General features: G+C 30.8%; 1 protein-coding gene across 3 annotated transcripts; it reads right to left on the reverse strand.

Annotated features, from left to right (window-relative positions):
- Positions 1-8,888: 8,888 nt before the first annotated feature.
- Positions 8,889-44,257, reverse strand: LOC145318841 (uncharacterized). Of its 3 annotated transcripts, none has more exons than XM_080160497.1 (24): positions 44,155-44,257; positions 42,639-42,781; positions 42,281-42,327; positions 41,293-41,334; positions 40,606-40,654; positions 38,764-38,886; positions 36,405-36,447; positions 34,651-34,686; positions 34,076-34,141; positions 33,143-33,200; positions 32,509-32,563; positions 30,354-30,420; positions 29,888-29,953; positions 27,369-27,432; positions 26,869-26,973; positions 26,242-26,307; positions 19,811-19,878; positions 18,959-18,999; positions 16,954-17,069; positions 15,287-15,349; positions 14,402-14,493; positions 13,617-13,684; positions 12,745-12,788; positions 8,889-9,552 (listed from the first exon to the last, which is right to left on the reverse strand). In XM_080160497.1, exons 2-24 carry the CDS (start codon positions 42,760-42,762, stop codon positions 9,502-9,504), a joined length of 1,554 nt encoding a protein of 517 aa, XP_080016623.1. In that variant the 5' UTR covers positions 42,763-42,781; positions 44,155-44,257; the 3' UTR covers positions 8,889-9,501. The 3 variants fall into 3 exon arrangements, with proteins under 3 accessions (XP_080016623.1, XP_080016624.1, XP_080016622.1); XM_080160498.1 differs by having other exon boundaries at positions 14,417-14,493; positions 42,639-42,784; XM_080160496.1 differs by having other exon boundaries at positions 8,894-9,552; positions 42,639-42,784.
- Between the last annotated feature and the right edge of the window lie 12,993 nt (positions 44,258-57,250).

Here is a 57,250-nt window from a genome sequence, read left to right on the forward strand (position 1 = left end):
GCCCAAAACGGGTAATAATGCCTGGTTGGTATTTATGGCCGAGCCGAACCGTTTTTTTTTGCAACTTTCCTGTGCACGCCACTAGAGCAAAACAAAAAAATACGAATTCAGTTTTGACCATTATAAAGCTTCCCTGAGATTTTCAGCTCGATCGGCCCATAAAAGTGGCGCTCAGCACTAATGGATTAAGTTAAATAATTTTGACATCTGTGATTGGTGGATTGAAAACTATCTGCGCCCTGATTGGAGAAGCTTAAGTGACGTACATCATTCAACCAATTAGAGCGCAGGTAGTTTCCAATCCACCTATCCTATTAATCAAAATTTATTAACTTAAATTGGATTTGCGCTTTTAAATAATGAATTATATAAAAAACGAATTTTATAAAAAATCCTTAAAATTTTATGCAGATTTCAAATCTATTATATTCATTAAAATTCTTTCCAATTTTTATAGCTTATTATATAAATATAAATATTAATGGACCAAAACAAAATTCCAAAGTTTTTTTTCTAGTTTTTTAATATAAAGTAATGGAATATAAAGCTATTATTTTATTTTGTGAATAACCCAATAAACAAAATTGTATATAACAGTTAAGTAATCAAATGGATTTCTGTGCTTGGAGAAATAATATGATTATCTTGGATCTTAAAGGATAAGAAAATGCAAGATAAATTGATAAAGCAGCTTATAGTGTCTCCAGAAAACGTGCACAAACGTTCCAATGTTTGGCTTATCTATCCTGATTGACGTCATATTAGAATGGGAATATGACGTCAATCGGCATGGTTTGGCCAAACGTTGGAACATTTGTCCACTTTTTTGGTGACATTAGAAAGTACTTCCTATATGTTTAACAAAATTATCCCTTCTGTAGAATACAATTATTAGTTAAAAAGTTTGGATAATTCTAGCTTGGAACCAACCAAACAAAATTTAATAAAAGTACCCAAAGTTTTTGAGCCAACATAAAGATAAAAAATACCCACGGTTGTAGCAACACACACAGTGAATTTGCTCATCGCAGTTGATGGGTTTGAATCTCGGCACACTCTGTATTTTGTTTTTCACAAAATAGGAAAAAAGGACTTACCCTTATTTTCAATTCCTCTAAGAAAATCTTTAATTTAAGTGCTTGATAACCACCCTTCCTGAAAGCACTCTTCTTATCATGATTTTTATGTAATCCCTGTCAAAACACAAGAATACAATGGTGTACCTAACTATAAAAGTTAACGAAGCATGGCCACAAACAGTTAGGTAACATTAGGAATCGGATATGAAGATTGTATTTAGGTAGATTAATGAATCTATGCATGGCTTGCCCCCAGCCAGAGCAGAGGGACAGGGATTAATTATACGTATTCTTTGTATAAAAGTAAAAGGATGTTTGTCTGTGTGGCGAAGGATATTTATATTTAGGGCGAAGATTCTTGTATGTCACATTTTTTTTATTTTTATTTTTTTTTTTGGGGGGGGGGGTTCAAATTCTAACAAGGATGACAACATCCATAGGTAGCGAAGCACAAAAATTCGTGGTTGGGACTGATCGTCATTGTTGTTTTCATCTAACGACGGGAAATTTATTTTTTAAAATCAAGAATAGATTTATTGGATAAAATAAACACGAAACCTTGTTTTATTTTGTATGATGACGATAGTCAAAGTAAATTACATAAAAGATGCTCATAACAATGGGAAAAATTATTTTGATACTGCTATCCCAAATAAGTTTAAAATCTAATTTTAAAAAAAGATATGGGGAAATATGTAAAACATATAAAAATAGCCAAAAACCTAGCCGCCATGGTTTTCTTAAAACGACAGAAAATTTAATTTTTATATTCTTAACTTAAGAAATTAGGAAAATCGGACCATATACACTGAAGATATGGAGAAAAATGTGAAAAATATAAAAATAGCCTAAAACCTGCTAAAAGCGCAGTCTGGCCGTTATGGTTGTTTTCTTTAAAAGACGGGAAATTCAATTTTGATATCTATAATTGAAAAAATTGAAAAATGCAAAAAAATAAAAATTAGCCTAAAACCAGCTAAAAAGCCGTCCGACCGCCATTGATGTTTTGTAGTTAATTGAGCCCCTTTATGATGGGAATGTTGTCATAAAATTTCAGCATTCTATCTTTTATAGGAGCTGAGTAATAGACTATAAAAGTTTTAAAGATTTTTAATCAATATAATAGATTTGAAATCTGCATAAAATTTTAAGGATTTTTTATAAAATTCGTTTTTTATATAATTCTTTATTTAAAGGCGCAAATACGATTTAAGTTAATAAATTTTGATTAATAGGATAGCTGGATTGGAAACTACCTACGCTCTAATTGGTTGAATGATGTACGTCACTTAAGCTTCTCCAATCAGAGCGCAGATAGTTTTCAATCCACCAATCACAGATCTCAAAATTATTTAACTTAATTTGTATTTGCGCCTTTAAATAAAGAATTATATAAAAAACTAATTTTATAAAAAATCCTTAAAATTTTATGCAGATTTCAAATCTATTATATTGATTAAAAATCTTTAAAACTTTTATAGTCTACTGAGTAAATCCCATTTCCCCCATAGCGTTACGGACGGACTGACGGACGGACAGACAAAGTGAATTACATTTTTTTGGTAGGATCAAAGGTTTGGTAAGGAGAAGAATAACACTTTTATTGAGGAGAGGATTTTATTTATATATTTAGAATTTTTGTGGATAATCACCCCTCTAAAGCCTTATTCGCCCTATGTTCAATGTTCTTATGTTCTCCTGATTTATTCATTTGTTATACATAAGCGCTCACACAAACAGAAAGATTATTAATACCCGTTAGCAGCCACACTAATGTAATTTTATATCGAAATAATTAAGAGGTCAATGTAAATATTGTTTATGTGTATATAGTATACCTCTTATGTAAGAATTGTCCTATCGATTCCAAACTTGGCACGATGACTTTTATGCAACGGTAAGATACAACTTTAAAAGCGTAGCAACTCTATAATCAATACCTGGACGTTCATAGAAAATATTTAAAACATTGTGATTTTTAACCCTTTTCTTAAAATGATTCTTAAGATAGCAAAGTCCGATGTTATAAGCAAGCATATCTATAAAAGAATATCAAGAATTTATGAAATTTCGCAACAAATTTACATACAATTTTGATTTGACATATAAAAGTTCTAACACTCAGCATGTATTGATGTTTGTTTGTCATACCGTCTGATTTAAGATTTTTCGCTTTCCTTATTTCTGAAAAATCATTGAAAAGGTTATAAATATGTATGTTAGACTGGCTCAAAAAACATGAATTTTTAAATCTTTACCAAATCAATTTGAAAACTAGACCTCTCTACAATGAAAATTGATCTCGAAATTTCAATCTTAAGCTTTTTATCAAAAACTTCATATTTTCATGATTTTAACAAGAAATGATTAAAGAACTGCCAACCTAAAATAATGTAACAAGAGTTCAAATATGAAGCAATTATAAAAAGTAGGCAGAACCGCCATTCCTGCCGAATAATTCCGAAAAACGTCTTAAAACATTGTTTTATTTAAATTGATAATTTGTGTAAGAAATTGAACTAAAACAGTAGCTATTGGTCTTATGAGAAGAGAAATGATGAAAAACTCTAAAAAATATACATTTAAAGACATAAAATAGGAAAAATCCAGATTATTTTCTTTTAATACAAAGTACCCAAAGATTCTTTTCTTTTAAACAATCAAGATTCATAAAATTACCCAAAGTTACTTAATTTGATTAATTGATTTTGTATTTTCAGGACAGTAGAAATAGGCTAAAGTCAATAAATCTATATTCACACCTGCTGTTGATTGGTCCCAATTCTGGGTGGCTGCCTCAAACTTAAGATCTCTAAAACTTCCCTTGATTTTGGAAGTCATACTGTACCTGAATGTTATATGGTCAAGACAGACATGCATCATTAATATTGTAAGAGTAATTTTCCATAATAATTCAGACAAACAGCCAGACATAAAAATTGTGGATTATTAAAGCTTAGTTTTGCTACTTACTCATAGAAACTACAATGCCATCTTGAAATTTCTTATCTATAAAGACGACATTTCTATGAATGAGAGAATGCCATAAAGACATTAGTAAAGTTTTATTATCCAGGACAAAGACGAGGAACAATAATAGGAATGTTTAATACATTGCATGTATTATATATAGAAATATGTTGAGGGACATTTCAATAAAAACTAATTTGATAAATTCCTATTATTGAACACCGTAAACGTGTTGGACTGATTATGACGTAACAAAAAAAATTAGCCAATGAGAGGCCATTATTGACCAATGGTAAAATTTATAGTGGCCTCTCATTGGCTAATTTTTTTGTTACGTCATAATCAGTCCGACACTTTTACTGTGTTCCCTTTCATTAGGCCCTGAGGGTACAAAGGGCTGGATCAAAAGATATTAGGATTTTTTTTATGTGGACAACTATCTGGTATATTTTTTTTAAATTAAATAACTGTTTTAAACTTTTGGAAACCTTTATTTTAGAATGTTATATTTATCCTATTTATACAATTTTTAAAAGCGAAGCTTTTCTATAATTAGGGTCGGTCCGTCCGTCCGTCACGGATAGCTTTTTTCGTTAATTTAGACATGTTAGGATTGTTCTATCAATTTTGCATGGTGATTCCTTAAGTAGTTAGGTACGATTTAGAAAGCGTAGCAACTCTATAATCATTACCGAAATGTCCGTACGTCCATTTTGAACATGTTGATTGTTTTACTTTTTTAAAAAGCTTTTTTCGTTAATTTAGGCATGTTAGAATTGTCCTATCGATTTCAAATTTTGCATGCTGATTCCTGCAATAGTTAGGTACGAGTTAGAAAGCGTAGCAACTCTATAATCATTACCAGAATGTCCGAACATCCATTTTAAACATGTTGATTTTTTTTACATTTTTAACAACAAACTTGTATGTGACCTAATTATCCGATTAGTCTGATTTTTGGTACACTGATTCCTGGGACAACAAAGTACAATATTATAAGCGAAGCAACTCTATAATCAAGTCCTAAAAATGTAAGTATGTCCATAATCATTATCCTGTATCAAGCAGTTTTTTAACAAATTTACTTACAATTTTGCTTTTACACTTATACTTTTGCATTCTGATTATTCAGTTCTGACATTATACAAGTGTTAATGTCCGTTTGTCCTACCGTTTCAGAGCTTCGCTTTTATGGATGTTGTCATCCTTGTTAGGTTAATTATTTCAAGGACACTAAATAGCAATAGTAAAAGCAAGCATCTCAACAATCAAGTCCTAAAAATGTATTTATGTCCTTGAAAGTATTCTGGTTACACATAATTGTTGCTTGGTATTCGTTGTATGTAATTTAAGACAATTTAGGTATCACACAATCTCAATGTAAAACCTTTTTACATAATTAACAATGAACGAAACAATGATATACATCCCCATGAGAATATACAAGATTAGAACTTCTGTATTCGTTGAAATGTTTGACACTACTAGTTTTAAACTAACCAGTTAAAGCTCAGTTAAAGTAACAAAAGTTTTAGCGTTCACCAATAGAATAACGTGGTTATAAAACTTAAGGTACTAGAATGATTAAACGCCCATTACCCACGCCCTATCTTAAAAAAATCTAATTTTTCTTAAGGGTAGGACGACATTTGATTTCATGATACTATGTACAAAAATGTATTAAATTTTTGTTGTCTCAGATATATGCTAAGCTGTGGCCGCAGCTTCAACCCTCTGCCAGTGCAGATTAAAGAAGTCACAACCACTTGCAGCTTAAGCAATCCTAAAAAAACAACAAAAAAATACATTTAATTTAACGAATATCTTTGCTGCAAACAGAATTACGTACTAAATTATTAGAATAGGTTTTTATCGCATTGTATTATAGACAGTTTTGGAATGTAAAATTACAGGATTAACACCAGAGGGTAGATAGATCAATCCATTTTACAACATGCTTGGCATGTCGGTCACATGCTACAAGACTTACTATATAAGGGTGAAAAAATCATTGCATGAGAACTAAGCCTTCTTGTGCTTCCAGAAAAGGTCTCGCCACACATATTATCCACAGAGAGGCTTTGTTGAATGTTTGCCAGCTGATTGATTCCTTATCCCTGAAAAATTCAAAAAAGATAGTGCTTACTATTACTATCATTTAAGTAAGGAAATCGATGTTTTAAATACGCTGATAGTTAAACATGATTGTACCGTTCCAGTTTCTTCTCCATTGAAAGTGGATCCATATAAATCTAGTGATTTAAAAATGACATCATGGATCTTTATATGCCAACTAAAGAGTATCATAAACAAGGATGACAACATCCACAAAAGCGAAGCTCAGAAACGGTATAAAAAACGAACACATTAACACGTGAAGAGTGTCAGAACTGGATAAGCAGATTATAAATGTATATGTCGAAACAAAATTATAAGTAAATTTATTGCAACTGTTTTAATATAGGATACTGTTAAAGGATATACTTACATTTTTAGGACTTAATTTTAAAGATGCTTCGCTTATAACATTGTACCTTGTTGAAATAGTAATCAGTAAACCAAAAATCAGATGAAATGATAGTTATATCACATAAAAAAATTGTCAAAAAGGTTAAAAATCAACTTGTTTTAAATGAAAATTCTAGAAAAGATTATCGAGTTGCTACGATACTTCCAAAATCGTACCTAACTGTTATAGGAATCTGCATGCAAAGTTTGAAATCAATGGGACAATTCAAACATGTCTTCATCAACGAAAAGAGCTAACTGTTCCGGACGGACAAACCGACCCTAATTTTAGAAAAAGTGGACATTTCTGATTTAAAATCGACATAATATTGACAACACCACAATTTTTGACAGGGAATTTTTGCATTCATGAATGATCCCTTCATTGTTAATTTACTTTAAAATAACAAAAAAAAACTTTTATTTAAAATTTTATTATAAAATATATATGATTATGATTAAAACATGTAAATATTAATTTATAAAAAAAAATATTAATCACCATAATATCAAAAATTTAGTTTAAATTTACTAAAAATAATTCTATGAATAAAACAATGGTTTTCATATGCAATATTAGCTCAGCTTTCAAAAAGGTATTACATATTTATCAGGGCTCGGCAGTCGCGCATCAGCTGTGTGTAAGCCTCAGTGAAATCGTCATATTATAATATTTTAAATTTAGCTGGATGTTAGACCATTTCCTAAACAGACAATCCATCTTTTCAGAATTTTTTTCTTCACGCAAGCAGTCTTAAATTCGACTGAGGCGCGGCTGCTGAGACCTTATAGTCATAAATAAATTGTTTAATTATCCGGTTTAAAAAAGTGATTATTTATCTGTTTAGTTTAATTTTACTATTCAAGTCCATACGTTCGTCCGTATGTCAGTCCGAAATGTTATGAGAGTAATGTGATTTTCTCAGATAGTATTTAAGATAGACTACTGATTGTTTTGGTGATAATTCCCCTTTCTAAAGAGCAAACTTTACACAACTTGCTTGCATCCTTCCTTTTATTTCTTCTTCTCTCTTCCTTTTTTATGATCAAACGACATCTTCTTCTGGCTATTATCATCCTTGTTCGTTTAGATTGATATTAGTCTAAAAGTGTATACATATAAATATTTACATTTGATTAACTAATTATTGTACTTTTACACTATTGCTTATATAATAACTAAATAGCTTTTTTATAAATACATTTTCAATAAATAAGAATATTTATAAAATATAAGCCATTAAAAAAGATTATCATTTTAAACAAGGATGACAACATCCATAAGTAGCGAAGCTCAAAAATTATGATTATATATCAGGAAAAAATACTATAAAGCAGTGTCATACAATTAACATTAATGTTGATAAAATAAGGAGATCAGAAAACCTTTAAAATCACGCAACCTTAAAAATCATGAAAATTTAAAAATCTAGGAATCGATCTAGCACCGCAATTTAAAGACAAATCTTAATGAAACTTGATAAAAAATGTAGAATATGAGCATATTAAATCCCTAATAATTTCAGCCGCAAATCCTGAATAGGAATCGAGAAAAAAAATAGAAAACCTAAAAATCTAGGAATCGATCTAGCACCCCTATTAATAGAAAAATCGTAATAAAACTTTAGGAAAATAGCACCCCTATTAATAGAAAAATCGTAATAAAACTTTAGGAAAATATGTAAAATGTAAATTTAAGCATTCCCTGAAAATTTCAGCCCATTATCTTAAAAAGGAGTTGAGAAAATCAGAAAAACTTGAAAATGTAGGAATCGATCTAGCATCCCAAATAACAGACGGATGGAGAAAACAATGTATAGATTAGATAGGCATATATTATAAGAATCTTCACTAAAAATTTCAGCTGTCTATCTTTTATATGGGCCGAGAAAATCATGTTTCCCCCACTTTGTCTCAGACGGACAGACGGACAGACGGACGGACGGACAGACGGACGGACGGACATTTCGAATTATAGAGTAGCTTTGCTACTAAAAATACATATAAGAAATATACTAATAAAGCTTGTTAAAATAAAATAAAAATTTAAAATGCCATTTTGAATTTAAAGGTCAGATTATATAATCATGTAAGCTAGAAAAAAAGTAACAACATTTCTTATACAAACAAAGAGTAAAGATAGTTAAGGTGTCAATAAATCACTGAATATGATGTTTTCGTTGAATATATTATTTCATTTTCTACAATATATATAAAAAATAGTCAATTAAATTTAGTATGTTAATAATAACGGAGAGAAAAACTTTAAAAAGTCTGCGTTTTTAGATAACAGAACAGTTTTTACATAATAATAATGATAATTTTATTTTGTTTTAAGCTTTTTTTATCTATACATATATCATATCTTTATTGTTTACGGATAAAATAAAAATAACATTTGTATTATTTTCCAGAAAATAATTAATTCATACTTTATGTTTTTAAAAAACAAAAAAATAATATTATAAAGGATGTAAAGAATAAACCAATCGCTCACAATTTTCGATACAAAAATAACCCCTCTAAAGATTACTATAAGTGGTTGAAACGTTTAAACACTGAACTTATTTATCCCACCAATCAAAAGTCCTTTAATTTGTTAAGCCAACGTATAAGAAAACTATAATATAAAACTTTGGGGACTAGTGTAATAAACAGCCCAATGTCCCCTCCCTCTCCTAATTACCATAAACAAATTACTTTTTTGATATGAAAATTATCTTTTATAAAAAGTTTGGGGACCAGTTTAATTTTCAGTTTAATGTCCACACACACTCTGACTATCTTTGTTATGTATGTAAACAAAGGTTACAGAATGCTCTAATGAAACACAATGGAAAGTTTTATTTTCTAGCGAAAATAAACTTAACCTTTATATCTCTAATTGATGTTTTTATTTCTCTGTTTCTATTATATAACAAGAATGTGTAACAACCATAGAAGTTCATCTTAGTTGGTGTGTGTATGTGAATACTTTTCGTGGACTATTCATCACCTGAAATTAAAAACAAGAAATATCATATTTAATAGTTTATATGCAAAGCTAATATTGGATCAATAAGGGATGGACAAAAGTAGCTTCGCAGGTTAAAAGTTTATTTTAAAACATGCGAAGGCTAAGTCTTATAAGGATATAAAAATTTAATAATTTACCCCAAAGAAACGTTTCCTGAAATAAATTCCTTGTCAAACAATGCCCATCCCCCTCCTCCTTTCCATACTAAAGCTTTCTCTTTTCTAATGTAATTTAGGCATGGTATAGTTTATTTAAGGGATAGGTATAATATTTGGAGATTTTCATTAATTAGATTTTTATAACCTCTTACACTTTCTCCTTACTTTTTTAATTAGATAATTTCTTTAAGAAAGTATAAACCTATAATAAGGGTGTGCAGGAAAGATTTGTACGTGGATGGTTACTCCGCCCCCCCCCCCCCCCGTCCGTTCAAAAATCAGATAAAAAATTAACTTTTTAAAATCTCTTTTTAAAACTGTCTTTTAAAGTAAACTCCCCTTTAACATCAAATACACAATAAAATATAAAAAAAACGTAGAATACATATCCTTCTCTATGATTTTTACATTAATTTATTCACGTAGTAAAATTATATTAAAGTTATTGTACATGATATATTGTTTTATGACAAAGTGCACATACTAACTGCGTAGTCTTTATACATACAATACTATCAGTAAAAAAAACCTTTATTGTATGAAGAAAATCTTAATTTAATATTATTAATTAAACGTCAGTTTAGGAAAATTTTGCATATTTTTATGGCTCAGCTGCCTTAGCAGCGCGGCTTTTAAAGCCAACCAAATAGCCACAACCACTACATTTTAATTCAGCTACTCATCAGCCGCACAGCTTTCAAATCCATGCGATAAGCTGCGGTTACTTGCAACCACCCCCAATATCGACTATAAGTTTACTCCATTTATATATTAACCTATTAATATATTAATTAGGTCAAAACACATATGCGCGGCTTTTTAGAAGCTGGAGCAGCAGTCGTACTTATCCTATCAGCGTAGACAAAGCTTTTGTCACAGAAGGGAATAACTAGTTCATTGTACTATTTTTAAATTAGGGGAGTTTAAAATCGATAAGGACCGGTTCTGAGCCATACTGAAAAATAATGTATCGTATCGTATTATTATCAATTTTCCACAAATGCTAAAATAAAAATCATAAAATCAATACTAGTTTTGTTGGCCTGGGCCTCCCCTACCTGCCAACAAAACTAAAATTAACCTTTTAATTTTCAATAATCCGCGGAAAGCTGTCTATAACACTGTCTATAAAACTTAATGAAACGATTGACCCCCTTCTATTTTTCATTGATAATTTTAAAATTAACTTTTATTACCTAGTTATATCCTTGTTTTTATTACATAGCAAAAATTTATAAAAAAAAAAATCATTTTTCACCAAAACAATTTTTTGGTTCTGATTTTATTTGCGATTAAAATATTACACTTTTTAAAATTTCTATTCTAGCGCTTTTTATTGAAGAATATATATTTTTTTTTGGGAGGGGGGTAATTATTGCCTAACCATTTCCTGTTTTAAGCGGGATGCCAATGGCCAATAATGTACATCCCCAATGATGATACTTAAATATACCCCTTTTGTAGATTGCAATTACTCGTTGAAATTTTGGACACTCAACTAAATGAACCAACCAATCAAAATTCAACAAAAGTCTTCAAATTTGTTGAGCCAACGAAAAAGAAAACGTTATTTCAAAACTTTGAGGACATAGGTGTATATAGAAATAGGCGTGGCATTACCTCGTAAGGTCGGGATTCTCCATCGATTTCTAATTGATCATCTAGAGAATCCAGATCATCATCCGTTGTTAATGGGATGCGCTACTCTAGCACCCAAGAATATTGATTTAAGTAACATCAGACGGACAACCAACCCTTACGACCTTTGTCTGAGAAGTACTAACTGCGCATAAAAACGATTTGCGCCTATGGGCCAAGGCATTCTCCTACTCTAACTATTTATGTCGTGCACCTAACATAGCAGCAAAAAGAACCATTTTTAATGACGTGGTTTCGGGCCGAGATTCGAATCTATCACCTCCCCGACGACGAGCGAATGCGCTACGTGTTGAGCCATGATCTTTCTTCACGTTACCAACATGATCCAAAAAGTTATAAGACCACTTATCAGAAAACTCTTCTAACCCTTCACATAATTTATTCTTTTTTTCTGCCTTTTTTCTCCTCTCATCACTTTTCTTCACAAAGATGAAAACATTTTTATTCTGAAGGTGATAAGCTACTCTAAAATTAGAAATGTCCATCCATCCGTAAGTCCGTCTACTCTTTTTGCTGTTTGAAAAGGTGTTAAGGAAAGAATATTTTTTTAACTTCTATTACAGACAATTCTCTGGAACTCATTTGGTTTGTCCCTTCCCTTTATCCATTACTAGCAGATACGCCTCTAGAGGTCTCATGGGCATTGGATGAAAGGGAATTCTGCATTTTAGTTTTAAAAAAGAAATAGTAAAACATTTTTGGTGAGAATATTTTTTTCCAAAGGCGATTTCTACTGGTAGGGGTGAACTGAAGGTACCAATAACTATAAACCTTTCCAGGAAATATGATAATCTTCTATGTTTAGAAGATCCAGTGGTTAGCGAGCAGTACAGACAAGCAGACTCATAAACATCCTGTTACTTTTATATTGATATTAAGATTCTAAAATCTTATTAGGTTTTTTTAACAATGAAAATATTAATATCATATCATGTCCTCAATAAAAAGTATTTATATTCTAAACTTCTATAGAAACTAAACAATGCTTTTCGCTTTAATAGAAATTTATTACTGGTTACAGATTGAAGATCATATCATTTTTAACAAAAATACTCAGATTTACAAAGCGCAATATTTGTTTGTGTATTTTAATATTTTAGCCTGTTTTTGTCAAATACATACCCACAATTAAGAAAGTCCAATGCGAGGGGAGGGGGATTAAATGGTAGTTTACCCTCCCAATAAATTTTGAAAATACATTATATTACGTCCTTAACCAAAAAAACTTTCACTTTACCACTCTACCCCCCTGACGTGACGTCCTTAGCATTATAAAATTAACATGAGTATGAAATATTTTTAAGGTAAGGAATCATGAGACATTTTACACCAATTACAAAATAAAAAGGTTTACCTTTAACCACTGTTCTTTCTCTTTTTCCCCTCTTACTGTTTTACCTAAAAAGTTAAACATTTAAAGTAGAACGATGTCTGTCTGAAGCTTAAGAACTAGGTAACTACTGAACCGATCGTGCTCTTTTCGGGCTATTTTCTTGGTGGTGGAACACCCCAACCCCCCAAAAAAGAATAATTATGTGCGTAGCTTTGATAACCACTGAACCGAGTTAGTTCTCCTTTATAGGGAAGCTTCACATTGGTCCTGGGGTTGTTTAGGGCAATATTTGTTTGGATTAAAGTCTTGGGATGGTTATAGACTATTTATCCGGTCTCCCCTACTCCACTTCAAATAGATACCAGGAGCGTATGTGCTAGTATGTAAAAAGGTTTTTTTTTATCTGTAGCATAAGAATTCAATAACTACTGAATCGATTGAGTTCTTTATTTTGGGGAAGCTTCACATAGATCCAAGGATTAAATTAGACTATTCAAAAAAATATATTTAAGTCTTTTGAGGGTTTAGGCTATTTTTTATTCTTCTCTACCTTTTGAATATAGAGCCTATAGGCTAGTGATGCAGTCACTAGCCTATATAAATATAGATTTATTTTTTTATCCGAACTTGAATAAATACTTCACAAATCCCATAAGCTATAGAAAATACTTAATATATTTCTTTGCTTGTTAATTATATTTCACTTTTTGTATCTTTTAACGTACTTTTTAACACTGATTAATTTCTCCAGTTTGATACCTTAAAAAAGAAGCATGGTTAAGTAAACATCTTTGCTGTAACTCGGATTATGTCAAGAATCGAACCCATCACCTTATGATAATACCGCAGACATTGCCTATAGAGTAGCTGCGTTACTTTTACAATATATTTACCTAAGAATAAAACCCCAAGAACTGGATCTTTTCGTTTTCCTTTTGAATTTTCATATTTCTTTTCCAGACTAAAAAGAAAAATATTGGGTATAGTCCCTCATGGCAACGCCTCTAAAGGGGCGTTTCGTCGTATTTTGATAGGTTATTCTAGGTTAGGTTAAGTTAGATTAGGAGATTGCTCCGCAGGATTAGGCAATTGGCCCCGCAGGGTTAGAGCCCCCCGCAATGGCTGAAATAGGGGATAAGCTACAGTGAAAATACGACTAAACGCCCCTTAAGAGGCGTTGCCATGAAAGGGACTATACCCAAAATAATTTTTATATATCAGTCACTAAAGCACTGAGAAACTATTAAATATTTAGGAGTAAAAATTCGCGCGAAGCACGCCAAAAAAAATTTTTTTAGGGATTTTTTGGGGGGGAAGGTATTTCCCCCCAAAAAATGCCAAAAAAAATGTTCATTGGTTAAAAGTTCACAGATTATAGAAATGTATTTTAAAATTTTACATCCAAATGTGAATTTTAACCCCTCCCCCTTAAATATTTCAAATAATAATTTAATTTTTTTGTCACTTTCCAAAAAAAATGTAATGAGCGTCTATCTATCTATTTTTCAAGGCTCGGCAGCCGCGTGTACGCCTCAGTTTAATCGTCATGCTATAACTTAAAAATTCAGCCAAATGTCTAAATCAGACAAAACATTCATCAGAATTTTTTTTTGCACACAATTATCTTTAAATTTGAGGCTCACGCGCGGCTGCCGCGCTATGCTATATATCTATCTACCTTGACATATTAAACCTATAATAAGACTCTTGGTCAGAAGAATCTATATCCACTCCAATTATTCCCTCGCACATCTCATCAATCTCAGATTCCTGAACAAAAAACAAGGATGACAACATTCATAACGGCAAAGATTATAAGATCAGAATGTCAGAAAAAGTACAATAATAGAGTAAAAACGCATTTAATACATAATATTATTTAACAGAAGTTTGAACATTCATTAAATAATATGGTCCTAGGATTTCATATCTTCAAAACACAATATTATAAAGAATATTGTTTTTATAAATCAAAAAAAAATCATTGTGTTAAAATGGACATATGGACTTACTGGCAATGATAATGAATTTGCTAAAAAGAATAAATTGTACCTAACTACCATAGGAATCACCATCTCAAGTTTGAAATCGATAGGACAACAAGTAAAACAACAATAAAATGTAGAACTAATATAAAGCTTACCCTCTCTAGTTTACTATGAAGTATAACAACAATACTATGTAGAACTAATATAAAGCTTACCCTCTCTAGTTTACTATGAAGTATAACAACAATACTATGTAGAACTATTATAAAGCTTACCCTCTCTAGTTTACTATGAAGTATAACAACAATACTATGTAGAACTAATATAAAGCTTACCCTCTCTAGTTTACTATGAAGTATAACAACAATACTATGTAGAACTAATATAAAGCTTACCCTCTCTAGTTTACTATGAAGTATAACAACAATACTATGTAGAACTAATATAAAGCTTACCCTCTCTAGTTTACTATGAAGTATAACAACAATACTATGTAGAACTAATATAAAGCTTACCCTCTCTAGTTTACTATGAAGTATAACAACAATACTATGTATAACTAACATAAAGCTTACCCTCTCTAGTTTACTATGAAGTATAACAACAATACTGTGCGCCTCTAGCTGCCATGGTTCTGCCTAAATACATTACTGTATCAATGTGAATATGCGAAGCTACTCTATAATTTACTTTGTCTGATCGTCAGTCTGTAACGCTATGTGGATAAATTGGATTTTATGTGCTACTTTTTTCAGATAGACTTCTGATTTTTTTGTGAAAATAACACTAACCAAAGAGCATCCACAAAAGACACACATATGTTATATGCAAAAAGGTTTCGCGAATTATTGTCCGTCATAAAATTTTCTTTTTTTTACACAAATGACCATCTGCTCTATATTCTATTTATTCCGTTTGTTTATTCCTGATTTTAATGCTTTTCTAGATTGATGATGTCATATTTAAAGCTAATAAGGTTAAGCTGTGAAATAACTACTTTTGACTTTAAACAAACATGAAAAAGAAATAAGAAAACGTGATTATTATTATTAATATGCTTAGATAAGTAATATTTGTAGAAACATGTATATACCATCAAATAATATCATTCTACACTGTGTTCATGCAATGTAGTACAATTTTTATCTTTTCATTAGTTTAGATCAGATTTATCTCATAAAAGAAGAGAAAAAATATTTTAAAACATTTAAATTAAACATATTAAATATCCCAAAAGTTGAGTTAATTTTCATCCCCCCCCCCCCTAATGAAAATATAAAATGATATTGAAGTAATTTTAAAATAGAAGGAGATTCCTTTTGATCATTCCTTTTAGAAGCATAGACGAGAAATTGTAAATTTAAAATCATAAAAAATCCTTCCTTGAAAATAGAGCGAGATAAGTCTAAGATCTTATGATACAGACACACAGATAAACACCTTATCTATTTTTAAAGAAAAAAAGGGTAAGTAACAAAAAGTCATTTCTCCCGAAACAAATCTTTGATATCAGGATTTAAAAATAATATTTTTTTTTGTATTTTTGTACGACACAACATTCCTTTCCACAAATAAGAAAATAAACTAATATTAATAATCAGACATATCTTATTATATTCATAACAAACAAAGGAGGTAAAAAGGGATAAAAAAGGAAAGTGTAATAATACAAAACTTGATAGAATTAAAAGTAGACAGGTACATAATTATAACTTTTTCTACTTTCCATCGGTGTTTTAAATTTTAGTTATTTGGTTTAAATCAAAGTGTCCAAACTTTCAATCAATAACTCAAGTCTACATGAGGGACTATTTTAATATTATCGGGATGTATATCAATTTATTGTCCATTATTTTATCCGTTAATATACATGACTTAAATTTCCATATATCAAACGCTACTGTGAAGTCAAGCTAACGTTAATAATATCTTTTTACAGAAAGGTAAAGTTTATAATGAGATTTCGTAAAGAATATTGCTAAAAATTATTTTCAAACAATTTTTAGAACATAGATGTACTTAAATGGAAGGGAGGAGATGTCGACCCTCAACTTAAAAAAAGAAAAAATGCGGGGAAGGGAATTTTTCTAGGTACAAAATATCTAAAAACTTCCTGTGAAGTGAACCATATCAGCAGTTTGCCAGATCTTTCGCAACATTCAGACATACAGAGAGACATACATAAATTCTTTTACTTTAATGAAAAGGATAATATAATTCTGCATGTGTAGCTTTTAATTACCTCGACATTTATAGTTTCCTCAAATTCTGGATCTTTTGTATCAAACTTGATGGAGGATTTTTTCTTCTTCACAAGGCGGCCACTTGGGTTAAACATCAACATTTTCACGTATGGATCTAAATTATAAATTCTAAAAACGATTTTCTTACAAATTGTCGTTATTGGATGATATATAGATATTCTAGCGGCTGCGGCTGCACTCCTAGCATCTAGAGGCTCATTATTCAAAGTTATAAAATAGCCTTAAACTATCTCAAGACTTAAATCTATAAATTAATTAGACTTAAACTAGCTTGGGACATATGTGAAGCTTCCAGTAGTTATTGAAATCTTAAGCTTCAGACAAAAAATCTTACTACTTTATGTACTAGGATGTGAAAGAAAGAGAAAGAGAAGAAAGATATACATAGTTAGATATTATGTTTGTTTTATATCATTCTGTAAATACTTTGTTTGCGTTTTTGGGTCATGTTTTGAATTTCAAATTAGAATATCATAAGAAAGTATCATAATAACTAGTTACAATAAAACAGTTTTAAAATCAAACAATTTCTATAAACATGTAAAACGTAATATTATATGTTAAAAATATTAGAAAAGCTGTTTGAACCTAATGCATTTTTAAGATTTTTTCTTCGATATTCCACATTTTTAAATCTTGCTTTTAACCCTTAACGGTCGGGGGGGGGGGGGGCGTTGAACGCCCCCCTTCCCCTCCGGTTTTTTCTATCTCAATTTCTGTGTGTGAATTTTTGGAGTTGTTAAATAAAAGGGTGAAGGAAGCGAAAATTGACTTAGACTTATAAAAGGTCGAAAATTCATTATCAAACAGGGGACTTGCACAAAAAAATTTAACCCTCTAATTTAGCCCCCCCCCCCCCCCCCCGACCAATTAAGGTGCGGCAAGGGGCCCGACTGTAAAGGGTTAAATGTCTATTTTGTTACTACAATGCCAATTATATTAATTATGTCTGCCATTAATAAGTCGCTGGGTGTTATTTACGTTATATTGTAGTTGATTGTTTCTCCCTTTTCAATTTATCTTTAGATTACAACAGTTTTTTAATTAACCTTCCCTTTCCTGTCTAAACCCGCGACCGTAAGTCAACACGTATCGCATTCGCTCGTTGTCGGGAAGGTGATAGGTTCGAACAGTTAGAGTAGGGATGCATTGGCCCAAAACAGGCACAACTCATTACAATGCATAGTTAGGACTTCTAATACAAAGGTTGTGCAATCAAAGAGTTGTTTTTCTTTGCTTTCCACCGCCATTAAGATGCGGAGTAATTGAATAATAATAAACCCCAAGCCTACTTTTAAATCATTTTGCTTAATTATTTGAATTGTTCATCGTTGTATCATAATTATATTCTATTTGGAAAGTTCATTTAGAGTAAAGATATGCAAAATATTTGTAAAAATGTAATAAAAAAATATTTTTCATATTTTAGTATCAATGTTCGTCATAATCAAATTAATAAACATTTGGTGGAAATTTTTATAAATATTGATAATATTAATACAATAATACCAATATTGTAAGGGATCAAAAAGTAGCGTCTTTTTTTACCTTAACACTTTAGGGACGCAGCCAATATTATATGCAAAGAAACTCGGAAAAGAAAATATCCTTGTATTACAGTCACAGGATCTCTATCTGTTTGTCTGTCTGTGACACTGTGTTTGTTAAAGGATTTGGCAAACCTCTGAACTGATATGGTTCTACTTTACAGCGTAACTTCTCACAGGTCCTCGGAAGGTTTATAGCTTTTTTGGGGGAAAGTACCACCATTTTCCAAGATAAATAGCAAAAAAACACAACTAACCGAATCTAGCGGCGAATAAACACTTTGGTAAATAGATTGAAGATAAAACATTTCACGTGCCCATAGAGGTCTCTAGGGGCGAATCGGCTTCTTAAAGATTAAATTAAGATTAAGATTAAAGTAACGAACAATGGTTACAAACACTTAACGCAAGAATCGTTACTAAAAATATTTCTTACTTGGAAGTCTGTCTGGTTTCTGATGATCAGCTGAAGGTAACCTAAACAAAGTATTTTTTAAAAGAATAATAAGGACGTTTAACTGGCAGATTCTCCCGCCCCCCTCTCGCCTCTTCCCAAATATTTTTTGGGTGGATGGGTGGAGCAATTTGTATGAAGATGCAACTAAAACCATCACGGGAATAGAAGGTATATTCTCTAAAAACACACACACAAATCTATTCAGTAGTTAGCAAAGTTCTTAACCTTATATCGACAATATGAGATAGAAATTTAAGCACTATTCTATGTAGAACATTAATAGAGTTTCATGTAAAAAAAGGTACAACCCATTTAATTTCAGTCATTTCTTAAATTTTACTTTTTTTATATTTTAGGATAGTCTTGCGTCACTTGTTATCGACATTGTTCTAGTTAACTCTTTTAAGGGAGGGTACCACCACCCTCCCATGAGAATTCGCCACTAGAAAAATGATCGCCGGAAAAAATTGTACTTTTAAACCTAAAATTGATAGGAAGGTCGACTCCAACCCTTCATTCATGTGCCCCTGGAGGCTTTTAGGGGCTCAACCGCTAGCTTAATATAAAGTGTTAGGAAATTATAGTGTAGCGGAAACACCTTAAATGCAGGCTAGCTTCGCTCCGACTAATAAGGAATTCCTTGTAAAAATGGCCTGATGTTTGAAGTGTAATTTATTAATTCTCCCCCAAAATACATAAGGGGAGGAATCTGCCATTTATTCTCTATTTTTAGCCAATATAACCTAACCTTAATTGTGTGTATATATCTTTGATTTAGTAACTGACGTCCATCACACTAGAATTGCACAAAAGTTAAGCAAGGAATCTCACCTCAGATTTGTAGCCTTGGTCAAGGTTATTGAAAGCCGTTGAGCTGTTGGTAGATAACTCATACCAAACTGAATATATATATATACATATAAAGGGTGTTTAAAAAAAACCAATCGCTTCAATATAAACCTTGAAGTTTTGGTCCAAAACTAATAAACGAATAATACAATTCATGCCCAAGCAATGACAATAATAAAACAATATTGAATTTTAAATCTACTCTCCCTTCCAGAGCACTAGAGCTCGAAACCTAGCCCTTGCAGATAAATTTGCCCTACGCCGAAAGTGCAAATTTTATTATAAATTAAGACAAACTTTCCTTTTTTAAAAAAAGAACAAACCGTTTTAAGTTTTTGAAATCTTGTAGATAGACCCCAAAATGTTTGGGGTTTTTGATGGGGCATGTTAAGACCTTTCTATAGACACCTTAACAAGGTTTCTAACATAATCCTAGCCAATTTGGCATCAAAAAGAAAGACCTGGCAAACATCAAGAACTAGATTTAAAAAGAGCCGCCATGCCTAAATGTTTGATGGGTCTGTATTTTTTATCCCAAATTGGCTAGGATTGAGGTAGAAACCTGTTTAAGGTGTCTAAAGAAAGGTTTTTACATGCCCCATCAAAAACTCTGAACATTATGGGGTCTATCTCCAAGATTTGAAGTACTTATGGTGGTTCAAATTGTGAGCGATTGGTTTTTTTAAACACCCTTTATATATAGTATACGTTACAGAAATGACCGGTCTTTAAACGCTCCTGACTCCGCTATAATGAAGTTGTGACCCTATTTATTTTTTGTGTGTGTGCTCTTTATATATATATCTGCATGTTTGTATTTGTGTCGATCAATTAAATTAAAGAAAATATACCGACATCTGACAGGCTAAAAAAGAAAATGTATGTGTTTTAAGTTAATTTTACTTAAGCCAAAAAATCATAGATTTTGAGTCTTCGTTACACATACTTTTTGGCTCAAATTACATGTATGAAAGCTAGATGTCAATAGAAGCAGAATTTTATGGCTAGATATAAATCTTTTCAAAACGCCTAGGCTAAAATAAATTTTTCTATTCGATATTTCAGCTTATGTAAAATTTACTTTAAAACCCATTAGTGACGAACCGGCTTTTAACGCCCGGTTCCAGAAAATGCCGAAAAAAACCGGTTTTCAGTTTCAGGATTACATCATGCTCGCATGAGCCTACCCTTTACTGCGCTGTTTTTCAGATAGTGGAAGATGGCAATCATAACTATTCTCAGATATCTTCAAACTAGTTTACCCCCTCTCTTCCCCCTCAAACCTATAATTCTGGTGTTCATACAAATGCGCCAATTTTTGTTTTATAAAATTTTTTTGAAAATAACATCTGTTTGGTTTTCCTTTGCAATTAAGCTTTTTTTTAGGTACAGGGAAGGTTTTTAACTATTGTGGGAGAGCGTATCTCCACCCTCCCAATTTAAAATCCCCCACAAAATTTTTTTTCTGAATATTTCTTATTAAAACTCAAATTAAAAAGTAGAAGGGCGGTTGACTTATCCCCCTCCCACCTTAAGAACACTTAGAGGCTTCTTGGGGGCGTTCGTTGCCCCTAGTCTTTCTTAAAATAAGAGCTATGTCTTGCATTTTTTTTTCAATTAGGTGTTTGATCACGAATTTCATATGGTAAAAATATTTTTCTTATTTAATTGTTATCCTAAAAAGATAAAAGTTATGCTTGAAAATTGTTTTAATAGCTATTATTATATGTTGCATTTTTATATAAACGTGAGAGTTGTGATCACAATTGGCGTAACATTTGTACTCTTTGGCGTCAATGCGTATTTTCAGATATCCATTACTCGTTATCGTTTTTCAATTCCCCCCAGAGAGAAGCGTTTCTATCTATTCGGTCGGCCACAATCTTTCATCGAAAATGGGTGAACCAAGAAAAACAAGGTGATTTAAAATATTATTTTTTATATGATTTTTTTATCGTTTAATTATGTTCTATATAACTCCGGTTCGGCGTGAGTAAAAATACCCGCTAGTTTTATTGCCCTGCTCGGCGCGAGTAAAGATACCCGGTTTTAACTTTTCAACCATTAGATATATTAGATATTTTTTATCATTTATTATTCTCTTCAAATGTAAAAATTTCTTTTTTTCTCAATGATAAATATAATTGATAGATAGATAAATAAAAGGATCGATAGATAGATAGATAGACTGATATATAGGGATAAGACAATGGCCGATAAATTCATGTAGATTCCCAATGATAATCAACAATTGTTAGATAGATAAATAAAAGGATGGATGGACAGATAGATAGATATATCTTGGTTTAGACTTTGGTACATAAATATTTTTAAGGGGTGGGCGGGGGGATATGCAAATTTGATTGTTTTAGGCCATTTTTGTTATCTTGATATTACTGTATTATTCTATTCTTTTGTTTGTGATATTTTTTAAATACTTTAGGCCAAAGATATGTGATAAGTCTTTTCTAGTCTTTCCTTTATCAATAAAAATTATATTTTTTTAGTAGCGAAGCTACTCTATAATTCACTTTGTCCGTCCGTCAGTCCGTCAGTCCGTAACGCTATGGGGGAAATGGGATTTACTCAGCTCCTATAAAAGATAGAATGCTGAAATTTTTTGACAACATGCCCATCATTAAACTGTTTTTAACCTATTTTTGAATGAGGGGTCAAAAATATACTAGGACACCTATAGAATCAGACTGCAGAGCCCAAATTTGAATTAAGTCCCCAATAAACTTTTTTGGGGGGATTTAAAAATTAATTTTTAGTGTTGCTGTAATCATTTTGACCGAAGCAAAAGCTTTTTTTTTACTTCGGGTAATATTGTGGCTTACAGAACATTTTTATACAGCATGACCCTCGAAAAAGTATTTTTAAGCATCTGCAGCCCTTATTTCTCAATGAATTATTAAAAAATGCATATGTCCTTGTTCTCCATAGTATTCCACGTAAGTAGATATAAAAATATTTTTTTTACCTCCATTAACACCGGAGATTTTTAGAGCTAAAGTTTTGAAAAAGTGACTGAGAAAAAGAATTTTTTTTTGTTTCTCTTATTTTTTGGATGGTTATATTATGTTTTTCTGGCAACTGAATAATGAGACACAAAGAAAAACAAGTTAACTAATTATTTCTTTTTTATTCCACCAAAAAATATAAATTTTTAATGGCAAAAAATACTACTGAATGAATTGATTATTTGCAAATTTTAGGTTATTTATTAACCCTTATTTATAGAAAAGGATTAATTATGACAGTTGCTCCGCCTACTTTTCTGACATCTCAATTATTTAATAGGGGGTAAATTAAGCTTTTTAGACTAAAAAATCATTATGTTTATTTTTATTTTCTTTATAACTTTTTTGTTATTAAAGTTAGGATTATGAAACAAAAACAATTTTCCTGCTATATTCATAGAGATTTATTTGGTTTTTTAATCTTAAACAATTTTGCCTAATAAGTAAGTTTTTCAAAATATCATTAAACTAAAAAGACTCAAAAAATATGTGTAAAAAAATGCTTTTTACTCAAAAACTAATTTTTTTATTTCATTTTTGTATAAAGTTTATGCTAGTAACAAAAATAAAAGAATTTCTAGCTTAATTTTGCTAAAAAAGTCGTTTCATGTTAAAAGTTACTTTTTCCTCAGTCACTTTTTCAAAACTTTAGCACTAAAAATCTCCGGTGTTAATGGAGGTAAAAAAAAATATTTTTATATCTACTTACGTGGAATACTATAGAGAACAAGGACATATGCATTTTTTAATAATTCATTGAGAAATAAGGGCTGCAGATGCTTAAAAATACTTTTTCGAGGGTCATGCTGTATAATTCACTTTATATTGATACAATAAAAAAACATTACTCTGTTCATTGGAAATATTTTTTTTTCCAAAACAATTAATTTCATTGAAAAATCTTACATTTACAATAAAACAAATAATTCTGAAATCTAACCAATAAGAAGCCTTGTTTTACATAATTCTTTACAATTCAAAAAAAGAGTGTTTTCACAAAGTGACGTATTTCCAATGTAGTTAAATATTTTTTATTTAATTAAAATGAAAAGAATGAAAACCATACACATAAAAGATACATACTTTTTAAAATTATTTTAAAAGATAAGTTTGAATAATCTTATTTTATAACACATTTGTATATGTGACAAAAATAAATTTGTTGTATTGCATAAACATTTGTTGTCATTTAACCCTTTACAACCATTTTTTATGTTTTTAAAATAAGTGAGAGAACACAAACATGTTAATGTTAATTCGTTGACATATTATAAAGAATTAACTTTTTAGTGAATTTTTATAGTAAAATCATAAGGCCTAATTTTACTCTATACCAGAATACAATATTTATGAAGCAAAACAATCTAAAAGCTACGAATTTTACCCAAATAAAAAAAAGACCTTTTGCTTCGGTCAAAATGATCACGGCAACAGTAAAAATTAATATTCAAATCCCCCCAAAAAAGTTTATTGGGGACTTAATTCAAATTTAGGCTCTGCAGTCTCATTCTACTGGTGTCATAGTATATTTTTTATATACGTTTTAAAAATAGGTTAAAAACAGTTTAAGGAGCACAAATAAGTATAAAACATTGATGGCAGTAGGACCGCTTTTTAGCAGGTTTTAGGCTATTTATGTATTTTTCACATTTTTCTCCATATCTTCAGTGTTTATGGTGCGATTTTCAAAATTTTTTCAGTTATAGATATCTAAATTAAATTTCCAGTCGTTTAAAGAAAATAGCTATGATGGTCAGGCTGCCTTTAAGCAGGTTTTAGGCTATTTTTGTATTTTTCACATTTGTCTCCATATCTTTGGTGTTTATGGTCCGATTTTCAAAATTTTTTTAGTTATAGATATCAAAATTAAATTTCCTATCCTTTAAAGAAAACAACTATGACGGTCAGACTGCCGTTCAGCAGGTTTTAGGCTATTTTTGTATTTTTCACATTTTTCTCCATATCTTTGGTGTTTATGGTACGATTTCAAAAATTTTTTCAGTTATACATATCAAAATCAAATTTCCTGTTGTTTAAAGAAAACAACCATGACGGTCAGACTTCCTTTTTGCAGGTTTTTGGCTATTTTTATATTTTTTACATTTTCCCCCATATCTTTGGTATTTTTGGTCCAATTTTAAAACTTTTTTGGGATATCATTATCAAAATAATTTTTTTTATGAGCATCTTTTATGTAATTTACTTTGACCGTCATCATTATACAAATAAAACAGGGTTTCGTGTTTATTTTCTCCAATAAATCAATTAATAAATACACTTTAAATCTACTTGTACATATTGCCATCCATGATTTTATTTTTTACGCTTCGCTACTTATGGATGTTGTCATCCTTGTTTTATATATTTGTCAATTACTGATACTACTAGAATAGTTGCTACTCTATAATTCACTTTGGACGTTTAAAAATTACATTATCAATATCCCTCCCATTATTATCAATACAAATATTAGCAAAAGTTTTAAAACTTCCTCGAAATGGGCTTTTTTAACCGAAAAGGGCGGTACCTATAGCCAAAATCTTAAATGTGATATAAATTGTTTTGTATGTTAGTTGTAGCTCTATCAATTACATGAGGTTATGTAGTTTTCAATTACGGATCGTATCGTAGTTTTAAAAAGTGTTCATCTCACTTTGGGCGTTCAAAAATTACATTTTAACTTTTTGGGCCAAAAAACCGGAAATTTAGGTTGAAAACGGGCTTTAATGCCGAGGGAAAGCACCAAAAAACGCCAAAAACGGTTATTAATGCCGAAAGGTTTCTTTACTCGCGCCGAACCGGGTTTTTTTGCAACTTTCCTGTGTTCGCCACTAGAGCAAAACAAAAAAATTGGAATTCCGTTTTTACCATTATAAAGCTTCCCTGAGATTTTCAGCTCGATCGGTCCATAAAAGTGGCGCTCGGCACTAATGGGTTAAAAAATACTGCATGGACTTTTTGACATCTTGAATATCTTCTTTTATTTTTAAACGTCGTTGGTTCCTATTACCTGTTTTTAAAGTGGAATTTCAAAAGTTTACTAAAACTGATATTTTAATTATTTTTTAAAGCAGAATAGTGCTTGAAATGTGAAAAGAAGATTGAATAAACCTGAATGAAGTGTATAACTTTTTTTTTTAAATATAAGTTGCTAAGTGAACTACGAGAATTTTGTCGTCAATTTAGGTTGCTAATCTAGTCCACAGATATTAGTCCATACGTTTCTCCATGGTCAGGGAAGGGGATGGGGGTAAAGTCAAAAGGGATTGTGGGAGTATCGTTATATTAGCCAGCTGGGAGAAACATAGTATCGAGCCATGCTTGAATTTCTCATAATAATAATCACGTATTCATCTATGTCCTTTTTTGCAACCAAAATTAATATTTTACCGTGATTTCTCCTTTGTTCAGTTTGGGAGGTGATAAAGGCAAGCATAGAGTACTTTCTTCAGGAACCTTAAAAATTAATAATCAACATTATTAACTGTTTTCACATAATGGCTACGTAAATGCCTGCTAATTTTTAGACTTCCCCCAAAACCACCATCTACAATCCTAAGTTATAAAAAGGCGGCTAGCTATTACATAAAAATGACTAGGATGCATGACTACATTTTTTATTTATTTTTTCAACAAACATTTGCTCCAATCTCCAACTGCTTTTTTGTCTACTAGCGGCTACGCCCCTAGAGGCCTCTAGTGGCACTTTAAATGTTTTTGTTTGTTAAAGTTTACGATAATTCTTTATGTTACGGATACCTCTTAATGTTACGTAGAAGTCTCCCAGATTTTAGGAAAATTTTCAATTTTTTTGTCATTTCTTTTGGGAGGCTGGTAGTACCCTCCCCCAAAATAGTTAAAAACCTTCCCAGGACATATGAGAATCTACCCTGTTAAGGAGAACCCGATCGGTTCAGCAGTTAGCGAGATCCTTCGGTACAGACACACAGACAGACAAACATCCTGTTACTTTAGTATAAGGATTAAAGCATAAATTTTTGTCTGTCTGACGGATACCTGTACAGTTTGTTTAGCCTCCTTCAGTGTCAAAGCCGTGTTAGCAATTTCTCTTGGTCCTGTATAACGATCTTGATCCATTACTGTAACCTTTACCACCATGTCCTAAATATCAAGACTATAACAAAGTCCTACACTTTAGAGGATTTAGGAAGATTCCCCGAAAAGCAGAACCTAATCGAAAATTTATGACAACGCATCTTAAAGGGCTTTTCATCGTATTTTCATAGTAGCTTTTCTCCTATTTCTAGTCCATCGGGGGACTCTAACCCTGCGGGGCCTATTGCCTAACACAGCGGGGCAATCACCTAACCTAAAATAACCTAGCAAAATTTACTGCAAAATACGACTAAACGCCCCTAATAGTCGTTGTCACGAAAGGTAACATACCCGAATATTTTGCCATTAACAAGACGAATAGTCATTGTTTTTCGGTGTATAAAATATTGTATTCAAACATATTGATAGAGTAGCTGCGCTACTAAAAATAATTAGATTACCTTAACTTCACTTCTTTGAACTGTGGCATTGAAAGTTTGATCAAAGTAAGGATTGTGGGCATGTCTGATGGAATAATCAAATTAACCATGTTTGAAGTTTATGTTTATTAATTGAAATGTTTTTAAAAGCTAAGCTTTACTATAATTAATGTCGGTCCGTCAGTCCTTTCGTAAAAGTTAACTCTTTTCATTAATCCAAACAGGTTATAATTGTCCTATCAATTTCAAGCTCTGCATGATGATTCCCATAACAGTTAGGTACGACTTAAAAAACGCAGCAACTCTGTAAAAGTTACCACAAAGTCAGTACGTCCATTTAAAACATGCTGATTTTTATACTTTTTGACAACAAATTTTTGTGTGTTCTTAAACAGTATCATGTATTTACGCAGTTTTGCAACAAAATTATTTAGAATTTTGTCTAGACTTATGCATTAATATTCTGCTTATTCAGTTATGGCACTCTTAAATTCTTAATGTTCGTTGTACTCCGTTTCAGAGCTTTGCCTTTGTGGTTGTTATCATCCTTGTTTTTTTTCCAAACGTTCTGATAATTTACATATATAAAAGCTTTGTTAGAATACTACAAGCAATTTTAAACTTCCTAAAAAAGATTCTAAAAACGTTATGATATTATTACGTAGCAACTCTATAGTTATTATCCAAATGTCAAACAGTACAATCATAATATTAAGCTGCTAGAAAGACCACCAAGAAAAGCTTCTCTAAAATGGAGAGAATAAACGGTTCAGTGGTTATTAAGATCTTAACTAAAAACAAAATCTGCATATAATATATATTATGTATCTTATCTACCTATCTTTATAATTTATCTGCTTATTCATCTATATAAGTATGAGAATAATTTGATGAAAGTATACATAATAAGATAAGATAAGATTTCTTTGAGGATAATCAATTTATCTTTTCAACATTCTACATACCATCAGTACTCATCACCAGTGAATAAGCCTCAAAAAAGTCGCATAATAAAAATTACTTTAAATAATTTTCCAGTATGGCTATGAAACCGATCAATATATTCGCTGGATTAGTACCTTTTTTCAGTCATACTGAAAAATCATGTAGCTATAGCATCGTAGTACAGACAATTTTCTACGAATATTAAACTAAAATCATAATAGTTATTTCTCGCATCGTATTATAAACAGCTTTCCGCGGATATAGAATGTACAATTATATTTTTATATTCGTAGAAAGCTGGGTATAATACGATGCTAGACATGGTTTTTTTGTACGGATGAGAACCGGTTCTTATCCACCGGATTCGAATAAATACGATAAAATTAAAACCAGTTTTGTAGCCTGGGCCTCCGGCCCCTCGTTAATTACAAATCTTATATTTTCATTTTTGATATCTCCGGAAAGCTGTCTATAATACAATGTAATAAATAAATATTCCAAAATAAATTGCATTTTTTTTATCCTGGTTTGACAAACAGCTGATAAAAAGGTTTAGAATGTTAAGAATCTTAGCAATATCATTTTAACTTAATCAAAAGACCATAAACCTTTTCCTGAGAAAATATCATTCTATGCTTTCTAGTAGCAAAGCTACTTTATAATTCACTTTACATGAACGTTCGTCAGTCCGTACTTCTGTCGTTCTGTCCGTAACGCTATTGAGGAAATTGGAATTACTTACCTACTGTTAAAGCTAGAACACTAAGATTTCTCGTCAACATTTCTATTATTATGGAGCATATGTCTATTCCGTTATTTTTTCGCTGCATATGTGTGTTGTTATCCTTGTTTTTATGTGTAAGAATATAAATTGTGAGGGGGTTCCTAGTGGTCCACAAAGCTTAACGAGGGAATTCGCCATATCTCTTTTATGTAAATCTATACCTATATATATATGTATTTTCCTAACCTTTTAAAATAATTGTTTCTTACATAAGTAATAAAACAATTTTGTTTTAACTTAAACAAAGTTGATGATAAAAAAAAGTTATCAAAATTGTAATGTTAAAATACAAGTTTCCTATGAAATGAATAGTTATTTCTTTCATCGTATTATAAACCGCTTTCCGCGGATATAGAATGTACAATTATAAGATTAAAACCAGCTTTTTTTAGCCCCGAGGTGCAGAAGGCACGGGTTTAAAAAACTGGTTTTAATCTTATGATTGTACATTTCTATATTCGTAGAAAGCTGGATATAATACGATGCTAGACAAAGTTTTTTCGTATGGATGAGAACCGGTTCCTATCCACCGGATTCGAATGAATACGAGAATAGTTATTTCTCGCATCGTATTATAAACAGCTTTCCGCGGATATAGAATGTACAATTATAAGATTAAACCAGTTTTTTTAGCCCCGGGGTGCCGAAGGCACGGGCTAAAAAAACTGGTTTTAATCTTTTGATTGTACATTTTTATATTCGTAGAAAGCTGGGTATAATACGATGCTAGAAATAGTTTTTTTCGTATGGATGAGAACCGGTTCCTATCCACCGGATTCGAATGAATACGAAAAAAGTGTTTATTGATTTCCTGATGGTTTTGGTATGAAAGCTTGAAATTTCGGTTGGTGGCCTTTTTCTTAAGGATCTTCTTTCCCTAAAAATAAGATAAGGTGCAGAGGGTGGGGGGGGGGGGGTGGGTTGAGGGTTGTCATCATACCTCTAAAACTGAAATGAGAAGGCCTGCCTTTCATTTTTTCATACCCCATAAAGGTCTACACCACTTTGAAAAAAAACTGTGTTTCACTGTATGTAAGTTTGACCGCTAAAGTTGGATAATATCGTCTTCTTATTCGTTGGCATAACATCTTTAAGGGCCTTTTATAAAATTTTGATTTGTTGCTTTATTAAGTGTCTAAACTAATAGCAATCTACAGAAGTTGTAATTTTGTGCATCATTATTGGGGACATACATCAATCAATCGGCCATTGTCTTTTACCTTCAGATCCCTGCTTACAATCACTTGACGCGTCAATTAGAAAATTTAAACTTTTACCTCAGAACAGAAATGGCGACCCAAGGATCACAGTGTGCCCGGTACTCTCGTGACGGCAGGTCAGATACTAGGTAGATAGATAGCTAGTTATTTTATGTAAGAGGTTAATTCACAAACTTATTTATTACGACAATAATAGTTATTTCTCGCATCGTATTATAAAAAGCTTTCCGCAAATATAAAATGTACAATTATAATATTAAAACAAGTTTTTTTAGCCCCGAGATGCCTAAAAAACTGGATAACTGGATTCGTAGAAAACTGGATATAATACGATAATAGACATACTTTTTTTGTATGGATGAGAACCAGTTCTAATTCGCCGGATATTAATAGGTTTCGAATGAATACGAGAAAGTTGTTTCCACCATGTTTGCTCTTTTTAGATTTTAAAGTTTAAAATAAAATTAATTCAAAATTTAATTAAAAGTATTTTTACAAGATTTATTTGTACATGATAATTTTAATTGATAGATAGATAAATAAATAGAAAGATAAAAAGACAGACAGATAGATAAGAGGATGTGCGACTAAACAATCTATCCATTTAATATATCATATATTATTATTTTGTTTTTAATCTGTAAAACGACCTTGGAAAATTTATAAAAATTTGTGATGCATGATATTTTTTCATTGCTTTAATCCACGTTACACCTGTTAATGTTACTGGTGCTTTTCCACAAATTGCCTAACGAGCAAAGAAATCTCCCTTCATTTTTAAATAAAGAGTAGTTTTTTCACTATTTAAACCTGTCTAAAGTGATAAACAAACAAACAAAAAACTAACACTCCTCCTCCTTATTTGAAAGTAATTTTAAAAAATAAGGGGGGGCCTTTGTGTTCAACAATAATTTTGAGAAAAAACGCCATAAATATTTTATAAATAAAGTTTAACAAATTAGACCAACGGATAAATGAACATTGACAATTATAGAGTAGCACAAATTAGAGAAAATTTAAAAAAATCCAATATTTTTTTAACTGAAAATTTTAAATAAAAAACATGTTTTTGCTTTGGTGAAAAGAACTTTATAAATAAATAAAATCTTGTTGTTAGCTAATTTGTTTTAGATTGATAAATAATTAAAGAATTCTTTAAATAAAGCAGATATTATGTAAAGGTCAATAAACGCATGCTTTCTAAGCAAAGCAATTAATTAACTATGAGTAATCTTCCATTACAATACAAAATATTCATCTTTTTCCTTAAGATAAAAAAGTTCAATATAATGTATTTTTAATACTTATTTTCTTAGTTCAATTTTTTATTTTTTGGGAAGGGTTGAGGGTGTCCCACCCCCCAACAAAATAGTTATAAACCTTCTGGGACCTATGAGAAGCTACCCTGTAAAGGAGAACCCGATCGGTTCATCGGTTAGCGAGATCCTTCACTACAAACAAACAGACAAACAAACAGACAAACAAACAAACAGACAAACAAACAGACAAACAAACAAATAAAGAGACAGACAGACATCGTTCTACTTTGTATTATAGATTGTCTAAACACAATTTTCCAAAAAATCGTTATCATAAAAACTGTGGCTACTTTTATTAGGGTTGTTTTCTGTTTGATTAGCCATAGTTTCTTAGGGTTTGGACCTAAGACTCCTGGAGTATGTTGAGACACTTTTGTATAGCCACCAGGGCCAGCTTAAGCTCCACGTTCAAGTATGACTTGACACGCTGTCTCATGAGAGCTCCTCGCTATTACCTCACCCTCGCCGGTTTTGAGTATGGCAGGTGTCCCAGATTAAGTCACCGTAATGAATGACACTCTCCTCAGAGGAGCCTGGGATTAAGGGAAGTGATGGTATTATACACTTGATTATTAGGCATCCAAACTACCTAACAATCTCCCTTCCAACGCAACTGGGGGAGGTTGCGTGAATACACATTGGAGAATTCGAGACAACATGTTGTGATTGCAACATGCATGGGTTTGAACTCGAATTCTCATCACCATAACTCAGTGCAGTACCACAGAGCTACGGCGCCCCCCTTATTAGGGTTGCAGAAAGATTTAGTGTCAAAATTTTTCCACCAAATATTTTACAGAAAGTTTAATTTTGTTTATCTTAATAGGGATTTTGCATCAATTTATCTACTATTATCATATCCCCTAAAATCTCAAGATAAACTACCGCCTCACCTGAATTAATTGTTATGGTCAGTGTTCCTGTTTGTGGTGTTTTTTCATCAGCTGTCTAAATAAAACAGTAAAATATTGAAGCTCTTTATAGTGCCTTTTATATAAAAAATGAGGTCATATTAGAATAGTTCATTATCAAATTACAATAGTTCATTTTTCTAATTTGATGTAATTCGAAATTTTTTCAGTAAAAAGTTTTTTAACAGTAACCAAATTTAAAAACTTCTGGACAAAAAATCCCAAATTTAGTCATATTATATGATTGATTATTCGATTATTTATAGGCACAATAAAGAGCTTCTAAAACATTAAAATAATGAAATTTATATCACTATCCATATATTTTTTAAGTCTCATAATTATTGCAGATATCTGGAAACAGAACTTTATTGCAAGGCACAATTAGAAAGAAAAATCAATAACCATCTATGAGTATTGATTTTTTTTCTCACAAAAACCAAACTTTATCGTTTTAATCAGCATTAATTTCTAAAAATCAACACGGCTTTATCTTAAATTTTCTAGAGAACTTAATGTAAGGAAAATGATGTTTCTTAGAAGTTCCAATGTCCATCGTTTCTATTCTTCTGTTAATCTATTATCAATTTAATTTGTCTATCTTTATTATTTTTACCTGTTTATAAGCAACATGAAGAGACATATTAAGAACAGGACTCGAAAGTGCAACTCCACTAAAATATAAATTTGTTTATATTTTTTGCTGAAGATGATTAATATCCCTCCACAGATTATGACGTCATACGATAGAATAGCCAATGAGAGGCCAGTATACACTGTAATTGATCAAGTGTAAAATCTATGCTGGTCTCTCATTGGTTATTCTATTGTATGACGTCATAATTTGTGGAAGGACTTTAATAATCATCTTTTTTGCTACCGCTGTGCTTTGTTATATTATATTACGAGAAAATATTTTAGAAAAAGTTAAAAGGTTTAATTAACCCTAAGAAAATTACTTTAAATTGATTTAAAACAAAAGAATCAAAACAATGCAAATTTTAAATTAATCAGAATGAAAAAATAGGGCATTTTACATAGAGATAAACATTAGATTTATCTTCCCTCCTAATATTTCAGGATAATTTATGCATTTGGTAACATATAAGTGGTAAAAGAAAGTGGTGTAGAATTTTGCGCCACACTTTAAATAATCTAATAGTATATAACCCATCTTATTATGGACAGTATTCCGCGGATGTAAATTGAAAAATCATAAGATTAACTCTGAAATTTCAACAAAGTTATTGAATTTAATTATCTTAATTATTATAATTATTATAACCAAATATTCATAATATCTTTTCTCGTATTCATTCGAATCCGGTGGATAGGAACCGGTTCTCATCCATACGAAAAAACTATGTCTAGCATCGTATTATATCCAGCTTTCTACGAATATAGAAATGTACAATCATAAGATTAAAACTAGTTTTTTTAGCCGGTGACTTCGTCACCACGGGGCTAAAAAAACTAGTTTTAATCTCATAATTGTACATTCTATATCCGTTTATAATACGATGCGAGAAATAACTATTACAAAACTTACTTTTCATTATTGGCAGAATTTTCTGAGTGTTGTTGAAAAGTGCTCTTAGCCTTCTTTATGGAACTCCTAGAGTATAAAACAAGGGTTTATTCGTTCGACAGCACCATAGCTTTTTTGATTATCCTAGTAGTGATAAGAGCTGGAGGGAGGGGACAATGGGATGATTATCATTCTAGTCCCCAAAGTTTATAATGATAACGCTTTCTTATTCGTTGGCTAAACAACTTTGGGGACTTATGAATTCTGAGTGGTTGGTTCGCTAAGCTGATTGTCCAAACATTTCAACCACTAAATATAATTTACAAAAGTGAAAATTTTGTGTATCATCAATTTCTCGACCATTGTCTCATCCCTTTAGATTCCTGGATAAGAGGAAGGGAATGAAAAACAAGTTTGCTTAGACTAGATTGATATATAAACCCCCTTACTACCAAATTAAAAGCTCTCTGCTATCGAATGCAAAAATGTTAGCATTCTGTCCATATACAATTTCGATGGTTAATCAAGACTATAAAGCATCGAATAAATAGATAAATATGTGACAAAGTAGTAAAAGGAATTAGATTAAGCATTACCTGAACACCGACGGAGAATTTCTTCCAGAGGACATACTAACAATCAAAAATTACATATATAAAAGGAAAATTGGACTCATCACTTAACGCATTCGCTATTCGTCGGGTAGGTTACAGGTTCAAATCTCGACCCGACATCGCGTCATAACTAAAGACTTCAAAATGGTTTCTACTGCTGCAATGTAAGGTGCGCGAAATTAATAATTAGAGTATAGGAAATGTCAGGCGAAACACATGCATGCACAGTTAAGATTTCATAACAACATGGGTTGTTGGACCTGACGTTAAAGTGTCATGTTTATGTATGTAGCCCTGATTCTCTAAAGTTAGGATTAGATTGGAAATGAAAATATTTTGTCCAATCGTTTCGAGCACAGCTGTATGTATTCTATGATACGTTGTAAGCTGACCCGGAATTCTCGTGGAAGCAACTCAATTATTACCTTATCCTGGCCTAGAGTTTTGGCAGGTTTTCCATTCTAATCCACCCTAATTAATGACACTCATATGAATGAGGAGCAGGACGTGAGAAGGCATGATATAACTTGCTTGATATAAAGAATCCTAACTTTCTAAAAAATCTGCCCACTTACAATCTTAGAGGATCTCAGGGAAGGTTGCGTGATTACAAATTAACAAATTGCGACAGCAATTTTTGATTTAGCAAATCTTTATGTAGGACTTTGAATGGTTTTAGGCTATTTTACTTCCTAATTAAAGTTTTGGGGTGAGCTTTGTGTTTTTTTAACAACTTCCCAATAAAATATAATGCTTATAGAATATAGATGCTAGGGGCAAAGCCACTAATCTAATAAAAAGTATATACTCTATATATCCATTACTTATATTACTTGTGAAAAAATAAAAACACTTGTTCTAGCATTGAATTAATTTATATAGATCAAGGAAATAGAAGATTATTGTAAAGGATTAAATCAGGAATAAAGATATATGTAGTCTTTAATATATAGAAATTAGTTTTATTGAGTCATACTGATGACCCTATAAGGGCGAAACTCTCTGTCTCTGCAATGATATTAAATAAAGTAGTAAGAATTTTAACCTGTAGCAATTAAGATTTCAATAACAACTGAAATGGTTGAGGTATCAATTTTAGGAAGCTTTTTATAGTGCCTTTAAAAATGACGTCATACTCGCCTACCATTGGCCAATTAAAATGTATACTGGCCTTCCATTGGTAATTCAGTCTGTGTATTGGCCTATCGTTGGTCACTCGTATTGTATGACTTTATTTTTATAGGCACAAAAAACGGCCATTTTAGGAAATGGTTTTAGGTTATTCTAATTTTTAGATTTAAGTCTTGGGGTGGTTACGAATACAGAGCCTTTAGATGCTAGGTACGAATCAACTAGTGAAGAAATAAAGTAAGTTAAAAAGTCCTTTGTACAATGCTTTATTACTGACACAGCTTACGGTAATGATAGACTGAGTCATTGAAATCATTTCTAATCATGTATTCAATTTATGTCAAAGAAAATTAATATTTATGATATGGTTATAATTAAAAAAAAAACAGGCAGGGTAAAGATCTTAAAAAGTAAATATTCAGGAATAAGGTATAGTCAACAAGCAAAATATATCTAAAAAATTTCTTGGGGGGGGGGAGGGCAGAAATAAAGGTCGTTAATTGTACTAAGTGCGCCCCCCCCCCCCCCAATGACAGCTGAAAATCACGTTTTGTGTTTTTTTTCGAATTAATTTGGTTGTTGGTTGAAAACAATGTAATGTTTGCCTAGAATATGTTGAATCTTGACGGTTGTACAGCCTTTCACTTCCTACACAAATAAAAACTAGAATTTTTAAAAGCGAACATTTTCTACTATTTGGGTCGGTCTGTCCGTCTGTAACGGTTAGCTCTTTTTGTCAATTTAGACACATTAGAATTGTTCTATCGATTTCAAACTTTGTGTGATAATTCCTAAAACAGTTAGGTACAATTTAGAAAGCGTAGGAACACTATAATTGTTACCAGAAAGTCCTTACGTTCATTTAAAAGATGGTGATTTTTTACTATTTTAGACAACAATTTTCCATGTGATATAATTATCATATTCAGTATGATTTTTAAAAGCGAAGCTTTTCTATAATTAGGGTCGGTCCGTCCGTCCGTAGTAGTTAGTAGTTAATTTAGAAAGCGTAGCAACTCTATAATCAATACCAAAATGTCCGTACGTCCATTTTAAACATGTTGATTTTTTTACTTTTTTTAACAACAAATTTTTATGTAATCTAATTTTCCGATTTATCTGATTTTTGGTATATTAATTCCTGGGACAAAAAAGTATAATATTATAAGCGAAGCAACTCTACAATCAAGTTTTAAAAATGTAAGTATGACCATAAACATTATCCTGTATCAAACAGTTTTTCAACAAATTTACTTATAATTTTGCTTCGACTCTCATAGGCGTCCAAGGGGGGGGGGGGGTAATGGGCCATTTGGCACCCCCAAAATTTTTTGAACAATACCCCCCCCAAAAAAAAATTATCCCTACCTTGGGGGTGCCGTAGGCACCCCCAACGATTTTGGGTGGGGTATTTACCCCCCCAAACCATTTTGGGGGGGGTAATTACCCCCCCCCCCAAAAATAAATGTTCTTTAAAAAAAAATTTTGGGGGGGGGTATTTACCCCCCCCAAATTGAATGTTCTTAAAAAAAAGATTTTAACTAAATTAAATATTTCATTAAATAATGAAAAAGAATTTCTATAGGTGATTTCTTTTGGGAGGATGTCAGGGTGTCTCAAAACTAGTTATAAAACTTACCAGGACCTATAAGACGCTTCACTTTAAAGTATAATCATATTGGTTCATTGGTTAGTGAGTTAATTATTGTATTTTTATGTTCTAAAGAATGAGATACTACTATATATTTGAATAGTAGTGGCGCCCTTAGCAGCTAAGAACTCGTGTTTTCTAAAGGGTAAAAAGGGAGGAGAAAAATAGCCTAAAACCACTCAAAGGATTGACCTATAATAGTGTGGAACCATCATGGGATCTATGTGAAGCTTTCCTAAAAAGGAGAACTCAGTATTAAAAGTAATGAAATCTGAAGCTATAGTCAAATAAACCTTACTTACTACTTTATGTTATAGGATAGTACTTATTAACTTAATAGATTAGGTAGGTGCTTTTTTTACATAATTAAATTACCCCCCCCAAAAATTTTACCCCCGGGGTAAATTAGTTTGGGGGGGGTAATTACCCCCCCCCAACAGATTTGGGGGGAGTATTTACCCCCCCCAACAGACTTTAGGGGGGGTAATTACCCCCCCCAATCAAATTTTACCCCCGGGGTAAAAATTTGGAGGGGGTAAAAAAAATTTCGGCGCGCTTCGCGCGCCATTTTACCCCCCCAAAACACGAATTACCCCCCCCCCTAAAATTTTTTACCCCCCCCCAAAAAAAAAGCTTGGACGCCCCTGTCGACTCTTATACATTTATATTCTAATTATTCAGTTCTGACACTATATAAATGTTAGTGTCCGTTTGTCCTACCGTTTCAGTGCTTCGCTTTTATGGTTGTCATCCTTGTTGTAGTACTGATTCCTAGGATAAAACTGTACAGTGTTTAGTTTGTATTTTCCTCTGACACTCTGGCCCAAGTGTTAATATTCGTTTGTCCTACCATTTCAAAGCTTCGATCTTTATTTGTGTTTGGAAAAAATGAACTGAACAGCTGCTCTACAAGTTACTGTATCCATTTGTTCATTCTTGAATTTTTGCTGCGATACTTATGGAGGCTGTAATTCTTATATATATTTATAAAAAAAAAGTCTTGAGAAACTTTTAAAATGGAATTTTTCCGAAGGTATATAAATCAAATTTTAAAATTAGGAGCATTATTGAAGTTTGATTTAAAATTAATATAAATATTATTTTTATTTATTGGAAAAATTGCAAATGTAAAATGATATCTAAAAATTAAACAATTATACACTAATAATGAGATAAAGGGTAACTAATTTAAAAATTAAAAACAAACAATACATATAATAAAAATTTCTAAATATCTTACATAAATTTACACCTTATGAAGTCGGACAGACGAACGTATACTGACTATAAAAGGGGCACAAATAAATATTTACCGTGTATAGAAGAGAAAGAGCTCCTAGGCCCAGCGGAGCTTGAATCAATAGAACCTCGGCTCTCACAAGAATTTAACCGACTAACCAAGGCTCCGTCAATTATAACTTGCTCCGTTTTAGATTCTATAGAGGATAGATAGATAGGTAAACCTTTCCTTCGGAAAAACTAACTTGGACTCCAACATAGATAGATAGATAGATAGATAGATAGATAGATAGATAAATAGATAGATAGATAGATAGATAGATAGATAGATAGATAGATAGATAGATAGATAGATAGATAGATAGATAGATAGATAGATAGATAGATAGATAGATAGATAGATAGATAGATAGATAGATAGATAGATAGATAGATAGATATATAGATAGATAGATAGATAGATAGATAGATAGATAGATAGATAGATAGATAGATAGATAGATAGATAGATAGATAGATAGATAGATAAATAGATAGATAGATAGATAGATAGATAGATAGATAGATAGATAGATAGATAGATAGATAGATAGATAGATAGATAGATAGATAGATAGATAGATAGATAGATAGATAGATAGATAGATAGATAGATAGATAGATAGATAGATAGATAGATAGATAGATAGATAGATAGATAGATAGATAGATAGATAGATAGATAGATAGATAGATAGATAGATAGATAGATAGATAGATAGATAGATAGATAGATAGATAGATAGATAGATATATAGATAGATAGATAGATAGATAGATAGATAGAAAGATAGATAGATAGATAAATAGATAGATAGATAGATAGATAGATAGATAGATAGATAGATAGATAGATAGATAGATAGATAGATAGATAGATAGATAGATAGATAGATAGATAGATAGATAGATAGATAGATAGATAGATAGATAGATAGATAGATAGATAGATAGATAGATAGATAGATAGATAGATAGATAGATAGATAGATAGATAGATAGATAGATAGATAGATAGATAGATAGATGGATAGATAGATGGATAGATAGATAGATGGACAGATAGATAGATAGATATATATATAGATAGATAAAGAATTATTGTATTGCCGAAATGAAAAAAAAAATCTAATAAGATTAGGATTAATTATTATTACCAAAAAGGAGAAAAAATTATCCAAAAAAATGGTTAAATAAATATTTAATAGCTACATTTTAAATTTAGAATGTGTCTAACTGTCAGTATGTCTATTCGAATTTCTTTATGAAATCTGAATACCAAAAATAATTTCTGTAACAAAAAGAAATAATTGTTAAAGGGTAGAGAATGCATATAATATAATAATAATTATTGATTATCAAATAATTTAATGGGTGTTATCATTCTTGTATTTAGTAAAAATTTTGAGAAAGATTAATCTCAATATTAAACATTTCATAAAATAGTTTTTAATAACTCTTTTAATCTACGAAAAATATATTTAGACAAGAACAATTCTGTAAGTAGATCTAATAAAAAGTAGTAAGGTTTTTTTTCAGAAACGGCTATACTAATTGGGTTGTGCTTTTGGTTATTTTGGTTGGTTAGCTTATCCGCAATGCTGACTTTTCATTGAATATTGCTATTCATAATCACATATGGGAAATAATCAATAAAATTACCACACTACAATGAAAATTAATCCCCCACATAACTACTGACATACAAAATAATTAACAAAGCAGTTGCTCTTGTTGAGAGGAATCTACTCAAAAAAATCTAGTTTTGAGAACAATTAAAAATGATACGATACGATACATAATTAATAATGGCTTATAACCAGTTCTTATCCAGGGGAAATTAATCGAATTGGAAGTCAAACTGGAAAATTTATTACCTTTTCCTTTCCATTTAAGTTGGTCCGCATATGCTCCTTCTTCTGGAATCTAAAAAAATTTTAAAATCTAAAACCACAGAAATTGCTTATTTTGAAATATAATGAAAATAAGGAGGGGGAGAGTTGCGTGAATTCGTGGTTTACCTATTTCAGTTAGAGTTAGGCAAAGAAGAAGAAAATAATAACCCTCTCAGACTCATTTTAATTATTTTAAATGGAAGATGGACTTTATGGTCGCTGGGTTTTTTTAAAGGAAAGTACTTACAAGTTATTATGTAATACAATATTAATAGAGTAGCCACATTTACAGTATAAGAATGATAACTTCAATAAAAGTTAAGCTCTAAAATCAGAAGGTAGGACAAACAATAAAAACTCTTGTAAAGTGTCAGAATTTAATAAACAGAACATTAATCTGTAAGTAGGCTTAACAAAATTGTACATAAATTTGTTGCAAAATTACAGGACACAGTAAAAGGGCATACTTTCATTTTAGGATAATAATAACATTGTATATTATTGTTCTTGGAATGATTATTCCAAAAATCAGTTGCATAGGATAATTACATTAAACAAAAAGTAAAAAAAATCAGCATGTTTTAAATGGATGAACGGAATTTCTGATAACGATAATAGAGTTGAAACGTTTTCTAATACGTTTCTAATATAACATATTATAAATTTTACCTCGTCTAATGAGAACCTTGTGAGGTTAACTGAGCTAAGCACTCCTGTATTAAAGTAGTAAAATCAAACATTTAATTTTTATTCATGCATTCATTCCATATGGTATAATGGGATTGTCATTTTCAAAATTATTTTCCTACATATTCCATTTATAATAAAAGTCCTAAATGCATAAGACGTACCTTATTGACAAAAGAACTAAAGACTTAAGGTCTAATGGGAAAAGGGAAGGGGACAAAGTGACTCAAAAATCAGCCACGTGACGTCATAAAAATGAGGGAAATGAGAGGAGAAGTGGGAAAGAAAAACCCTAAAAAAAGAGATGGATAATCCCTCATTTTTATGACGTCACATGGCTGATTTTTTAGTCACTTTGTCCCCCTACCATAAGGCCATTATTAATCGCTTTTGGAAAGACTAAAGGGCATACACGTAAAGTAGCTTTGCGTTAAACGGATTAACTTATTTTGGAAATTCCAATGTAAATAGTCATTCATAAAGTTTTTATTTCTTTTATTCTTGAGTGTAATTCATTCAACCTTTCCCAATGTTTGCATATTATATGTATTTAAAATAAAATGGCGGTAGTTTATAATTAATTAGCGGCTGCGCCTCTAGTATCTAAGAGCTCTGTATTCTAAGCGATAGGAAAAGCATAAAAATAGCCTGAAACCATTCCACGACTTATCTAAAAAATAAAAAGCCTAAAACATTCCAAGGACCTATGTGAAGCTTCTATAGAAGCAACCAAATTTCAGTACAGCAACACGGTTTAAAGGTAGCTGCAGCCACACTTATCCAATTCTTTCTAAGCAAGCATCAGCCACTATTATTCGTAGCAGCTCTCAGCTGCTGTCATTCTCAGCCCTAGCCGCACGGATTAAAGCGTGGCGGTCGACTGCTGGTTTTTATTGGATAATGTAGATAGATCTTCTCATATAAATTTATGTAAGGTATTCTAAGAGAATTATAATGTTTGGATATTTTTTCCTGTGCCATAGGGTGTCAATTTTGTATCAGGCTCATACTCTTTGCCTTAAAATTTGTTAATTAGATCAATTTTAAAAAAAACTTATTTTCTTGGCTGTAATTTGTGCTTTTATATCAAATTGCATTAAATCTAGATTATTGTCATACATAAATAATTCATTACAGTAATACCAATAATTCTACTAAAATTTTAAAAGACCGTAAATCTGAAGTTGTTTAACGATATAAACCTAGCACTAAAAAGGACAGTACACATAACTAATGTATCGAATATATAACAGGTTTCGTCAAGCTAAATAAATGGACTGTACTTTTTGCTTTTTTACTTTATACTTATAAAAAGACTGTACACTTACCTCCTTTGTGTCTCCTATATCTGACAGTCATAACCCAGCAGATTAAAAGGACTGTACATGAAGCAAGCATGGCTGCAGAAGAAAATATGAGCCCTAGCTCCTCCCAAGGACCAAGATGCCACATTTTGTTCTTGGTGCTGTTACTGCTAAAATAAAAAAATCGTTATATTATATAAAAAAAATGATTGCCAAACAGTTAAGAATTAAGATTTTTTGAACAGACCTTCTGATAATGATTATACAGTTGCTACACTTTCAAAATCATACCTAACTGTTATAGGAATCACCATGCCAAGTTTAAAATCGATAGGACAATTCTAACAAATTCTAACTATACTATTAATAATATATTTGTGCTAACATATTGATTAAAAATACCACAAAGTAAAATAAATTACATTTAACCATAGCAACGTCATTTTTAAATGTCACGTTCACCAAAATCTAAAATTGTTTCTACTTTTAAAGAACGAAGATTTTCTACATTTAAGGCTTAAAAATAACTCGCAGCATTAATGTTAATGATAGCGTGCCTGCTTGCTGTCAGTTAGGAGTCGGGTTCGAGTCTTAAAAACATCTCTACATAAAGACGTTAAAAATGCTGCTGAGTTTGACACATGACACTAGGAGAGTGAGAGTATGGGGAATGCATTGATAGTAAGCATGAGCTACTCAATACCATGCACAGTTATGATTTTCAGACAAAGGTTGTCCAATCAAGGGTTAGGTTGCCTGTTGGATGTTACTCAAATTAATATCCTTTAGTTAGCGTTAGAGCAGTGTGTCTCATTACAAGCGGATAATGTTTTTGCTTTTCAAGGTAATCACTGAATTAGTGCGTAAATATACGTTCGTCTTTACGACAAAATAGGACAGAACTAAGTCTTAAGTCAGGTCATAATCTTCAAAAGAATATTGATGATGCTCTATTGTTTATTTATAATATTATCATTCTTGGTTTCTAAGAGCTAAATATAAAATCAGAAATTGATTTTTTAAAGTGGTTAAACAAAAGATGGAGTCAACAGCTTAGATCATACTTATAATCTGGCGTTTATTTAAGCATTTTGTAACTGATATATACTATTTAAACATATGATCTTAAGATAATTAAAATATGAAGGAATATCTTAGCCCCAAATAAGGCACAAATGCAAAGTTACTCTTCAGTTAATTACCACTGTAGTATCTAACGGAGATTTTTTTTATTATTTTCTAGCTTTGATTATAAATGTAATTGTCTTTTTTTAGTAGAGAAGCTATTCTTTAATTCACTTTAAATGTCACTTTGTCCGTTAGTCAGTTCATTCTGCAATGGAGGAAATGTGATTTTTCTCGGCTAATAATGAGGATAGACATAGGTTTGTTTGGCTTATCCTCTCTTTTTCTTTTCGTTGTTATGACAACTAAACATCTGCTCTCTCCTTTTATTCGTTTATTCATTCCAGGAATATTTTTGTGCTTCGCTACTAATAAATGTTTTCATTCTTGTTTAATCGTTAAAACAAAAACAAACCTAATTTGTAATGTTTGTAATATAACTCTAAATGTTAGTTGTTACATTACTATCAGCAATGCCAAATTTATTACATGTCTATCTCATTTTAGAATCTGAAAACAAAGTTTTTATACATGTTACAGTTTTATCAATTTGATTTTTTAGCAACTTTTACAAAAAATCTTATGATATAATTAAATAGAAATGATAATTCCTTCATGGTCATCTAGGTAAAGAGCAAAATTATTTTTGATCTAATTAAACCATTTTATGTTACCAAAATACTAAAAAATGTTATTGTAGTATATCCTAATATGAAATAATAGAAGTCATTTTCATGTGTAACCCTGCAGGTCCTGATCCTCCAGCAATCTTTAGATGGCCTCTATAATCGTAATTTTTTAATTAGATTCTTCAAATTTCAAACTTAAGCTTTTCTAACATATTAAAATTTCGTGAAAATCCGCCGCCGTTTTCCGGCCGACTGGCAGATGCCTCCGCCGAAGTTTATGTTTTATGACTTAAAACTACATATATTTAAAGAGTAGCCACCTTACTGAGAAGATCACGAAATATGTGTTTAATAATTTTTCACAAGTGTAATGTTTCAAAGTAACTGCCTGTTTTATTACTAACTTTTAAATACAGTTTCAAATGCAAAGCTACTCCATTGATGATCTGAAAGGATGTCAGCATCCATTAAAGCGAAACTCTGAAATCAAACGGTAGAACAAACAAACATGAACGCTTGTAAAATGTAAAAACTTAATAAGCAGAATACTAATTGAAAGGTAAAAACAAAATTGCATTTAAACTTAGGATTCTATTTACGGATATACTTAAATTTTTAGGACTTGATTATAGATATGCTTTGCTTAAGATATTGTACCTTGTTGTCCAAGAAATTATTCCAAGAATCAGTTGAGTAGGTTAATTATAAGAAGCAGCTTATAATGTCTCAACAATTGGACAAATATTCCAACTATCCCGATTAACACCACAATTTAAGGGAACATGATAATTCAGTTAAACGTTGGAAATGGACGTATGGACATTCTGGTAACGATTATAGAGTAGCTACGCTTTCTAAATCGTACCAAACTGTTACAAGAATCATCATGAAATCTATAGGACAATTATAACATTCTTAAATTACGGACGGACCTATCCTAATTATAGAAAAACTTCGCTTGAAAAAATTATGTTTTAGATATTTTTACTACACCAGGCACACTAAGAACGTAGAAGTTTTTATAAAGAAACATTTAAAATGATATTGATCTAAGAAAATCTATTTTTTAAAATATGAAATAGATTATTTAATAAAAATCTAAAAATAATTCCAACATTTTTTCACCTGAAATATGTTTATTACATCTCAAAGAATTCATTGATTAAATAATTTTAGAAAATGTTACAGAAATAAATAACTTATGGAATAAAACAAAATTATATTTTGTTTGGGTTTCCCTTTTAGATTTACTATTTATTAATTTGATAATATTTTATACATTTTTCTATTTTTTCCCAATTTTTTCAATTTTTTTCGGGGAATTTGAGGTTGAAAGTCGCCACCCCCCCCCCCCTCTCCACTTTAAATTTTTGTTTTATATAAGAAAAAGCAAAAACAAATTATGTTAGGTAATTTTTTTCTATGGGCGATTTTTCTTGGAAGATGGTGGTACCCTCCCCCAAAATTTGTATAAACCTTCCCAGGATTGATGAGAAGCTACCCTGTAAGTGAGAATTATATCGATTCAGTGGTTAGCGAGATCCTTCGTTACACACAGATGTCCCTTTACTTTAATTACCCTTAACAATCGGGCCCCTTGCTGCACTCTATAATTTGAAATGTCCGTCTGTCCGTATGAGGGAAACGTGATTTTCTTGGCTCATATTCAAGATAGATAGCTGAATTTTTTAGTGAAGATTCCTATGATATATGCCCATCTAATCTATACATTGTTTTGTCCATCTGTCTGTTAAAAGAATGTGAGGATAAGTAGTAACAATGTAATTAAATCATGATGTAGTCAATAAAATTTCATCCGTGACCATTTTTATAATAGGCTTAGCAGTTTGGTCCTCCCGCAGGTTAGGCTAAAGTTTGAATTTGAATGAATTCAGAAGCTCTTTGTAGTGCCTATAATAAAAAATGACGTAATACAATGACTAAATTACCAATGACAGGCCAATATACATTTCAATTGACCAATGGTTGGACAATATGAAGTCATTTTTTACAGGCACTGTAAAAAGCTTCTTGAATTTATATTTGATCCATCTGAAGTATCTTGACACTTTGTTTTTCTGACCAATAGTAATAGTTATTTCTTGCATCGTATTATAAACGGCTTTCCGCGGATATAGAAAGTACAATTATGAGATTAAAACTAGTTTTTTTAGCCCCGAGGTGCCGGAGGCACCGGCTAAAAAAACTGGTTTTAATCTTATGATTGTACATTTCTATATTCGTAGAAAGCTGGATGTAATACGATGCTAGACATAGTTTTTTCGTATGGATGAAATCCGGTTCCTATCCACCGGATTCGAATGAATACGAGAAAAAAAATTACCCCTCCTTTCCGTTTATAACGTTATGTTAAAAATGCTGTTGTTTATTTTACTGCTATGCACGCTTCGCATGGATGGTGTCATTCTTTTTTCTCTATATTTCTATAGAATCAATTTCGTGTTTTAGATGAAATTTATTATTATTATGTTTTTTAAAAGCGAAGCTTTTCTATAATTAGGGTCGGTCCGTCCGTCCGTCCGTACGTCCGTCCGTACGTCCGTCCGTCCGTCCGTCCGAGATAGTTAGCTTTTATTCGTTAATTTAAGCATGTTAGAATTGTCCTATCGATTTCAAACTTTGCATGGTGATTTCTGTAGTAGTTAGGTACGATTTAGAAAGCGTAGCAACTCTATAATCATTACCCAAATGTCCGTACGTCCATTTTAAACATGTTGATTTTTTTACTTTTTTAAATAGCTTTTATTCGTTAATCTAAGCATGTTAGAATTGTCCTATCGATTTCAAATTTTGCATGGTAATTCCTGTAATAGTTAGGTACGATTTAGAAAGCGTAGCAACTCTATAATCATTACCAGAATGTCCGTACGTCCATTTTAAACATGTTGATTTTTCTACTTTTTTAACAACGAATTTTTATATGATCTAATTATCCGTTTGATCTGATATTTGGTATATTGATTCCTGGGACGACAAAGAACAATATTTTAAGCGAAGCAACTCTATAATCAAGCCCTAAAGATGTAAGTATGTCCATAAACGTTATCCTGTATCAAGCAGTTTTTCAACAAATTTACTTGCAATTTTGCTTCGAATCTTATACTTTTATATTCTGATTATTCAGTTCAGACACTATTTAAGTATTAATGTCCGTTTGTCCTACCGTTTCAGTGCTTCGCTTTTATGGATGTTGTCATCCTTGTTTTTCTATAAAAGTATTTATCATATTCCATTAATACGTTTATGATAAAAAGGTGACATTTTACATTAGACAAAAAGGTTTAGACACATTTTTAGCATGGCAGCTTCTTAAATCTACTCTATGATTAAATTTTCTGTTCGTCAATCCGTAACGTTATGTGGTTTGTTTTCTTGGCTGCTATTTAATATAGAATACAGATTATTTTCTAATACTATACCAAAGAACATCCAACAGAAGTCTACTTGGTAATTCAGATTGCCGGTAATGCTACAAAAGAATTTTATGTATTGATATGAACATTGTTTCGTGATTTTCTATTATCTTTCTTTTTGACCTGGGGTAAAATTGTTGGGAGGAGGGGTGGAGGTGTGAAAAAATTCGGCAGGAAATTTTACCCCCCTCAAATAGAAAATAACCCACCCTTGAGTTCCCTTCCCCCCTCCCTCAAATAAAAAGGCTTGGACGTCATTGTAAAGCAAACAGAAAGCAACGCATCATTAAAATACCAGCATAAATGTAGCTTCGTCATCAGGAAAAATGTTCCATGATTACTCTAAAATCTATAAAAAGTTTGACGTCAAAGATTTTTAAAAAAAAAACACCTGTAGACAATTTGTAATAGATCAAAGTTTATGTTTTATCGATGTTAGTATTTTTATTTAAAAATATCTTTCAGATGACGAATGGAAAAATTTATTTTATAGATAAAGCACTTTTTAAAGAATGCATGAGTCAAACGCTTTGGATAAGTCAAGATATGTTAATCCTAAATTGCTTCTCTGCAAATAAGAATTGTGTCTTGTTGAGAAAATAAATTTTTTAAGACATGTTAATTTATTTATTTTTAAAGCAAAGCTTCTCTTTAAGTATGTGTTATCGACGCAATTTGACAAAACGTCATTTAAAAACTCTAAATAATTTCTGAAAAGAAATGTCCACAAGCTTAGAAGCTAATTTATTGTTTTTGGTTATCGTTTTGTTTAGAATTATTATTTATATTCTGCTTATTCAGTTCTAACAATTTACAAGTGGTAATGTTCTTTTTGTCCTACCGATTCATTTAATCGCTTTCATGGATGTTTCACTTTTTAAAATCTTGTTTGACTTGTGAAAAGCAAAAATTTTCTACATTCATGCTAGGACCGTCCTTCTGTTCGTAACGGATAACTCTTATTGTTAATTTAGGTATGTTAGAATTTCCATTTTGAACATGATGGCTTATTTGCTTTTTGATTACTTTTTATTATATAATATAATTACCTTGTTTACTTAATCTTTAGAATATACCTAAACCGATTAGACATTATGTTATTATCGAGGTATCTATATAATCAAGTCTTTAAATGTATGTAATTAATATTAAAAATATTAAGCATTAAGCTGGTAAAAGTGTCTCCTAAGAATGGAGACAAATAAAAAACTTTAAACCTAAGTATTCCGTTTTCCCCTGGAAATAACGCCAATCGAAAAAGCTTAGCCAAACGTTGTTACACTTGCTCCTTTTTAAGGAGACACATTTACCATTATATATGAAAGTAATTTTGGGGTAAAAATGTATGGAATTTTCGTTCAAAATTCTAAATCAAATTTTTAAGTTTTGTTAATATTCGTTTTTCTGAGTACACATAAATTCTTTGAGCTTCGTTTGTATGGATGTTGCCTTCCTTGTTATTACTAATACTCTATTAAATGAACACAAGAAAATATACAAAAGAAAAAAAGAAGTTTTATATTACAAGTTAAGAAGATCATATTTCACAATATTATAATTAGAATGTAACCTTTTTTAATTTCTTCTTAGAAACATAATTAACTGTTATTTCTTATTATTAGATGTTTTATTTTTCTTTCATCTTTAAAATCCAGTTTATAGGTGTACTTATCTTGAAGTTAATGTGTCTATCTTACAGATAGACTGGCCTAACAACGTTCTGATGGATGATATGAAGTAAATATCTATCTTTTATATAATGTAATTATTCAATTCTAATTTATCTTTGATAACTAAACTTCTAAATAAAAATCAATCAAAAATTTATTTACTTTTTAGTAGCGAAGCTACTCCATAATTCACTATATATGGCTATCCTTCCGTCAGTCAGTCCGTGACGCTATGAGGAAAATGTGATTTAAGACTCTAAAGGATTTTTGTATCTTTAGATGAAAGACAAATAACTTATTTTGATTTTACACATATTATTTCATAATTCCGGTTTTCAATAATTTCTGGATTATAACATCAAAATTAATTTTTCCGTTGTTTCAAGATTCCAGTTTCTAATTTACTTTCATCGTCAGTCTTTATCGAATAAAAAATGTAAAAAAAATGTGGGTAGGTTTCGTGATTCTCTCCCCTATAAATTTGTATTCTTGACTTAACAAATGCTCTTTAAATCCCTTTCTCCGTATTCTTATCCTTTGTTCTTTTGTTCTTTGCTACTTATGGATGTTGTCATCCTTGTTAAAGTATACGATTAATATTAAATTTTAGATTAATATCCCGATTATGAAAAATTAAAAATATGTGAATATAAATAGGTTTTCCTTGATGGAAAATAACCATTTATTATGTGGTAGTTGATCATATAATCCCATACCATACCAAAAAATTAGCATATTCTACGGCATTTTTGTATAATTTATCTTAAAAAGCGTATTTTACAGTATTATCCCTATATAAAAGTAACAGGATGTCTGTGTAGTGTGTTTGTGTGTCTTTTGTGCCAAAAAATCTGCTAACCGCTTAACCGATATTGTTCTCTTTCACACTGTAGCTTCTCAGGGAAGGTTTATAACTATTTTGGGGAAGGTTTTTACCACGCTTACAAGAAAAATGACATCTAAAAAAATTCCTCGCAAATAAATTGTTCATTCTTTGTAATACTAAAATTGAAAGAGGTGGGTCGTCTTACCCTCTTCCCTTCCATCTATCAAGTGCACTGAGAGTCCTCTAGAGTATCTTTATAGAATAAAGTATTACGGTCTGTCCGTTATGATCTCGCAAACCTCTGAACTGATAGTTTTCTTAACTTTAGGAAAGTTTCACACAAATCTCGAGATGATTTTAGGCTATATATAATACTAGACATGGCGTTCTAAAATTATACCGCTATAGGCTAGATTGAATATTAATCCTTTTCTTCTAATGTCCTATCCCTGAATATTCGTTTTTTCATCATTTTTAAAAATTAAATGTCCCTCTCTCTCTCACTTTTTTAAAATTTCATTATTTTATTTAAAACCGTATTTATAATTTTGTTCTTCTTTCTTTAAAATAATTTGGGATCCTAGTATTTTTTTGTTTCAAATTATCGTCCTGAAAGGGTTAAAATGTTTATTTAAATGTTAAATTTTAGTTTAATATCTGGACGCGTCGCCAGTATCAAATTATTTTAAAACTAAGTTTTCTTTGATTTACTATTTTAGAAATTTAAATTTTCTATTTTATAAAATTTAATACTTTAATATAATTTAAATAGCAACATGAAATAAAAGAAATGAATTTATTCTTCATAGAGTAAAATAATGGGTCTTATTGTTCTGATCAATGAGAGTTTATTATGGATTATTGGACCACTATGAGTATTAAACACTTTACCATTGGAAGACTCGAGCTCATATATAGACGTTTATTTCCTATATAGATCTGTCATGGCTCTTGATGCAATAAAGCAAGCCGTTTTATAAAAAATCTGTCGAGAATAATTCATAAGATAAAAAACAGAAAAAGTAGTCGCTCATATAGGTATAGAATAAGTAAATTTTTATATTGCCTATAGAAATGACATCACACTGACCTACCATTGGTCAATTAAAATGTAGACTGGCCCGTCCTTGGTAATTTAGTTAGTGTATTGGCCTATTATTGGTCATTTGTATTGTATGGCGTTATTTTTTATAGGCACTATAATAAATAAAAACCTTGATATTGTATCTGTGTTAAAATTAAACTAGGAAATCATCTGTTTTGTAAAAACCTATCTTTATCTACGTATACAAAGAAGTTTAATCTTTTCAATAGATTATATTTTAAAGGAAAGTTTAATATAAACAAGGATGGGAACATCCATAAATAAGCTTATAGAGATGCTTAGTTCATGTTATAGTGTCTAATCGTCCTAGAAATAATCAGATATTTTGGAATAAGATAAATATAACATACAATATAATAAGGTAACAAGGATGACAACATCCATAAAAGCGAAGCTCTGAAATGGAAGGACAAACGAACATTAACACTTGTAGTTTGTCAGAACTGAATTAGCAGAATATTAATGCATCAGTACATTAAAGTAATATATATAGAGTGATAAATAGCTATGAAACCATTTTTCCTTTTCAAAGACCCCTGACGCTGCAGAAGGTTGTTTATCGATAAAAATTTTGCTTTCTCACTTAGCTGCTAGAAAGCTCATAAGCTGTCATTGGAATAAGATTTGAAGGAACTTTACTAATTAATCAAAACCACCGTATATTTTGGTATAAGGATTTGGGGGGCCTTTATTATTAATCAAAGTCATGTGACCTAATGTACAAGAGTTAAAACAATTAAATCAAAAGATTTTAGTGTAAAACTATTTGTAAATAAGAGTATAAGAATAAGATATTGTTATCAACGACAAAAAATAAATGTTTTGCCTAATTTTTGTAAAAATTTAGAGCATATTTATCATTTAAAATCAATGCTATCTTTTCAAAAGTGTTTCCATTAATTTGATTGTGTTTTGTAAGCAAAACCTGTTTTTTATTATTTGTACTGTGTAATTTTATTTGATTATTTAATTCAAAGATAGCAATTTTTTTTTAAATAACCTAAGATGAATGTCGGAATTTTCTTATTAAGCATAATAATGTATATATAATTTGAATAGTAAGACCTTGAAAATAAGCAAAAAATTATTATATGATAATTATCAGTAAATCTAACAGAATTTAAACGTAATTATTAAAAAGCTAGCTTCAAAAAATAATAACACATTTTTTATTCAAATTCTATAGTACATTCTAACAAGGATGATGATATCAAGTTTGGCAACATTTAACAAATATGTCTTTCAAAAATCAGTTGATTTATTGCATGAAATATTGAAAATGTATATAGCAATTTACAGATTTTTATGATTTTCAGGAATTTAAAATAATTACATTCATTTGGTAACTGTAAAAGCAGAGTATAGCATGTATAGTGTCATAAATGAGCTACAATTTGAAATAATTTACATATATTTATTAGGATGTAATATCCTTTTATAAAAGGCAAATACAAATTGATTTTAATTACAAGTTCATTGAAAAAAAATCCGGACTTTCTGATGGATAGACAAAGTGAATTATAGAGTAGCTTCGCTACTAAATATGACATATGATGAACTGAAATTAGTTTCCGAATGTGAACACATTTTCCTAGGTGTTTCCCAATCCTATCTCAATATTTGCTACTAGCTAAAAAACCTTCAAACTTCAAAAAAAATCAAAATTTGAATGTATTAACGATTTATACATTATACATTCAAAGTTTTAATTTTTCAAATTTAGATTTTTTTTTGGAAGTTTGAATGTTTTTTAGCTAGTAGCAAATATTGAGATAGGATTGGGAAACACCTAGGAAAATGTGTTCACATTCGGAAACTAATTTCAGTTCACCTGACATATACACAGACAAGCACTCTGGTTCAGTTCACATTGCTATGGACAATTAAACTATTTAGGAAAGTTGTAAGGAAGAAAGTTATCTATCTAGTACTAAGATAAAGATTTAAAAGCCTCCTAAAAAAAGAAATATATTTTTAAAAACAAATTAAATCTATAGTGCTGTTAACTTGAACTTTAATAATGTTATTATAAAAAATGGAAATAATCTCTACTTTCCGAAATAATTGTACTCAAGACAGCTTATAATGAAATTACTATCCAGATTTTTACGATTTTATAATTTTTTGACAACGCCAAAATTGTTTTTTTTTTACTTTATTAATTTTAAGATATATGCATTGTCTATAAAGGACAAACACAGATACATAATAAATTTTATAGTTAGGGTATTGTTTCTAAAAATGAAAAACCCTGTATAAAACTCAGCCATTTTAGAATCTAAGCTGTCAAATTTCTTGAGCAATGGGATAGTGTTGGTAGGTCTTTGCGATAGTTCTATATAGTCATGTACCCTTGCTCCCTCTATTCTCTAACTTTATTATCAGTACAATATTTTAAGAAAAATTGTTGCAAAACTGCATTAATAGATGATACTGCTTAAGGACATACTTACATATTTGGGACTTGTTTTTAGAGATGCTTTGCTTATAACATTGTACCTTGTTGTAATAGGAATCAGTTTCCAAAAAATCAGAAGAATCGGATAATTTTAACAAAAAAAATTGTTGTCAAAAAAGTTAAAAATTGACATGTTTAAAATGGACGTACGGACATTCTGGTATTGTTTATAGAGTTGCTACGCTTTCTAATTTGTACCTAACTACAATAGGCATCATCATGCAAAGTTTGGAATCGTTAGGACAATTCTAACCTGTTTAAATTAACGAAAAGAGCTAACTCTCTGTGACGGACGGACGGACCAACCCTAATTATAGGAAAGCTTTCCTTAAAAAAAAACATACCTACGGACTTTGAGGTAATAATTATTGAGTTGATACGCTATGTAAATTTAAATATTGTTACAGGAATAACTTGACGATAGGAACTATACTTTACTGGCGGACCAACCCCCTTATTAAATATAAGCTTCGCTTTTAAGATTATATTTTAGAAAATTATGCGATAACTATTATATTGATTTTATTAAAAGCGAAACTACTCTGTAATTACTGTCTATCTATAAACAGGTATGGCGTAACAATGTAATATAAATGTGAAATCTTATAATACCGTTTTACCTGTTCTTTGTACCTGCCATTGGCCATTATAATGATTAATCTATTCCGGGATTTTTAGTACTCTATAATTCACTTTGTCTGTCCGTACGTACGTCAGTCAGTCCGTAACGCTATGGGGAAAATAGGATTTACACAGCTGCTATGAAAGTGAGACCTCTTATTTTTCTTGTATAATTTTTTTTATTATGGCATGAGTATATAACACCTATTGCAGTGCGACTGCTTTACGGCAGCTTTTTAAACCTTTAATTTTTACTGAATTCACATACCTCCCCTAAAATAATCCAGTGCCTATGGGAAGGCAGGTAGCTATATATTCAATATATCCAAAATAAAAATATTAAATTCTTCACTTAACATTATGAAATATAAAAAAACATAGATTTTTTCACAAAAATAGGCAAAAATAATTTTGTTCACATTTTTCATTATGTTTTGATGAAACTTGGTTAACATGTGGCCTTGAAACCAACAATATATAAACAAATAGTATCATATATTGTGATCTTTTAACATAAGAATGAAGACTAAAGTATATGTAAATATGTAGATATAACTAAAGTGTTTGACACCTGTATAACAATAATAATTGTACATTAATGTAGATTGAAAGCGCGCTTGTGTGTGTGTGGGGGTTGTGTGTGTGTGTGTGGGCGTGTGTATGTATGTGAGTGTTTATCCAATTGAGAGCTAAATATGAGAACAATTATAGTCCTAAAAGCAGTACAAAATAAGTGATTTAGAATTAGAATTAGATTTAAGTGAATCGTGCATTGTACCTAATAGGTACCGAAGGTGATTAAAATTTATGGGAGGTTTTTACATCAAATAGATAATCCAATTATCTATTATCAACCATACGCTTTAAAATAAGGGCTTATTTTGATTAAAATACCAGGATTCATTTAATTATCTATAGGTATGAATTATTAAAGCTTGAACTTAATGCTATTTATTCTTTGTTACTTTTATGGATAACCCTTACTTGTGTGTTTGTATGTCTATTTTATTCGTAATTGTGTGTTATTTTGATATCCTTACAGATGTAACAACATATTCAATGCATTAACTGATTACAATTTTTAATAATGTTTAGAGATATAAATAAGAAACGGATTTCTTTCATCGTAACCGACGAAAAAATTGTAGGCAAAACCCCATCGTTACTTGAAATGAAAAAAAATGCCTTTTATAGCTATCTAAAGTTAGCAGGACACTCTGGTGCTAAATCAACGGACTTGCTAAATTTCAAAATCAGATTTATTAGGCTAATTGTCTAACATAACCTTTTTTATGGGGGGGGGGGGCTTATATAGCCCGCACCGCTAGAGAAAATTGCAAGCAGAATATTTTAACTTTAATCGTAAATCCAGGGATAAGGGATAGGAAACCTGGCCATAAATTAGGTCTCGGCCTGGTTTTGAAAGGGATCATGCAACTTTTACCATTTGCCTAATTTAATGACCTTACTGGCGGACGGCTCATATTGGCTACCGCTCTAAACCAATAGTGTTCTGTGATTTGGGCTTGTTTTGTATCAACCAATCACCAATTGGCGGAAATTTTAGAAGCAGACAATTATAGAAAAAATAATGATTTCGTCTGCTACGAAAAAATAAATATAAATGGTGTTAGATCACATTAGTTTAATTATTAAATCTGCTTAGAGTTAAACATTAAAAAAGGGCCACATAGAAAAAACAAAAATAACGGGATTATTTTTTTGGAAAGAAGGTAGCTACGAATTTTCATTTGGTAGTTTATAAATTAGATGTTGTATTTTGAATTTTAAAAATTTAGTACGGAAATGATACAACACCTTCACCCTAATTTTTGTACAATACAACACAGTACAGATATATCATTACATTATATCCAGTATAGTATCCAAAGAACTTGATAGAATGTTACCCAAGTGCATATTTATTTATTTATTTTGAATTTTAATTAGCAATGAAATTTTCAAATTAAATTTTTACTCATTAATAAAAATGCAAATAATACAAACTAAAATCTGTCTGAGGGAAACCCAACGATAGCTTTCTGACAGTTCAAATTACCAAAGTAAAAGATAAAAAATTTTGGGAGAGAAAAAACTTCATTTTAACAAAAGCCATTAATATATAGGTTTATAAAAAGTTATGTTTTTTACTTTAAACTAGCTACCTGAATTTGATTCTATACTTTATCTACACACACACACACAGCTTTTTCATTAGCATTTTATACGAACCACTGCGCTATCCCAAAACTGGTTTATTAGGCTAGAAATAGGCCTAGGCTTGAAATAGGCCTGAAATAATATTTTCCTACGTTTCCCATCCCTTATCCCTGCGTAAATCCAATAAAAATTTCAGATTATATTACCTAAAATAACTACCTGCTTTTTTTTTTAGCAATATTCATACTAATTGATTATAGTTATAGAATTCGCAAAATTTTTGCAGTCGTTATAATAGTCTTGTAAAAGTACATGGCATAAGAGGGTAAAATCTTTAATTAAGGCGCAATTTGGGCTAGGATTTGAAACAATCATCATCGCAAATCTAACATCTATTCAACATTCCACCATAACACTTTTTTTATCCAAGTAAATTATACGTTAGTTTTTATAAACTTGTAATATTGGCTTATATTTTACCGTGCTATGGCAATCGTGTGTGGACATGTTTTTGGCTGATTTTTTATGCATTTTCGTATGCACATAATTAAGGATTATTCTAATTGATAGCCTGATATCTAGTTGCCGAATGTGTACGCAGTTTCCTG

The sequence above is a fragment of the Acartia tonsa genome, chromosome 5, assembly GCF_053477335.1.
Source record: "Acartia tonsa isolate MP-2025a chromosome 5, ASM5347733v1, whole genome shotgun sequence".
Classification (NCBI taxonomy): Eukaryota; Metazoa; Arthropoda; class Copepoda; order Calanoida; family Acartiidae; genus Acartia; species Acartia tonsa.

Bases quoted from the DNA above. Each gene is read 5' to 3' on its own strand.
- LOC145318841 (XM_080160497.1), bottom strand. From the start codon at position 42,762: ATGTGGCATCTTGGTCCTTGGGAGGAGCTAGGGCTCATATTTTCTTCT. The intron at 32,564-33,142 runs GTAAAAATAATA...TGTTTTATTTAG, and splicing joins TTCATGTTGCTTATAAACAG to ACAGCTGATGAAAAAACACC. The intron at 12,789-13,616 runs GTAAATATATTG...TTAACTTTTTAG, and splicing joins TCTTGGGGTTTTATTCTTAG to GTAAAACAGTAAGAGGGGAA.